Here is a 72089-nt window from a genome sequence, read left to right on the forward strand (position 1 = left end):
GCAGGGCAGCTGCATTTTTCTCGCTTCTGGCAGCCTGAACGCATGACCGCCACTCAAATGAATGGAAGGACTGAAGTTTTCAGTGCAATGATTGGTCTGATTTGGTCTGAATGGGGCTGTACACTGTGATAATGAGAGTAGTTTGTTAGTAGTTTGTTTATCAGTTTGAGCACAGCTAGCACAAACTGCACTCTGCTCTTTAAAGTCAGAATAGAATGGGAAAGGGCTTGCTATAGTGCCTGACATTTTGACACGTCACTTTAGAAAATCACATGTATACATAATAAAATGAATGATGATGGTTGAAAGCATTTAACTGCTTCACATCACTGTAACTTTACCATGACTTACTGAAAGAACTTGAATAAAACAGAGCCTTTACTCATAGTACAAGTAACATCTTTGCTTTTCCTACAATGACAAGTCAAAATGTCTGTTGTTAAAAAGGCCAACGTTCTTGAGTTTAAAATGAATGTCCGTCCTTGTTTCTTCCAGACACCAGAGTCTGCTGGACAATTCTCTTTCATACCTGTGTTACATATTGTTAAACAGGAAATCTACACACTGTTTAACAATGTGACACATTTTGTCATTTTCAGTTGTCATGACACACAGAAGAGTTGCTGTATAATACAATACTGAAATCTAATTATAAAGCAAAGAATCTGTCCGTCTGTCTGTCTTTCTCTCTGTGGTTCTCATATCTGGAGAACCGTTCATCCGATCTACTTCATATTTGGCAGGTTTGTTGCTGAAGGCCTAGGAAGTGCAGTGTCGAATTTACAGTCTACAGCATGTTGCTGTAGACTGTAAAGTGCATGCTATTATTTCTGTATTGAGCCATAAAGTTTGTAGATAGACTCAATTTACAGTTTAATAGTTTGTTACTGAAACAAGGGTGTTGTTTGCTGTCACAGAAGAACAGTGTCAACAGCAATCTTTTGAATTTGAGGTCCAGTATTTTTCTGATCAAGCCTCCGAGAGGGTCTATTGTTATTAATAATAGCCTATCATAACACAGAAGTGACACAGTGGAAATAAAATGATGAGGATTAGGGGATTAAATGAAATATTGAAATATTAATGAGAAAAGCTTTTGATATTTATTTATAATTAAAGGTCATATTTAAGATGCTGTAATTGTTTTAGCTAACTTCCTGTCCGTTTTGTGGTGAACAATTCCCTCCCTCCCCTCTTCGTCACCACTCTTGCACAACTCCTTTATTTTGTCGAGGCAGCTCTCTTTGCCTCTTTCTCTTCTTCAAGCGTTTTTCTTCACTTGGTCTGTTTGGTAGTGTAAGCTGACACCAGGAGCACTGGAATTGGTAGCTTACCCTGTTCCACCATGGCCAGTGTGAGTACCAGAACAGGAGGATGCTCTGTGTTTTCACCACAGAGACAGGACCTCTTTACGGAGTTCTCTGTCCTGATTGGATAAAGTGGGCAGGGTAGGAGGACAGACATGGCCTATATCCAGGTTTATTAAAGACTGTGACAAAAAGTGTCATGTACACATTGTATGACTGTGCGTAGATTTAGTACTACAGCTTTGAAGCTCTACGCCCTCTTGTCTTTATTGAGTGCTTTAGGTGTATACACGCACATACACACACATATGCATGCATGCATGCATGCGAGCGTGCACACACAAACACACACTTAATAATGTTCGTGCAAAGAAAATAAATGAAAAAAATCAGACAAACAGTCTGACAGATGAAGAGATGAACTACATTCAGCTACAACAGTCTGTGATAGTGCAATATCTACACACACATAAACACATTCATATTCACACTTGCACTCACATTCACACACACACACACACACACACACACACACACACACACACACACACACACACACACAAACAGGGTCAGATCTTAGTGGCGATTCCTGCGCTGACTTGCTCGGCCTTTCCCCTGCAGGATGTGATCCCATCTCTGGACAGACAGACAGACAGGCAGACAGGCAGACAGGCAGACATGATAAATCACCTCCATAGACAACACATTATAGACCAAACCATGCATTATTATACACCACAATGTTTGTTTACAATAACTTCCAGGTAGAAACCCCCTGCATCACACATTGGCTTACATACAATTTAATTGTCTTTTTTAATGATGCTATTTCGAAGTGTATACATAATCAATCCAAAAAGCAAGTTTAATGCTGTGGTATCTTATCAATAACAAAACGTTCACTAACATTAGGATTGAGACCTAGTTTACCTGTTGGGCTACAGAGTAAAGAAAATGACAGCTTGAGTTTACCCCAAACTAGCAATTAAGGACTTCGCACACAAAGTCTGTTTTATGATGTTTAAAAATGAATACAACCTCATGATGTGTCAATCATGTTTACACACTGACTGAAACTTTCATCTGTCAAAAAAGATTTTCGCAACAGATTCAATTTTCTGCGTTTTTTCACATTTTTTCTTGATGTGATATGTGTGTGTGGTATGCATGTGTGTGTGTTTCCCTACATACTGCCAGTCGCTGTTCAGGATCAGCTGGTTCGTGGAAATAGGCAGACTTCTTTTTAATGTATGGTTCTCCAGTATAGTTAGCAGTGTATCAAACTGGACCACTGACATCCTGAAATACCACTTCGAATCAATCTGGATAATTCCACAGCTCCTTAACCCAGAAGTAAAACTTTACTTGCTTTTGTCTTGTTTTCAGGATTGGATGGACCCAGTAGCTATTTTCTTTTTCTTTGTTCAAGAAGTGAGAGGACCACCAAACTATCTCCACTGCTTGACAATTGTCTCGTATTAGGAATCTCTTGTGTCCACAAACCCCTGGGTGGGGAGGGAAGTCATTTGGCCAAGATGAATTTACTGTTTAATCACACCATAACTGAGACACGAATTAGCTAGTTAGCGTGCTATTTCTTATCTGTATGTTTAGTGGTTGTCCGATGTCAATAGGCTGTGTCTGTGTTTTTCTTGCGGTTGGGTTGTAAAACAAACAGCCAGTGGTGGAGGCTATAAAGCAGATTGGGAGCTCTTTTTTAACCCAGTAAACACACTGACCTCTTCTGCTTTCATAGCCGCAGTGTCTCTGGGCTCCTTAGCAGATCAACGCAGGACAGTCCAGCAACAGCCCAACCTGCAGGCGCCCAACCTGTCTGCTCTGTCTAGCCCAGAGACTGAGCTGCTTCGGAGAATGAATGACCCCAAGAGGAGCAGCAGCATACCATAAAGGAGACTGAAGAGGTCAGTGTTTTTTCCGGGTAAACTACAGCTCAAGAACCACTGTATCAAACGGATGTGTCATGCCTGGTTATGGTTGCTATGCTACGATTGGACAATTGCTAGTTGAGATAGTGATTTAGCATAAGTGAAAATGTTTTATCTAGTGCAACATTTGCCCTTTGTTTTTGTTCATCTTAGGAAAATACATCACAGTGCAGTAAAAACAACAAAATTTCTTAACTAATGATGTCATACTAAACAAGCGGTTGTATCATTTGTTTGCTAGTTTACACATGATAGCATACTTACTAACGTGCTTTATCAATTTTGTATACCAGACTATTATAGTCTCTTTGTTCAGTGTGCTAACTTGTCTTCTCTCATATTACTCACGTTCTGTAGATAAAATCATTTAGGTATGTGTTGACTTTATAACCAAACTTCCAGTCAAACTTGCATTCAGCTGTAGCAACAGGCTGCATGCAATACAATTCCATTCAGTACAAATCACCATCAACTTATAAAACCTCCAGCTGTACTGCTCCAGTTGTACCGCTCCAGCTGTACCGCTGCAGATGTGTTTCAATAAAAAATAACAGGAGATGGTGCTCTGAAACTATCAGCACATACTGATCCTAATGCTGATACTGCTCAGAAACTGCTGCTGTTTGTGTGTGTGCATTGATATGTGAATCGCACCTTGACCTTCTTGCCCATTTTCTCCTTCCACTTCTGAGCAATAGAGCCGTCAATCAGGAGCAACCTGCAACCACAAACACAGAGTGAGGTTAATGCAGGGTTTTCCCCGAGCATTTTATAGAGGCAGCCCGCCATGAAGTGTGAGGCAAACAAGTGGCACTACATAATTTATTCACTAGGTGAGTTCACTGAATGACTAGGAGTTAATCATTGATCTAGAATTTATATGGACGAGGAGATGAAATGTGTCTGTTTCTGTCTGATTCAAACATCTTACCAAGGGTTCATTAACCCTTAAGAGTTTAAAAACAAAGACTCAACTGCTCAATCTTTCACCATCAGGTGCTGATGTATTTGAAAAATAGTCCAGTTGCACTGCACTGCAGATTATACTGCAGGCTGAAGTAACAACCCTGATTCCAAAAAGAGTTATTAGCTTTTTGACATATACTTGGTTGAAAACAGTACAAAGACAGTATATTTAAAGGATAACTACTGTTTTTTACAACCTGGACCTTATTTCTAGCAAAATATATGATCATTTACTCACCCAGATAACTTTGGTGTCATTTGAAGTCGTTCGGACGAAATTAGATCCAGTGGAGCGCCGCGTATATCCATATAATGCGAGTGACGGGGCACCGAAGCGCAGCCTCCTTGAGCATTATCTGCCACGAAACTAGTTCATTTCACCAATATTTTGTTATGATACGCTCGTGCTATTCCCCTCTGAGTCCGGGCTTGTCTGTTGTCTATGAACTAGTTTCGTGGCAGATAATGCGTTATAGAGGCTGTGTTTCAGTGCCCCGTCACTCGCATTATATGGATAAATGGCGCTACACTGGATCTAATTTCGTCCAAATGACTTCAAATGAGACCAAAGTTATCTGGGTGAGTAAATGATCATATATTTTGCTAGAAATAAGGTCCAGGTTGTAAAAAACGGTAGTTATCCTTTAGTTATCCTTTATTTTACCTTATTGACTTCACTGATTTAAAAAAAAATAAAATGCTTATTCTGAATTTGATAGCATTAACATGTTTCAAAGAAGTTGGGACAAGGGTAACAAAAGACTGGCAAAGTTGTGGAATGCTCCAAAAACACATTCCATAGGTATACAGGTTCATTAGGAACAGATGATAGTTTGAGGGGCATCCTCGAAAGGCACAGTAGTTTGGAATCGGGGTGATGGTTTGATAACCACCTGGACACCTTACCCAAAAGAGCCTGCATTGCAATTGAAATTTAAATATCTATTTACCAGCTGGACTTGGAAGCTGGAAGAAAACTGATATCAATAACAATAATTTTACTGACAGTAATGCTGTTTTTTATTATGTGTTACAACTACTGCTGCTCATACCTGGAAGTCTCCTCATTCTCGTAGCCCATAATGAGGTACTCCTCTCCCGGAGTCAGAGGAGGACACAGGCAGGAGGATGAGTAGTAGAGTGTCTGTGTCTCTTTGGGAATGTTGACCAGAGAAGACTTGAGCACCTCCTTCACATCCACCACTGCTGTGGGCTCAAGACCGCGATTCCTCACCTCCTTCACCCTCACCCTGATCACTGAAAGAGAGCGACATCAGCATACACAGACACATTGGACACTGGACTTAATGTCTCAAACAGAGGCAGATGAAAAGTCAGGCTTTTAAAATACTTGAATTAAAAAGATCAAACTTGAACTCCAAACCTTTGTTTGGCCGCCCTATCTCTGTGAGGCAAATCAATAAATAAAACAATATCAAAATTTTTGAAAAAAACATTTTGTTTCAGTATATTGGTCATATGGACTATTTGAAACCGTTGTCCATTGAACACACAAATACTTTTGGTTTTACTTCTCTCCATTTTGCCTGCACACACCCACAAACACTCTCTCTCTCTCTAACACACAAACACACACACACACACACACACACACACACACACACACAATTTAGCCAGAAAAAATCTGCCAAAAGATGTCACCTGGTAGATTTAAGGACTGTTGTATTCAAGGAACTTGGGGCAGGATCAAGAAATAGTGACACCACGGCCGTTGTGGCCATTAGGGTAACTGCAGCCATCAGCCAAGCTTGTGCGGGAGCACATGAACTCTTCACAGCAGTGCAGCCGATGCCTTATCCCCTACACACACGAAGCAGCTTGGAAGCCGGCTCGCTGTGTGTAGCGACAGACAAGCGCAGCAATTTACCGTTACGGTCTGAAAGGCACAGGCGAAAGCAAAGACGGCATATTGGGGGACAGAAATATCGTCTCTGATACGGGATTGCTGTGTGTAAGCGGCTAATGTAACTACACAGACACAAACCGTTAGCCTGTGGCTACAGCCAGCTGCTAACGTCACCTCCCGGATAACAGGTTGGGCTTTCGGTCCCATATATAAAGGGACATATTTCTAACTATTCGGTTTCAGTCTAAAGGACCGTGGAAAATGCGCAGTCTGTAACTATTCAGTGTTACACAGTGGTGGACTAAGTTACATGTTTGCAGCTAACGCTACTTTGCACGTGAGGTCACTCCGAGTCCTCGGTGATCTCATATGATTTTCAATTCAAGCTCTAAACATGACCTGTAATGTTTTCTTACCTGGTTACTAGGAAATGAGCCATGTCAGCATCTGTTTTCAGTCCCAAAGTTGAAGCTGCCTCCATGAGTCGAATGCGTATCCGATGTGTATTCGGGTGCCAGCCCGGCTTAGGTCGTAATTTCGTTTCGACTCACGGCATGCCGCTGATAAAACCTTTGTTTTCTTCTTAGTATGACTTTTTAGTGGACTTTGTGTGGTGGTGGGTCGTTTGCTGGCCGTAGCAGAATCCATTACTACCCAACCACCGGGTCCACCGCGCTTGTCTTCTTCCCGTATCCAAGGAAGCGCATTCAGCGTCATCTTACATCACGTCCGCAGGACCGCGCGGGAAATTCGGACACCGAATTGCAGTACACAGCCTGTTCAAGGCAATGGAGAGATACGTGGGTGGGCTCATTCTTTTTGGTTTTAACGCTTCATCACCCATTAGCATTAAAAAACTTAAAATGCATGTTTATTTTTTCACAAATCCCGCCCCAAGTTCCCTTAACTACAGATTGTTGTGTGCATCCATGGACACAAAGAATATAGTCCAAACAAATGTTATTAATATCAAATTACAGAAAACATTCTTTGCACTTACTCCTATTCTTCAGCATTTATTGTATTGAAAATCCCTCCGAACAGAATCACATTAAGAACATAAATTACGCCATCTTTGAAAATACTGAACAAGGTAATCCAAAGCAGCAGAACACCATAGATGATTTCATGGACACAACCCATCCTGTTTTATCATTGACAAGAACTGTTACTTGCTTTACAACCAAACAAACCTGATGGGGAAAAGATCCAAACCATGTGAACATGTGATACACAGATGCTTTTACAAACCTTTAGCTTAAAAAGTGCCTTGGTCATTATGACAGTCTTTTTGAGTACAGCAGTAAGATGTCTGTTATACAAACTACAAACCATGGATGGTTTGCCGCAGCAAAGCTGACAGATGATCATCACTGAGAGAAGATCTGTATCTTGACTTGTTGAATTTCATCACTGAGAATGTCTGTTCTCATATGTGTGTTGATCCAAAGAGAACCAGCATCCTCTGAGCTAGTGTCTTGGTGTGTGGGAAGATCTCCTCTTGAGAGATGAGTTAATGGAAGTAATGACACTGATTTCAAGTGCTGTGTCAGCAGTGAGTCAGACTGGTACTCTATGAGTTCAAGTTGTACATTACTGGGAACACACTGCATGTAAAAGAAGAGGGTGTGTGTCTTCAAATTTCCTGAAAGATTCACCATGTAACACCAACAAAAGTTTTACAAGGGCACTGCATGTAGATGCCTTAATGCCCGCTTCTACTGAAGCACGCTTTACCTTCAATAGAGATGAACTCATCAACATTGTAAAGAGGAAGTGTGGGGTTAAGATTGAATGCAGCAGAGTTCAAGAGGATATTCACCAGTGGCATCTGAAGGAGCAGCAAGCTAGGCCAACGAGACAAAACATCACTAAAAGCGATGCGATCGCCCCAAGAAGAGAGGTAAAAAGAGAGCCAGTATCAGAGCTAAGCTGACCAACTTGTACAGAGCTGTTTCTCCACCAAGCCTTCTTCTGACTAATGTCTGGTTGCAAGAAAATAAGGTGGATGAGGTGCGACTCAGACTCACTCAGCAATGGGAAATCAGAGACTGCACTGGATGGACAGACCTTGTTCAGAGCTGACAGAACACAAGACTCCAGTAAGAAGAGAGGAGGTGGGCTCATGTCTCTATATAAATAATGCTTGGTGCTCAAACGCAGTTAAAGTGGATGGACAGTGTTCACCATATGTTGATTTTCTGGTGCTAAGGTGGCATCTACCAGAGAACTCACCTATGTCTTTATTGTTGCTGCGTACATTCCTCCAGATGCAAACTCCAAAAATGCACTGCGGGAATTGTATGATGTCATCAGCAGCAACATGATTAAACAACTGGATGGAATTTTCATAGCTAATGATTTTAATAAAACAGACCTCAGAACTGTTTTACCTAAAATCCACCAGCATGCTCAGATCAACACCAGAGGAAGTTATATCCTGGACCATGTGTATACAAATATTCCTGGCAGCTACAAAGCCCTGACTTTGGCCTATCAGATCATACTTCTCTGTTTCTTCTGCTTACTTACTCACAGTTGATTAAGAGGGGTGAAAGGATGCGGCTACAGTAGCCCTATACTTTACTGCACAGACAGAATAACAGCATCAGTCTTGAGGAATATACATCTTCAATGACATCATGTATCAGAAAATGTGTTGATGTAATGACCACAAAGTCAGACCATTCCCCAACAGGGAAGGCCTGGATGAGTGGAGAGGTGAGGGCTCTATCCAGAGCCAAAAAGTTGACAAAGTTGTTCAGTCAGGTGACAAGGAAGCATAGAACACCACAAGAGTAGGAGTAAGACTGAAAGCTGATATCAAGGAGACATCAGCGGAGACTTGAGAAGGACCTAAACACCAACAGCACTAAAGAAATGTGGGAGGCGATTCACTGGAGTAAGCAGGAGTGCCCCCATCGTGTGTGAGGCCACACTGGTGGATGAGCTGAACACATTTTATGCTCACTTTGATCACCTCAACAATGAGTCAGCTGTATAGTCTACCCCGCCTCCAGAGGACCGGCCACTGTCAGTAACCACAACGGATGTGAGAAAAATTGTGCTGAGAGTGAACAGCACTCTTAGCACAACAGGCTGCTTGTCCTCAAGACAGCCACCATCGTAACTATACCTAAAAAGTATGCAGTGTCTGGTATTAATGACTACTGCCTTGTGGCACTCACCCCCATCCTGGTGAAGTGCTTTGAGAACCTGGTTCTCATGAACATCAAAGATAACATCCCTGCCAGCCTGGACCTTCACCAGTATGCTTTCAGGACCAACAGATCCACAGAGGATGCCATATCTACTGCCCTTCACTCAGTCTTGATGCATCTGGAGAGTAAGAACAGCTACATCAGGATGCTGTTTGTTGACTTCAGTTCAGCATTCAATACAATCTCACTGATAAAGCCAATTGGAAAACTAAGTACTACACTCTTGGCATTTGGATTTGGATTTCTCTGTCTGTTTTATCATGAAGTCATGGCTCAAGTTGTAGTCTTTTAATACAGCCACATGTTCATTGCAAACTAGTAAACTGCTTTACCGCTCCCCTCAGTGAAAAATATTTAGCAGTCCATGACCTATTAAACACTCTACATTTGGCATCAACCTTACGCTTTTTAGCTCACATTTGTAGCAGGTGACCTCCGTCAACTGCCTTGCACAAACAAAATGATAATCCTTACTCGCACAATCTGCCATGCCTCAGTGGCGTCAGCAGATGACACCCATTTTCGGCTTTCATGCCCATGCACATTTGTAGGATTGATCTATTGATACGTTCTGTTTCACAAATGGGATCCCTGGTCTTTTAGTTTTCGTGTCTTTAATTTAATCAAAGTGACTGAACAGCTTTTGCAGGAAACTATTTCCTTGCACATAAATGGGAAAACATATCAGAGAAAGTAACAGAGTTTAGTGAAACTAAAAGAATGTAATCGAGCAGCACAGTTAAGGTTTGAAACAAGTTAAGTAATAAACATTCAGATTTGCTGAATATATCTGTGTTGGTCTCTACATCTCACATGTCGCATTGAGAAGTGATTATTGACTGTCAGGTGGGATGCTCAGACCACATTCTCATGAATTCCATCAAAAATTGCACCCATTCCCAGAAATCATATGTGGGGATTCTAGTGAACTTTGGTGTCAACCCATTGAGGGCTGGATTTAAAATCACATCGAAATTCAAAGTAAAAAATACACAGGCTGATCCAACTTGCGTGAATTTTATCACAGCAACTCATAATGTGACTCAGTAGTGTGTATGGCCAACCGCGTGACTGTACTCCCGACAACGTCAGGGCATGCTCCTGATGGGTTGGTGGATGGTGTCCTGGGGGATCTCCTCTCAGACCTGGATCAGGGCATCAGTGAGTTCCTGGACAGTCTGTGGCGGTACTTGGCGGCATGCACTGATACATAAAGTCCCATAGGTGCTCAATTGGTTTTAGGTCAGGGGAACAAGAGGGCCATTCAATGGCATCAATGCCTGCATGATCAAGGAACTGCCAATACACTCTGGCCACATGAGGCCGGGCAGTGTCCTTGCACCAGGAGGAACACAGGGCTTACTGCACCAGTGTAAGTTCTGACAGTGGTTGTGAGGATTTCATCCCAGTACCTAACATTAGCCAGGGTACCGTTGGCTATGACAAGGAGGTCTGTGTGACCCTCCAAGGATATGCTTCCCAGGACCATCATTGAGCCACCGCCAATCCAGTCAAGCTGGATGATGTTACAGACAGCATAACTGAGTTTGGTCAGAAACATGTACACCAGTAGCCTGCTGGAGGTCATTTTGTAGGGCTTTGGTATTGCTCCTCCTGTTTCTCCTTGCACAAAAGGAGCAGATACCGGTCCTGCTGCTGGGTTGATGCCCTTCTACAGCCCTGTCCAGCTCTCCTCGTGTTACGGCCGGTCTCCTGGTATCTCCCCCATGCTCTTGAGACTGTGCTGGGAGACACAGCAAACCTTCTTGTACCCGCACGTATGGATGTGCCATCCTGGAGGGTTAGGGTTAGAGCTGGACTATCTGTGCAACCTGATTGGGTTGCAGGTACTGCGTCATGCTACCAGTAGTGACAAAGGCAATAGCAGAACACAAAACTAGAGAAGAATCAGTCAGGAAGGATAAGGAAAAAGCAATTGTCTGTTGCCAACACATGCAAAACCCTCCCCTTTTTGGGGGTTGTCTTGCTTTTGCCTCTCCATTGCACCTGTTGTCACATTCATTTGCACCAAAACAGGTGAAATTGATTCACAATCACTTGTGCTTCCTAAATGGACAGATTGATATCCCTGAAGTTTAACTGACTTGGTGTTATACTGTGACGATTAAGTGTTCGCTTAAGTTTTTTGAGCAGTGTAATACAAAACATAAAAAAACCAGAACATTTGGAGACCATTGATTCTCAGTTTTATGAGCAGGAATGGAAACACTATACTGTACCATTATGTGGAAGGATTCAATGCTAACATCAACAATATTATTATATCATCTCATATAATGATACCTGATAAGTTCTCATTAATGCTGTATATCTGTACTGTTTTCAAGAGTTTCACAGAATCTAATGGAGAAGAATAAAATGATATTCTATAGTAAAAACTGGAATAAGTCCCAGGTCACTCACCGTAGTTGTAGTTGTTGCCCAGGTAGGTTCTCAAACACATTTTTACTGTCTTACATCTACAGCGATCTACAGAAACACACAAACACACATGCACACAAAGTAGGAGATCATGTGATCATAATTTTAAAAGAAAAACAAACACACAAAAACATTAAAAGCACTGACAGGTGAAGTGAGTAACACTGATCATCTCTTTACAATGCAATCTTGGGTCCTGGGATTCATGCGGATGTTCTCTGAGAAATACCAACAATAGGCAACTGCCATCAGGGAATGGGGTAGCCACGAGGCGTGTACTTGGTCTGCAGACATGTCCTGATGGTTTGTATTGGTCAAAGAACATCAGGACACAAGGTTTCCCAGCAGAACAATCAAGAACTGATCAGTGTTATAATTTACTTTAGCTGTCCATGGTTTAAATGTTTTGGCTGATCAGTGTAGTGAGCTCTAGAGGCCTTGGTAGATGGATTTTGTTACCTCTGGACAGAGCAGGGCTAGTAGTTTAACCCTGCTTCCGTTTACTTCCATCTGTCTGAAAAACTGAAGTGAAATAAATTGAGCCCTCTGAGGGCTCAGAGAGCGAGTCAACAATTATAGTCATTCCAACAATGTATTTTATACACAATGCATTACAGGTATGCATTTGGTGCAATAATAAACATCAGAGATCAGGCAGTATGTATTTAATGAAATTAATTAATTCATTTTATTTTTGTTTCAAGCGATTTATTTACTTACTGACCAGGAACAATACACTTCAATCAACATTTTACTTTACACATCAGTGTTAATGTGCCGTCATGTTTCAGTTGTTCTAATATATCTTATTTGGAAGATGGTTCCTTCCCAAAAATCTTATTGATTGCATGATCTTTTACTGAAAAATGTCATATTACTAATTGCAGTTAATATTTTCTTAGCCTGTTGTACTGTTGAGCTTGTGTGGGTTTTTTTTATTCCCAGTATTATCAGTAAACATATGGAAAAAATAATGTTTTGTAAGATATCATAAACCCGTAGCAATAATGGCCTAATAATTATAATTATGATACAGGTCCCAAAAGTAACTTTTGAAACTGATGAAGCTAATTAACAAGAACTAATGTATTACAACTGGCCGTTCATGAAAACAAGTGCAAGTGCATTCTTTTTAATTCCTCCGCTTCTCCCCCCTCACTTTCCCACTGCTCTCTAAGTAGCCTCTGTGCACTTATGCTGTTATGTAATACCAAGGGCTGAGGGTAAGTGAATGAGGGAAGTGGAACTACTAATGAAACACAGCAAAGTAAAACAGAAAGGTTACCTCCATTTGGTCCTCTGCAATGGAGGTTGTTGGAGTCCATTGGAAAGTCTGGACTGGATTCTGTCAAATAATCAAATCCAGAATAGGTCAACTGGTTCCTAAACTGGTTGTGTTTAAATGCATATCAGTGCGAACTACAGAAATTCTGGAGGCAGTTGCCACCAGTTGTGTTTCTATCTAATAGTCAAGCAAATTTCAAGTGAACTTTTGAAATCCCACATAGAGGGTGGAAAAAAGCAAACTGATTGTTTTCCATTTTGCAGTATAGGTAAAGGTCAAAATCCAGCCTTACCTGGGTTACACCTGGCTGGGTCCTGGTAGTATGGGTCTACAAAGACACAGAGAGACAGCAGTCAGTGTCAGAACAGAAAGACAACAAATTCCCTTGCTTCTTGATTTTATGCAATGGGAAAAGGGGAAGTTGTTTAAGCTGTTTCACACAGTGGTTTAGAACACCAAAGAGGTTTAAAAAATACCAGAGTACCTAGTATTTGGTGAGCAGTAGAGTGAGCAGAGAGAGAGAAAGATGAATATTAAATGAACAATTGGTGGAGCAAAAACTGTTCATTTTATCCTAAGGGTATCTAAGGGTCTTGGTTTAAACGCAAGTTGGACAGGTGGATTGATACAGCATTATCCGTGATTCTTATGTGGACCGAATTTGATATGAGTTTCAATCCTTTGGGCAGTGACTAAAGAATTGAGATTGGGCTTTTTAGTAAAACTGACCTTCTTCCCAAATACGTATATATAGAAAAAGCGAGCTGACATGGTTTGAGCATCTGGTCAGGAAGTCGCTTTCCTGGTTTTCTGGGTTTGTGTAACTAAAAGGAGGACCCACACCATACTGGAGGGATTATATCCCATCCGGCCCAAGGATGTCTTGAGAATTTTTAACAAGGAGTTTGCTTAGTCTACTGCCACTGCAACCCCTAGCCTGTTAAATGACCCAAAAATGATGCATGGATGGATGGATGGATGGCTGGATGGATGGATGGATGGATGGATGGATGGATGGATGGATGGATGGATGGATGACTTGTCCTGAGGGTCCTGATAGCAGAGGTACTGTAGGTTCATTAAAATCTGAAGGGCTCATCTTCTCGTAAGCAGGGGAATTAGGAACAGCCACTGGGTCTTAAAACAGTAATCAATACAATACATACTGCACATACTAAAAATGACACATGTTCTTTTCAGAGTGTCCGTGTTTGCTCATCGCTTGGTTTGATTACATTTCCCACACATTATCATATCCAGACTTTTAGTGGGTATGTTATTGGAGGTTCGCATAGATGGCCCTAAAATAATGGAGTTACCGATTGTGGGCCATAAAGAAGGCAACACATTAAACACATTCAAAGGTACATGTACAGTTGGCTACATGCCATCTGGACAATATAATCATAACCATAACGAGTTGTAAAGGGGTTTTATCCTAATTTTTTAGTTCTGTGTTATAATTTAAATGTATATAGATAATAGATTTTTTTTTTATCCTAAAACGCGTTGCTTTTCTCAGTTGATAATGCAATAATGTAACAAGTTACTTTTTAATGGCAGTTATCTTGTAACGTAATGAGCTACCTTCAAAAGTAACATTGCCCAACACTGAAAAAAATTGTATTAAATTTGAAACAGGTGGAAGATAGAAGTACCTTGACTGATGGTCTCAGACTTTCAGATCCCACTGTACATACTGTAAGTAATAAATAGAAAATGTAGTGTTATTGTGGAAGTAATTCTATTTTTATTATTTACTGTATAAACATATGCAATAGTACTTAAACTGTATTTTATTTTTACATATGATGTAAATATGCCTTACTGCTTTAATATCTGAGATATCCCTCTGAGAGCAGATCTTATCTTATAATTGTCTTTGTTTTTTGCTGATTTTGTGTTGCGGTGTGTGCCGTGGCAGTTTGTTCTGTTCCTGTTTTTCCAGTTTTTCCCCTACCTGTTTCCCCCTTCCTTTTTTCCCTCACCTGCTCCTTCTCTCTCTCTCTCTCTCTCTCTCTTTCTCTCTCTGTGTGTGCGTGTGTGTGTGTTTGTGTGTGTGTGTTCGTGGGGGTGGTTTCATCAGCTCATTCCCTTTGGCTACATTACTCTGGTCTCTTCACCACTACATTGCCAGAGTATTCCGTCAAGTTTGGTTAATATACCTGCGCTCACTTTAGTCTCAATACTTTTCTCAGTGTTATTCTAGTGACTACCAGCTTTGTTTTTGCTCTAGTGATTAGTTAGTGTTTTTCAAGCCTGGATTTCATTTCATGCCTTTGTGTTTTTCCCCTCTCCTCATGTGCAGATCCTCCAGCGTATCTCTGCTCAGCCTGCAGTCTCACCTACATTTTTGGAACCTCGCCTTGCTGCCACCAAGCCACTCCATCCTGCTTGCCTGACCTCCTTGCTCCCTGCCCCTGAGTATTTTAGTTGTGGCCCTGACATTTTGTTCCATTTTTCTAAATGAATTATTAGTACTTACAAATTACAGATTTTTTTCAGTATGTCAAACTGAATGAGCTGTATATTGAAATGGAGCACAATATAAGATAAAATGATGGGGATGTAGACAGAAAAGCCATTTCTACAATGTAAAAACTTCGGGAGATAAGGAAATCTGAACTATTAACCAAGGAAAATAAGCTAAATTCATGCTTGACAAACAAGATTTTAGGATTCCGGAAGACTATGATTTATTTTTCACCACGTAAGTAATTGAGTCAACCTCTAATGCTGATACACACTCCCCTCTTCAGTAGCAGTGAATATAGCCTTTTTGGTAATCTATGTACATTATAAACACATGAATATGAAATTGATTGATATAAAAAGGGCAGCTCCCCCTTTTACTTGTATTTATTTACAGGCCAGTCTTGTCCCATCCAATATGATGGATGTGTTAATGTATCGCAGCCGATGTGGTGTCTATCCATAATACGTGATAAACATAAGCATGTTAATATTAACAGTCTGAGTATGTTCGAAGGTTAACATTAGCATTTAGCTCAAAGCACCACTTTAGCACAAGTACACTATTACAGAGCTGCTAGACTCATGGACTTGCTTACACATCACTTGTTCTCAACTGCAAAGATTACATGTCATTTCATTTGATTTAGGGACAGCAGAGCTAGGCTTCTGGCAGTGCACTCAGTTTTCTACTGTCAGAGCGACAAACAGGTAACTGTGCCTACTTTAGATTTCTGTTCCAACCAGAAACAAACTTCTGAAACAGCAACTTTCAGACTGGAGTTTCACTGAAAGTCATTGGAATGACTTGAGCAATACACCCTGACTGAACCTCAGCAAATCAACAAATCACAGGGAAAATCCCAAAACCCTGCTGAGCAGAGCCGAGCCAGAGCAGCTCAGAGATATGTAGGTGTATCTTTAGGGAGGTCAACAGGATTGAGATTAGTTTCTTCTTTAGGACTTGCTGTTCCAGGGCCTGTTTAAGGAAGCAGAGGACAGTGAGGGTCTTATTGAGTGTAAAATGAGTGGGCCGCATGTATCAAGGAGCTCTTTGAGAAAGTCAGTGGGAGTGAAGTTGGAGGGGAAATGACTCAGGCTATCTGTTTGAGAGGGAGCAGCAACAAACTGCTGAGAGTAGAAAAACGGTAGAAAATACTGATAGGACTGCTTCCTGATGGTCCATGTTTTCAGTCAAGAGAGTGAAATATCCTTATTCTGAAGTACTTCAGACATACAGGAGTAAATAACAACAATAAAGAAGTAACTAATATGAGACTTACAGTTGATAACTGGGGGGTTCTGTGTGCGATTGCTATATCTACCTGTTGCCTTTCCATGAATTTATTCTCTAATGAGAGGCTAACTTTTAATAAAGTTAGATTTTATTTTTTTTTAACATATTTCACTTTTAAATAAGAAGTAATATTTTTATTATTGGGAGTCTTGTGAAGATTTTTCTATAGTTAAGGGTAATCAGGTAAAAAAACAACTGACAGAACAATCTGACTACAAGGTTCCCTCAGTAGCTGTTCTGGGCATTCAATCATATAAAATGATCATCAGCAGATGTCGTTTAGCCCGTTATCATGAAAATTTAGATGCTGATATATTTTCAAAGCACTTTCAGTGGAATTCTTATCCATGCTGGTTTAAAAACCATTGAAACCAATGTTCAGAGTTGAAAACAGTAGCAAAAACAATCTCAACACAAAGTCCATTAGCAGCTGTTTAGAAGCACCAAAATAACTCCTGATGGATCTTGTGGTGGGATAATTTTGTCAACTACAGTTTCCAATCTCCAGTGTTTTTGGCAGCATTTCAGTCTTTAGGCAAACATGCTTGTTAGTTTCAGTTACATCTGAAGAAATCATATACAGATATGTTTCAAATAAAGTGCTGTGTAATCTTAGAAACAACATTTGAGTAGATGGTTATTGCAACCCCATGTTCAGATGACAAGTTGCTTGTCCAAATATATAAATAGCCTCGTAGGCTTTAAGCATTACAGCAGTAACATGTGATGCACATTTAGACACACCTTTCCATTATGTTTCATTTCAACAATGGGACAGTATATGATAAAGCAATTAATTTAGCCTGGAAGCCAGGCTCATTCATAAGGGCCTGAGCACCAAAGGCAGTGCAATTGTACAAAATTCAATTGTGGTGTAAATCTATGTATTCTATGGGTTTCTGCCACGAGCGGGGCAAAATGGCTCACTAGCTCTCTAATCTTGATATACTTCTACCTAACGTGTTAGTGAGTCTTCTCTAGCGCCACATAATAGACACAGACCCCTTTTGTGCAGTGTCCAAAACACATTTTGGAAGTGTGTCAAACAGTTGAAGTCCGACTACTGTGCAGGGTTGTATGAGGGCACTGCTTACAGTTTTAATTCATTTTGTTACCACAAACTGTTAACTTTTTTACCAAGATAAACTGTCCTCCATGCTGAGCTAACATACTGTAGTTTGCCACAGCTGTGTACCCAGTAACACTGAATAGCAAATTAAGATGCTTAGTTAACATTAGAGATTACACTAGCCCCGTTCACACTTCCCTTTCAGTGCAGGAATCACCGATATTCCGCCTCGCTGTCTGTGGGTACTTTTCATGTCTCTTAAATTGTTTCCACGATTCTCTCACTTGCCTTCTTTTCTTGCATCTTAGTCCCACCCACCAAGGATTCAGGGAGAGACGCGAGGAAACCATGAGATGAAAGAGGACCGAGAAATCTGTTTTAAGACAAAAGAGAGGTCCCCTGCAGCGTCACGTGAAGCAACGTCTGTTTCTGATGACGGCTGCAGCTGATCACAGCTGGATCAGCTGCCACAGCTGGATCTGCTGTCAGTCGGCTTTAACAGCTGTTAGTTGGCTTTAACAGCTGTAGAGACGTCAGATGAATTTAAAAATGCTATTATCTATATACATTTAAATTATAACACAGAACTAAAACTTGTCAAGAGATTTAAATAATCAATAAAGCTAAACTGACGTGCCGCATGCAGAATTGCGCACGGTTCTGTTAACAGAGACGCGCATTATTATTGTTTCTTATAGCGCAGGTAATGGGATGTTTTCTTCATTAATGAGATGTTCACCCACCACCCGCCGATCTGATATTGATCACAATGTTTAGTTTTATGACCTGGACTGCCCAACACAGATTTCCAGCAGTGTTTTCCCACATACTGTATTAAACTTCTTCTGGATTTTTTTTGATCTTCTGTCTGTTACCTGTTTAACAAACAGCTGCACATGAAGAACAAGCTGCAGTCTGTAATTATACTGTGTACTGTGTATTTATACTGTGAACTGTGTTTTTATACTGTGAACTGTGTATTTATACTGCAAACTGTGTATTTATACTGTGAACTGTGTATTGTGCCTGCTTGGAGGCACAGGAACCATTTCAACTGGCAGAATGGGTTTATATTATTTATTAATCATTTGCCTCGGTTCATAAAGCCCTTATGATTGAAAATACATCGAGGAAGTTCACGTCGCCCGGAATGGCGTCACCGGAGCCCCACCCTGGAGCCAGGCCCGGGGTTGGGGCTCGCAGGCGAGCGCCTGGTGGCCGGGTCTTTGCCCACGGGACCCGGCCGGGCACAGCCCTAAAGAGCGACGTGGGCCCGCTCTCCCGTAGGCCCACCACCCGCAGGAGGGATAAGAAGGGGCCGGTGCGGTGTGTTTTGGGTGGCTGTCCTGGGCGAGTGCCCCGGCGACCCAATCCCCGGACGGTGACTCTAGCCATGGGGACATGGAATGTCACCTCGCTGGGGGGGAAAGAGCCTGAGCTGGTGCGGGAGGTTGAGCGCTACCGACTAGAGATAGTCGGGCTCACCTCCACGCACAGTCTGGGCTCTGGAACCCAACTCCTTGAGAGAGGCTGGACTCTCTTCTACTCTGGAGTTGCCCGCGGTGAGAGGCGGCGAGCTGGTGTGGGCTTGCTCATAGCTCCCCAGCTCAGCCGTCATGTGTTGGAGTTTTCCCCGGTGAACGAGAGGGTCGTTTCCCTGCGCCTTCGGGTCGGGGATAGGTCTCTCACTGTTGTTTCGGCCTATGGGCCAAACGGCAGTGCAGAGTACCCGGCCTTCTTGGAGTCCCTGGGAGGAGTACTGGAGAGTGCTCCAACCGGGGACTCCATCGTTCTGCTGGGGGACTTCAACGCTCACGTGGGCGACGACAGTGATACCTGGAGGGGTGTGATTGGGAGGAACGGCCTCTCTGACCTGAACCCGAGCGGTGTTCTGTTGTTGGACTTCTGTGCCAGTCATAGTTTGTCCATAACGAACACCATGTTCAAGCATAAGGGTGTCCATCAGTGCACGTGGCACCAGGACACCCTAGGCCGGAGGTAAATGATCGACTTTGTGGTCGTATCATCTGATCTCAGGCCGTATGTCTTGGACACTCGGGTGAAGAGAGGGGCTGAGCTGTCAACTGATCACCACCTGGTGGTGAGTTGGATCCGCTGGCGGGGGAGGAAGCTTGATAGACTTGGCAGACCTAAATGTACTGTGAGGGTCTGCTGGGAACGTCTGGCGGAATCCTCTGTCGGGGAGGTCTTCAACTCCCACCTCCGGGAGAGCTTTGACCAGATCCCGAAGGAGGCTGGGGACATTGAGTCCGAATGGACTTTGTTCTCCACTTCCATTGTTGACGCGGCTGTCCAAAGCTGTGGCCGTAAGATCTCCGGTGCCTGTCGTGGCGGCAATCCCCGAACTCGGTGGTGGACACTGAGTGTAAGGGATGCTGTCAAGCTGAAGAAGGAGTCCTATCGAGCCTGGTTGGCTCGGGGGACTCCTGAGGCAGCTGACGGGTATCGGCAGTTCAAACGTGCTGCAGCGCGGGCGGTCGCGGAAGCAAAGGTTCGGGCCTGGGAAAGGTTCGGGGAGGCCATGGAGGAGGACTACCGGTCGGCCTCGAGGAAATTCTGGCAAACCATCCGGCGCCTCAGGAAGGGGAAGCAGCCCTCCACCAACACTGTTTACGGTGGAGGTGGGGAGCTGTTGACCTCGACTGGGGATATCGTCGGGCGGTGGAAGGAATACTTCGAGGATCTCCTCAATCCCACTGACATGCCTTCCATAGAGGAAGCAGAGGCTGGGGACTCGGAGGTGGATTCATGCATCACCCAAGCTGAAGTCACTGAGGTAGTTCGAAAGCTGCCCAGTGGCAAAGCACCGGGGGTGGATGAGATCCACCCTGCGTACCTCAAGTCTCTGGATGTTGTGGGGCTGTCTTGGCTGACACGTCTCTGCAACATCGCGTGGCAGTCGGGGACGGTGCCTCTGGAATGGCAGACAGGGGTGGTGGTCCCTCTATTCAAAAAGGGGGACCGGAGGGTGTGTTCCAACTATCGGGGGATCACACTCCTCAGCCTCCCCGGTAAAGTCTATTCTAGGGTACTGGAGAGGAGAATTCGGCCGATAGTCGAACCTCGGATTCAGGAGGAACAATGCGGTTTTCGTCCTGGCCGCGGAACGCTGGACCAGCTCTATACCCTCCGCAGGGTGCTCGAGGGTTCATGGGAGTTTGCCCAACCAGTCCACATGTGTTTTGTGGACTTGGAGAAGGCATTCGACCGTGTCCCCCGTGGCATTCTGTGGGAGGTGCTCCGGGAGTACGGGGTCGGCGGCCCTCTACTAAGGGCTGTGCGGTCCCTGTACGACCGGAGCAGGAGTCTGGTTCGCATTGCCGGCAGTAAGTCAGACCTGTTTCCAGTGCATGTTGGACTCCGGCAGGGCTGCCCTTTGTCACCGGTTCTGTTCATTATATTTATGGACAGAATTTCTAGGCGCAGTCATGGGCCGGAGGGGCTCTGGTTCGGGAGCCACAGGATTTCATCCCTGCTTTTTGCGGACGATGTTGTCTTGTTGGCTCCTTCGGGCCAGGACCTCCAGCATGTTCTGGGGCGGTTTGCAGCCGAGTGTGAAGCGGCTGGGATGAGAATCAGCACCTCCAAGTCTGAGGCCATGGTTCTCGACCGGAAAAAGGTGGCTTGCTCCCTCCGGGTTGGGGGAGAGATCCTGCCTCAAGTGGAGGAGTTCAAGTATCTTGGGGTCTTGTTCACGAGTGAGGGAAGGATGGAGCGTGAGGTTGATAGGCGGATCGGTGCGGCAGCCGCAGTAATGCGGTCGTTGTATCGGTCCGTCGTGGTGAAGAGAGAGCTGAGCCGTAAGGCGAGCCTCTCGATTTACCGATCAATCTATGTTCCTACCCTCACCTATGGTCACGAACTTTGGGTCGTGACCGAAAGAATAAGATCCCGGATACAAGCGGCCGAAATGAGTTTCCTTCGCAGGGTGGTGGGGCGCTCCCTTAGAGATAGGGTGAGGAGCTCCGCCACACGGGAGGAGCTCGGAGTAGAGCCGCTGCTCCTCCACATCGAGAGGAGTCAGCTGAGGTGGCTTGGGCATCTGTATCGGATGCCCCCTGGACGCCTCCCTCGGGAGGTGTTCCAGGCATGCCCCACCGGGGGGAGGAGACCCCGAGGAAGACCCAGGACACGCTGGAGTGACTATGTCACCCGGCTGGCCTAGGAACGCCTTGGGATCCTCCCGGAAGAGCTGGAGGAAGTGTCCGGGGAGAGGGAAGTCTGGGTGTCCCTGCTCAGGCAGCTGCCCCCGCGACCCGGCCCCAGATAAGCGGAAGAAAATGGATGGATGGATGGATTTGCCTCTGTATTTATTGATATTCTGATTGTGAAATCATCATTTAATAAATCAGAACTATGGTGTCTTTTGAACACTAGAAACTATTTTCAGGCTAAATGTTTCAGGGAAAATGGAAATGATGTAACATATGAAACCCGACGCTCAGGAATGATCAGCCTCACGTGTTTAAAACAAACCATGAAAAGAAAAATGTTTGTAATAAATGTAGAAAGTTGTTTGTGGTCCTTTTGTTCTCCTACAGTCAGGCTGACACATTTTAACTCGCTGGTGAACCAGCAAACAAACAAAATGTAAAAGTTGATGGTGACACACTTGAGTTTAATCTTTTATCTGTCTTCACTCCAGTATGAAACTCCAGTCATGCTGTGATGTATCAGATTGTCCAGTCAATAACTAAGGGTATGGCTGGTAAAAGACTTCCGGGAAGGCAGCTCTTATGTGTCCTCGCTCATCGCTCCTCAGGGACTGCTCCTCACTCCTTGATCCTCGCTCCTCGGAGCACAAATAAGAGAATTGGGATAACATGCAAGATGGTGGACAGGAATGATTTCCAGTTCAAGCAAGGAGCGAGGAAACGACAAATAAGAGACATGAAAAGTACCCTGTGTGAAAGTTACAGATGCAGAGGGGGGGTGACAGTTTTGCTGGAGCTCCGATCCGCTTATGGAGGTAGTATCAGAGCGGCAGCAGAGGCGAGACAGTGTCTGTGTGAATGGAGAAGCCAGAGGCGCGGATCAGGGGTGTGTCGGTCTGATGGTGTTCATAGTCAAATAAAAGAAAAGTCCCACACTTCAACCCACAAAGCAACAGGACCAAACAACAGTACCATAGTAACTGGTCATGTCTTTGGCAACTTCCCACTGAGCAGGCAACGTCTGTGGACGTCCAAAGCAAGTTGATATCACGTCCGTCGGGCCAGGCCATGATCTGGACGTCCACTAACAACCAGAACTAGTTGATAAATGACATTGAGAAAAGACATTCATACTGGCTATGATCTGGACGTCCACTGACAACCAGAACTAGTTGAGAATAGACGTTCATACTGGCCATGATCTAGACACCCACTGACAGCCAGAACTAGTTGATAAATGACGCTGAGAAAAGACGTCCAGTCAGGCCATCATCTAAATGTCCACTGACATCCAGAAGTAGTTGAGAAAAGACATTCATACTGGCTATGATCTGGATGTACACTGACAACCAGAACTAGTTGAGAATAGACGTTCATACTGGCCATGATCTGGACGTCCACTGGCATCCAGAACTAGTTGATAAATGACATTGAGAAAAGACATTCATACTGGCTATGATCTGGACGTCCACTGACAACCAGAAGTAGTTGAGAACAGACGTTCATACTGGCCATGATCTAGACACCCACTGACAGCCAGAACTAGTTGATAAATGACATTGAGAAAAGACATTCATACTGGCTATGATCTGGACGTCCACTGACAACCAGGACTAGTTGAGAATAGACGTTTATACTGGCTATGATCTGGACGTCCACTGACAGCCAGAACTAGTTGATAAATGATGCTGAGAAAATGTGTCCAGTAAGGCCATAATCTAAACGTCCACTGACATCCAGAACTAGTTGAGAGTAGACGTTCATACTGTCCACAAACTGATCATCCATTGACAACCAGAATTTGTTGATAAATGTGATTGAGAAAAGACGTCTGGCCAGCCCATAATCAGCTGATAAAAAACCCTGAAAAAAGTCAGTGCACTTTAATATATTTCACTACGATTGTGCATTGCATTCAAACTCCTCTACATAATGTAATTATGCTGACTGAATAATTATCTCTGACTGAGAGGTACAGGTAGTCAGATGCAGGCAGGCTGGCACAAAGGTAGCAAGCAGGTAGACAGGTGAGGATAACAGTCCCTCAAACACAAAGCCAGGAATAAACCAAACAACTAACTGTCAAAGAAATGGATTTGGGCTGGTAAATGTAGTGAGACAAGTAAACAGGTGAGTAGGAGTAGCTGTAGAAATTGTGGTTTGGGGTACTTCTTCCGGTTTGCAAATAGGGAGGTAGATTGTGATATCCCTCCACTGTGAAAAACAGTTCTACTTTTATGGTGATGGTAATAAAATATCTGGGACTTGTTGTAAGTAAAAAACCGGTATATAACTTTGATAACATGATACTGAGATTTTTAGCGTTCGAACATGCTCGGATTATAACACATTTTCTCCAGTTCTGTCGCGGACGGATATATCAGTCCGCAACAAGGAAGACTGTTTCCATGAAGTGAGAGTTGCACTTGCCCTCCCCAACAAGGACTTTGTAAGTATGTTGTAATATTAAATTATATTAAGTGATTCCCCGAAATGTCATCATTCGTTAGTCTTTTTCATTAGTCACAGTTGGTCCAGTTAACGTTAATTCAAATGTTGTTTGCTCCAAATGAACTTGCTAGCTAGCAAGGAAAAAATGATAGCTTGCTGCTTCAGGTTGTTTGGCTTGATAGCATTCTGGTGAGTGAAAAGACCGCTAACGTTAGCAGTTTGTCGGTTGCCTAGCATGACGTGATGCTGTGACAATTCAACGTACGTTAACATGATTCCATGAATTCCAGGGATGTAGTTTGAATATGTGTTCGAGTTAAATGCATGTTTCATACAGTATACTTCTTTGCTAGCAGCCGTGTGCGTGTTGACTTTTATCTTTGACCGACTGTGTATTATTTGCTGGTTCAAACTTTCACCATTAACAAATTCCATAAGCAGTTATGGGAAATGTTGCTCAAGGACACTTTGCACATGTCAGCAGTTAACCCTTGTATTATGTTCGTTTCTCCCCTCTTACTTTGGTGTTCCGGTCAAATTTGACCAGTCTGCTCTTACATTAACACAAAAAACATCATTCAAACATAATCATCACCAAATTGTATTTAAAGCTCTGGTCTACGATCTGAGAAAGGTTTGAAAAAAGCATCCCCCCCCCACACACCCCTCCCCTCTGTGCTCCTTAACCCCTCCCCTCCGAGCTTGTATCGCTCTCCCCTCGGAGTCCCGCGACACACCCCCTCCTGCTACAAGCTTTTTTTTTTCTCTTCAACGAACTTTATACGTCCCGCAACAAGCACCAAGAGCAACAAGCCGGCAGAAACCAAATACAGCCCAGCTTTGAATGCGGAGTAACGATGTCGGATTCACAGATAAAGTTATCACAATGCACGTTGAAACTAACGTAAATCTTGTAAGTCATTACAATGTCCACAGCTAAGCTCCACAGTCAAGCTAGCGTAACGTCATTAGCATGCTACAGCTACGTTACCTTACAGCTACGTAATCAGCTACAACAGCTAAGTTAGCCACTTCTAAAAGTTAGTGAGGGCCAAGAGACTAACAGATGCTGCCGTCAGCTTTCATCACAACGATCGCTTCCACATTGTGGCTGAAAAACAAACCTGTGTGAGTTTCGGAGCAGCTGTGTGTGTCGCTGCTGTCTGAGTAGCACCAGAAAGCAGCTAGGACACACACAGCTGCTCCGAGACTCACACAGACCGCGACACAAACGTGTCCGTAAACCGTAATCTCTTGTTTATGACAGATAAGACACGCAAATACACACATCGTAACGCCTATATGATAATCCATCATATTGATTTAGCAAAGGCTTCGTTGAAAACAAACAGACAAGACCGGGAGGAGGGTTAGCAAAACAGCTGAGCAGTGACCGGGCGAGAGGTTGTTATGGAGAAATAAATCCGGACAAATAAGATAAAAATCCGGAAATAAATCCGAATAAATCCGTTTCATCCATCCCTTCATTCATCTTACTTGCTGCTTCATTTAGCTGCCACGAGCAAATAAATAGGCTGATTTGGTGTAAACATGTTAGCAATGTTAGCTTGTTGTTAGCTTACAATGCTAGCATAGAGGCTAACGTCTCCTCGAACAAGTAAACAAGTGTTGACAATACTGCAGAGACAGACACCGTCTAATAACACAGAAACAAACTAACGGCAGCTTTCACAGTCATAAGCAGCATCGGCATGAAAGTTATCTGTGTCACAACATCCACAATAAAGACGAAGGTTACCTGCTCAACAGAAACGCCGCTGTATCAGCACCGGGTCCATATCTTCACGGACCTTTCGCCACCATTCAAACGATGACCCGATGTTTATTCCGTTTCGAGCCCTCTTTGTTTCACATGTCCGGTTTGTGTCTTTTCAGTGACAGACTTCTTTGACTCTTTGTCGGTGGGGCGAGCAGAGGCAGCTGAACAGCTCAGGGCAAAACAAACCTCTTGTCCGCTTGTAGTTTCAAATGCGGAAGTGGGTCGGGACCAGACGTGAGCAGGAGCAGGAGAGTGAGCGAGGATTGGATCGGAAAATTGATCCAATAGGAGCCATCCGGGCCGGATGGTTCCTATTGGTCAATTTCTTTTCAGTTTTACAGACACTAGAGAGAATGGATTGTTTTGGTTCCTTTTACTCTCCACATTGTGTGGGTGGTACTATTGGGTCATAACCACCATCTAAATGATGTTATTAATAATAACAAATCTTTCAAATCGTAGACCATAGCTTTAACACCTTTTAATGCTGTAAATAATGTATCTAAACTAGTGGTGAACATGAATAACTGCAGTGAATATCCAAAGAATAGACACTGAAAATTATAATAATAATCAAAACAGAGACCACATTCACAGAACATCAGAAAATCAACATGAATAGTCGATAAGACCACCACTCAAAATTCAGTGAAAGTGGTGATCAACAATTTTATATGTGTGTGAGTGTATAGTGTGGAGAATATCATAAGGCCTTGAGGCAAGAGGAAAAATAATTTTTTTATGATTATGAAGTTGTAAATTGGTCAGATTTGACCCGGACACCACAGGAGGGTTAAGACAAATGATGTGAAATAATGTGACTCTCTTTTCTCCTCTTTCTATCATCTGTCATCCATCAGAGTAGCTACCAAGAGAAGTGAGTACTCATCCTCTACCTCCTCTTTGTGTCAAGCTCATTTCAACACAACTGGTCTCCAAAGTGGATTAAGTCTGTGTACAGATACACCTTATATACACAGAAGTCTTAAAGGATATCCATTATTTTAAGTTTTTTGAGGTTCATACAATTCTGTAGCTTCTCGAATACAACACACAATTGTGCATCCAATACTAAAATTCATCAGGATGTTGCAATAAAGTCACATGACTTAAATCCATTGCAGTCCTCCGCCATATATATGTAAATCTTTAAATACAAATTTTGGTCGAAGTACCAACATTTGCTTCAAAATGATGCTTAATTGTCCTAAGCTCTCTTAAAAACTGATTGACCTATTGATCTACTGGAGAGAAGCCGCCGCCTCCCTCCACCCGAAAGGAGTGCCGTGAAGGTGTCCACCTGCTGCTGCAGCTCCTCAGCGGCAGGTGGACACATGCAGTGTGTTCAGTGTTTCAGTAGCATGTCTGTCAGAGTTAGAGTGAGTCCTTACAGGACGATTTTCCTGCTCTTTAATAGCTGTCTATATTTAACACTATGCTGTTTTCTGTCTTATCAACCTCCACCAACCTCTCTGAGTTGTCCAGAGATTGAGTGAAAGAGTGAGACAGGGACAGGAGGTAAGACACAGCTGGGCTGATGTCACTACATTATGTAGTGCACATACAGATTCTGGATTGTTGCAATAGTTGTCTATATTTTACACTATGCTGTTTTCTGTCTTATCAACCTCCACCAGGTCAACGTCTCTCTCTGAGTCGTCCAGTGATTGAGTGAAAGAGTGAGACAGGGACAGGTCAAGAACTCGTACGTATTGCCAGTTCCACTTGGCTTGTTTTATTGAACATCAAATTAGCATGAATATTACTAGCATTACTTGACTGACTCGTGTTTCTGGTTTGGGTTGCTCAGGTCCACCCAGGTCCCACGCTCTGGAGAGCTGGTCCATCGATAGTGAGTAATGACAATGGTTTTATCAATCAATGTAGCACATTGTACATACATTCTAAACCCACTGATAGCTAAAACACACTTTATTCTTTTTTCCTCAGGTCATTCCCAGTCCACAGTATTCCCCCTGCCAGAAGCAAGTAAGTATACAAGTACAAGGATATTTCCATGTCACAAACAGACTAATTGGTTTGTTTTAATGTTGTTGTTTTTTTTTTTTATGTTTTATTACATTGCGTTGCCTTTGTAACTTTGTTTGGTTAATCAGAATTCAGGTTTTCATCTTGCTGCTTTGGCATTGTGGCAATAACACATTGTATGTTACAGCCACGGGGCATTTATGTCACTGAGTCTAGGACCATCTCTTGATAACCTTGTTCTTGAATGACACATCAAAGGCTTTGTCAAATACAGGGTTAAGTTTTCCCTGTTGAGAGTTGAGAAACTAATTGAATCCTCAGAGATTTTTCTGGGAATGCTAGAGAACGCTCTCGTACAGGCTGAAATGCCTTGCTGTTATCAGAGAACCAGGATTACAGTGAGTAATGAAGTTTCTCTGTATTTCTCTTTATTGCCAGAGTTCCAGAAAATAGTCATCACGAAGTTGGTGATGCTCACTGATGCAATTAAACAATTGCAGAGGGCCGAACACTGGAACACTGGAACTGCAATTAATAGGATGGAGACATTGGAGGAGTTCCAGAGAGAGGAAGCTTCTCTTCAAGACAGCCAAACATTTGATACCTTGGTAAGTTGTTTTCAATCTCGAATGCCAATGCCATCTGAGCCAGTTATTTTCATATGAAGATTGCAGTGATGCCGATGCTACAGGCAACACTGCTTTGTGCATTGGGTACTGCTCAAAGTTGAAATTACGCCTGTCAAAATGATAGCCTGGTTGCAATTGTTTGAGCTGACTGAGATAATTTCGCATAATCGTTAGATTAGTCAAGGAAATTGTAGTCCATTGTTAGAAATATCAGAAAATGTCTTGGATGGAAACTTGGTGTTATAAGAGCGGCATGGCTCCTTTTAAAGAGAGTGTGTGGTGGAACAAAGAAGAGTGTTGTGGCTGAGCTCAGAGCAGACAGGTACTGGTGACAGAGCAGAGATTAACAGTTAAGTAGTAGTAGTTGTAGTTAAGTGTCTCTAAAGGTCTACAGAACCAAGACAGTCCCAAGTCTTGCATCCCAGCTGCTGCGTAAAGTGAGGGAGATTAACCCTTGAAGTAAAGGATAATGTACAGTGAGCCGATCATTATTGCCAAATGAATCCCAACAGGGTGATGCAGGATTACACAGATACTTACGATAGAAATGTTCTCACCGTTTTACCCCTAATATGTTTGCATGTCTGTTTTTAATTATAGGTTTGTCAGCTGGCAAGAGTGGGGGGCAAGGACATTAAGGACTGTACGCACAAAGTGCTGGACAGGTATTTATTTACTCATAATATTACACATTTATTATAAAGAGTATGGTCTAGACCTGCTCTTTAGGAAAAGTGCAATGAGATAACTTCTGTTATGAATATGGCGCTATATAAATGACATTGAATTTACTTGTAATATTTCACAAGACACACAGGTCTTTGGACATTTGAGCAGAACAGTTGATCATGTTAGGTTAGCTCTGCCTTGGTTGTCTTGTGTCCCCAATTTGTTTTGATTTTGAGGTTGAGAGAGTTCAGTTGATGATTCGAAGTATGCCTAGCCTTGAACACCCTAAGTACGCCTACTGACTTCCTATGTGTGTGCATATAGCACAAAGGATAATTGCATATCTCTTTTTGTCTTGAATTAGGCTCTTCACCAATCAATTAATGACCAACTTCAACATGAAGGGGAAGGGAAAGAAGGAGAAAATTGGGTTTGAGGGGAAAAAAATGTTTTCAGCAATAACAGGTATGGTCCTTTTTTTAAAAGTACTGTTATGAAATGAGCGGAATGTTGGTTAATGTCAGGCTTGATGTAATGTCACTTGATTTCTGATTTATTTATGAACTGATTTAATTTAATTGATTCATTGACTACTTTATTTTCAACTATGTGTACATGTCTCCTGCTAAGGTAAGCCTCAATAGTGGCATTTGTATTTATGTACTTTACATGTGGGTTTATTGTTTGTTTGTTTGTTTATTTGCTTTCATTGTAGCTGCTGTCATGAAATGGGACGCCACAGCAACAGAGGCCCAAGTACGAAGTGCCGTGGCCGACCATCTCAAACATGGCCCCGGGAGAGTTGGGGGGGGTGGCTACACCCAATAATTGCCTTCGGTGTTGGCACCAGCCCATTCTTTTACATCCTTTTAGCTGGTGTACTTTTCAGTTTTTATATATATGTATGTGTGTGTGTGTGTGTGTGTGTATAATATTGTATATGAATATATAATATTGTATATGAATATATTGTATTAGATCAATATATGTATATACTATATTTTTTATATTATATTTTATATATATATATATATATATATATACATGTATATATACATGTATACATGTGTATATATATATATATATATATATATATATATATATATATATATATATGTAATATTTACATATAATATAGAGAGATATATTGCGTTAATAAAAACTATATTTTGAAAAATATATAATTTATTTCTTGGAGTGGTCAGTTTTACTGTGAATGGTTGAAAAGCTATCTGTACATACTGATGATTAATGGCATTCAATGATTTTAGACATATTGGACAGCACTTCTTTTACAGACGCTGTAAAGCTGCTATCTAATTTGATCAGACTACATTACATCCGGGTAACTTCTGCTTACTATATTTAAAAGGTTACCTTTCATGGTCAATCTAGTCAGTGGGTATCAAAGGAGGTCTGAGGACCCCAGGAATAGTGTCCAGGGGGTTCACAGAAGTGAAGTAATTTGTCATTTCAATTATATTTCTAAGAAATATCACAATGCAAGACTAGTAAGAATGGCTTGTTTTTAGTAACTCACTGCCACTATTTTGCAGTAAAGATATTTTTTTTTTAAAGATGGATCCTAGAAGATGGAGCAATGTGGACAATTGGGATTTCAATGTCATGTGGGTTCTTAATTCGTCTTTCTGTGACATCTATACAACGCCTACAAAAGGCGTAATTGTTTGACATCCAAAGACAGCCAGAAGTAAAGGTTTTATACATCTTTAACACATCTTTATTTGACGTCTATACAACATCCAGAAAGGACGTATAAAAAACTTTAATTCTAGCTCCCTGGAGGACGTCTTCTGGATGTCCATAAATGACGCTAGCTGTCCACACAACATCCAGAAAAGACGTATAAAAAACTTTAATTCTGGCTCCCTGGAGGACGTCTTCTGGATGTCCGTAAATGACGTCTGTTAGACATCTTCAATAGCCGTCTATACAACGTCCAAGTGAGACGTATAAAAAACTTTAATTCTGGCTCCCCGGAGGACGTCTTCTGGATGTCCGTAAATGACGTCTTTTAGATGTCTTTAATAGCCGTCTATACAACGTCCAAGTGAGACGTATAAAAAACTTTCATTCTGGCTCCCCAGAGGATGTCTTCTGGATGTCCGTAAATGACATCTTTTAGACGTCTTTAATAGCCGTCTATACAACGTCCAAGTGAGACGTATAAAAAACTTTCATTCTGGCTCCCCAGAGGACGTCTTCTAGATGTCCGTAAATGACGTCTTTTAGACGTCTTTAATAGCCGTCTATACAACGTCCAAGTGAGACGTATAAAAAACTTTCATTCTGGCTCCCCAGAGGACGTCTTCTGGATGTCCGTAAATGATGTCTTTTAGACGTCTTTAATAGCCGTCTACACAACATACAAGTAAGACGAATAAAAAACTTTCATTCTGGCTCCCCAGAGGACGTCTTCTGGATGTCCGTAAATGACGTCTTTTAGACGTATTTGATTGACGTCTATACAACGTCCAGAAAACACGTATAAAAAACTTTCATTCTGGCTCCCTGGAGGATGTCTTTTAGACATCTTTGGATGTCCATAAATGACGTCTAAAAGACGTGATCTACACCACTTTTTGCTCACTGGGTTATATGAGGAAAAAAATACTTTAGTTATACGTGGAGAAGTGTCTGTCATCCTGTCTGTCCTACCGACTCAACGTCACATTTCTGCCCGAAAAACAGCGTCTGTCCCCGGCAGCAGAGCCAGGCAGCTCTCGCAGTTGAATGGCGGTGATTATGTGAAGTGATTTAGAGCAAAAAACTTTAACTCACCATGTGTTTGTCTTGTTCGATTATTGTGTTGTTGTAGTTACTGTCTTTGGTAACTTACATTGAAAAAAAATCATTGTGACTGTGAGCTCTCCTGGCTGAGACTTCAGTGAACTTTCCCGCAGAAAACAGCATCCCTCCTCGCGAGTGAGAGTCAGACAGAGTCCTCTGTTTACTGATGGTGATTATGTAATTATGTAATCTAACGCAAAAAAAACTTAACTTTTGTCACTTTACACGATGCATGGTGGGTCAGGATCTCAATCACAACACACTATAACAGCATCCATATGATTATAAACAGTTGGCCGATACATGTTTAGATTAACAGGTGGAAACCGGAGGAAACATGTTGAAAAAAACCACATGGATGGCAACGTCATGATGTGTACCGTCACGCCTCTTGAGGTTCCACTGCCTTGTTCAGTGTGAACAAACAAAGGCAGAGAAAAGGCGAGCCTTTGTGTGAAAAGGACTAGTGAGTCACCAGGTCATTAATGGCAGGGTGGTACGACTTTAACTGTCTTTACAGGTTTGTATTCTTCCCACTGAATCTGTAGCCAAAGGGTTGTGTCTCAGTCTCCTTTACTGCATAGTATTAAACTTTTTGCAGAATTATAAATAAAGTGTTACCATAGACGTAAGTTTTTCCTTTCTGCCAACAAAAGCCATCATTTTCATGTCACTGACTCGCCATCTGTTTGGGACAGTATCACCTGGGATTCAGCAGATGTCAATGACAGGGATGTACAGACAGACTAGATGTGCAGTTGTGGGAAAAAAAATCATACATTTACCTACAAGTTACTTCTGAAGTGTAATGTATTTCTAATTACTAGTAACTATAATTTGAAAGTAATACTTTTCTTCACAATATTACTGTCTGTGCAAAATAAACGTTACTTTCAACAAAATAACTGCAGAAGATGACAGGGCATTATAAAATCCAAGCGGGTAATGTAGTTTCACTACTATAGCCTCGGATTACTCGGTCTCTATTGACTATAAAATCTTTAACTATCATTCAAAATGTATAGTTTATCGTCATTTTCCTTCTGTTTTGAGTTCACCTGCATTTAGAAAGAACAACTGAAAAAGATGCCTCTTACTGCAAAAACTGCACTGTGTCTAACCAGAGCCAAGTGGCCTCCAAAACTGGGAGCACTTGCAATACTCCAGGGACTGTCCTGGAGTAAAACCTAAACAGAAAAAGGTAATGACTCTTTCATATTGTAGGAGGCAGCATAAAGAAAACTAACATACACAACAACATCGGGCAGGAAGAACAGACAATTTGTCTCCTTTTGCAAGTAAAATTTTCGATGGACAAAGTTGGTCAACAGTGAGAGATGGACTTCATAGCACAGTAATCACCACTTGGATAAATTTAATGAAAACCCATTTTGGATTCTTTTGATTAGTTCTTTTGACTAAAGGAATATAAATTATCTAAGAATGGATAAAAACTCACCACTTTTTTCTGTCTCTTTTGTTTACCATGAACAAAAAGGACTGAATTCTGGAGAATTAACTGATCTAACCATGCATAGCATTTCCTTATTGACAAAAGTTTAAACATTAATATCGTTATGAATGAGCGTTACCTGGTTGCCAGTAATCCGTCTTTGCGATGGTAATGTGTTACCTGACTTAGTAACTGTAGTAATATTACTGCAAATATAAGTAATATATTACTGTAACGCGTAACTTTTGTAGTGCATTACTCCCGACACTGCCGATAGCCCACCACTAACATTTTGGTCCTGTCTCATCTCGTACGGTTTGTCTCATTAACGAAAACGAACATACATTTTGGCATAGATTTTTCTATCAAAGATCTATTTTTAGCTCATCATCGTCTTGTTTTAAAGAAGAAAAACGGTTGTTAACAAAAAAGGTTGTTTACAAATAATTTTTTTATCATAGTTTTCATTAATGAAATTAACATTGCCAAGTGTTATGAATCAACTTTGAACTTAAACTAACATCGAAGATATAAATATAAGATTTCTGCACTCAAACATCTAAAAACAACTAGATGCTTGTTGAGTTGTGTACTTACATATCCTAAATGTTTCCAACAGTGTTCAAACCCAGAGAATTCTGTCATTTATTTCAAGGTAACAGTGCATTTTGTTTGGTTGCTGTTGCTATAAAGAGTAAAGAAGGAAGTCATTAAAGAGACTAAACAGCATGTAAATAAAACTGTAATACACTACCTCATCTTTGAACATTTCCGCGTGAGTCACGCTGATACATTTTTATTGGGAACGGGGGTTACATAATAATGAAGACACCCATGATCCCACTCTACTTACATCTTTTGTTTTGACTGAGAGTATGTTTAATTGTTGGATTAAGACTCCAACATCAACACCAGCAGCAAAAAACAGGAGCTGTAGCAGTAAATATGTTACGTTGAAACAAAAAAGACCTCAGCTGCCTTGGGAGAAAAAAAACAGTAATTTAATCTAATAATGACAATTAGCCATATAAACGTAGTGATACCTGGTCCCTCTGCCTTGACGATGGCCTCAGGTGAAATGCAGACTCCACGGTCGTACAGGGGCAGCTCGCTGCAGGCCAGGCTGTCGGGCCAGCTGTGGTTGTAGCGCTTCATCACCGGCTCACAGCCGTACTTGGCCCGCTCACACACAGCCTTACAGGGTTTGATGGGCTCATGCTGGAAATCAATGGTGCAGATAGGAGCATACATGGCACACAGGAAGAACAGCAAATCTGGACTGCAGCCAGTACCTGAAAAGGCAGGGAAACACAGACAGGACGGTTTCTTTATTCAACCAGTGTGAATACTTTGGTACAGTTTGAGCCTAATCACTTGAGGTGGTTTTAGAATAGTCCAAATGAATATTTTGACGAAGGAACTATAAACTATAATGATACTTTAACTACATTATTGTGCATATGAGAAACAGGGTCTATTCTTAAGGCCCCTTGGGTGGGTGTGTCCCATGTCCCCAAATAGGGTAGGTTACTAAATAAGATGTACAGTAGTTGGTTGAGGAAATGTCAAACTTATGCTGCTCATTCAACCTTGATCTTGTAAAATAATTATATCGACATTTCATAGGCAAACACTAACTTCTGACATTGAAAATTCAGAGAATACAATCCTACAGCCAAAGTTTTGCTACCGCACAATTTGATATCTTTAGTGAGCGAGAAGCAACAGAAACGCAAACATTTAACGTCTTGATTTACTGTCAGTAAAGCTTATACTTCCTCTTATTTGCTGAACTGTTCATTTTTCTATTTTAAATGTAATTTGGGGGCTTTTAGCCTTTATTTGATATGAACACTTATAGACTGTCAGACAAGGAAGGAAAGAGAGGGGACCAGACATGCAGCAGAGGGCAATGGGTTGGAATTGAACCTGGGTTGCTGCTGAAGAATCAGCCTTGGTGCAGCTCTATCAGAGCTCATTTTTCTTGCATCAGAGATGGGAGAGTGCATTCAGGGTAATCTGGCTGACCACTTACAGGACTTGTACTGACTTTCATCCCGCTGCAGGTTTTGCACATGATGATATAAGAAAGAGTTCAACACTGTGTAAGGGAGCAATCAGTGTTTTTCATTGCAGAGCAGTACTGAGGTTTGGCTGCACAGCTTCACAATGAAGTCACAGAAATACTTGAACTTGTGACCTGAAACGGCTTCCTGGTTTTTGGCCTGTGGGTCTTTCATTAGGACATTTTTATGGTTAAAGCTCACTGCCTTTCCACTTTCTCTCTACACTCCTCTGGCCTCAGCTGAGCTCTAAGTTCAGCCAATAGCTACAGTATATGCTGGGGTGGAATGGGAGGGAAATTCCGCCCATTATCTTTCCTACAAAATGCCCTAAAATAAATAATCCTATTTATATTAAAGAGCCCATTGATGTCCTAAAATAAATACAATGATGCTGTCCTATCATGTACTAGACAACAAGCATGATCAGACTACAGAGGTACTCAATATAGACCTGCAACATACTGTACAACATTTAATGTAGAACCACAATTTATTATTATTATTATTATTATAATTATTATTACATTTATGTTGTTATTTCTATATGAATGCATGTTAAAAAGAAACGTGACTTTTAGACAATCTTGCAGAAGTTTTAAATAAGATCATTGCATTATTTGGATTTATTCATACAAAGCCTTTTTTAAATACATAGGCTTACAGACTCTAAAGGACATAGTATATCCCACTAGCTTCAGCACCGTAGTACTTGCTGGTTGCTAGTCTTAAAATGACAGGTGATTCTGAACGTCAAGTCTGGGTTTTGGAATGGAAAGTTTGGAAAGTCTACCTGTATTCCAGGACCCATTTCATTAGGCACTGAAAAGGAAACTTGTTAAACGCATCAATAAGCATTAAACAGTAGGCTAATACCAACTTGTCTGTCAGTGGGGTCGTTTTGTAAGCTCAAACACATTTGTTTGATTTGTTCTGCTCAAACACAGAGCCCATAGGCCAGGCCTATTCAATTAGTGGCCCGCAGGCCACATGCGGCCCAGAACCTACCCCCGAGTGGCCCAGCCTGTGGTCCAGCCCACCTGAATTGAATTGAATTGAAGAGATGCAGAGGGCAACTCGTTTCGCAAGTTTCAAGTGTTTCAGGCCGTGAATGCAACACTCCGCGTAGCCTAGCAACAGTCTACCCACAATGCAGCGCGTGTTGTTTTGAAGCGTGGCTACAGTGTTGCCAACTTAGCGACTTTGTTGCTATATTTAGCGAGTTTTCAGACCCCTCTAGTGACTCTTTTTCAAAAAAGCGACTAGCGACAAATCTAGCTACTTTTTCTGGTATTATTGGAGACTTTTGGACTCTGACGTGAAAGCATGTATCGTTCTTACTGTTCTCAACGAGCAGCTGGTTCTGCCGTGGGCCCCTCCCCTGTCCCAAAGCACTCACATCAAGCCTCCAACATCGCCTGTTCCGCAAGCTGCTGTCAGAAATGTCTGCTGAGCACCACGACCTGCTTTTGCATAATGACGTCAGGTGGCTGTCCCAAGGTAAAGCACTGGAGCGTTTCTGTGATCTCAGAGAGGAGATTACAACTTTCCTCCACAGCAACAAGCAAAAAAAGGCGGAAGCACACTTGAAACACATACTGGACGACAACTTCATGGCCGATGTCTGCTTTCTGTGTGACATATTCAAACACCTGAATGACTTCAATGTGGGACTACAGGGCAGAGACAAAAATGTCAGACTTGAGCACAGGCAGAATGCTGCATTTTCCGACGCTACGCAAAAGCATCTCATCCCCGGCACATATCACGGATGTGATGACAGATTTCATTGTGAGGTTGAAAGAGAATTTTGCCAGTCGATTGGATGGATTTGCTCTGGCCACAGACGTAATGGGCTTTGCCAGGGACCCTTTCAATGTTGCAACAGCAGGGGAAATATCCACCAGAGCAAAGGAGGTGGTCCCCTCCATAGACGAGGGGAAATTCATACTGGAACTTGTGGACTTGCAGTCGTCCCTAACTATGGCACAAGAGCTTTGTACAAAGGGACCTGTGAAGTTTTGGAGTGATGTCAACAGGCACCAGTTCCCCAACGTTCAAAAAGTAGTCATCCACGTGCTCAGTATGTTTGGATCAACATACACATGAATACACACATGAATCAAGCTTTTCACACATGAACTCAATAAAAAGCAGCGCTCGCTGTTCCCTGGCTGAGGGCACTCTTCACCAATGTCTTCGAATTGCACTGACATCTTTTGAGCCAAAAATTACTGCTCTTGTTCAGAACAAAAAATGTCACTTTTCCCATTGAGAAAGTCAGCAGGGTAATTTGGGATGTGTAACTAAAAAGAGTTTCATAATCACACGTGTGGTGATTTAAAACAAACTGCAGTAGTAGATGTGTGATTTAGTTTCATTTATATGTTTGACAGTTATTTTTTTATTCAGTTAAATGCACTTTGTAATGTGCCAAGTTCAGATTTGCCAGAAACAAATGTTATTTCCACAACTGTGCACATTTCTTTTGCATTTGGACACCTGAGCCTCTAATGCCTTCCCTTCTAACGATTACTATCATCAATCAATGGGGTTAAAAATTCTATCAACCTTTACAGAAAATGTCAAGCTAGCAGCTATATATACCACTTTCCCTGGTTGTACTTTCGTGCAAATGAAAGCATCTGACCGTCACAACGATGCGGCGGCTCACCAGAATTTGTGTGCCAGATTGCCAGTACACCCTTGGATATATGCATTTATTGAAGAAAATCATATGCATCATGAACTATAATTACAGTAATGAGGTTATCCACATCTTTATATTTCATTCTACTTTACATTAAAGGATATTTGAATACTGATACTGATTTCTATGACGACAAACTTGAACATCTTGAAAGACAGAATGCAGTTAGCTATCCAGCAACTCATTGTGCAGTAATTGTAAATGTTATGACGGCAATTCAAATATCTGTATGAAATGTACAGTGATTTTTGAACAGTTATTTGCTGGAATAAAAGGAGTGCACCGAACACAGAAACCCATATGGACACAAGAATGTCAACTCACCATGAGCTACGTTTTAAAAAATGCTTCAAGTTGTAATTTTATGCGCCAATTGCAGCAATAGAGGGTGATATGGGCTGGATTCCAGGATGTGTACAACGAAAATGTGAAATGATTCGACTGTGGAATCGACTAAACAAAATGGCAGAGGATAGAATAAATAAAAAAGTATTTATATGGAGTAAAATACATAGTTCTCCCTGGTCAAAAGAAATTTACTCCATTTTTGAGGAGGTGGATATGGTGTATATTTACAGGAATAACTTGTGTTGTAATGTTAACTCCATTAAAAATAAGCTTCTATTGAAATTTGAAGAGAAATGGTTTGACAATGTTCTATTAAAACCAAAATTAAGGACATTCATGCAGATTAAATCTAACTTTGGACCTGAATTATATGTTACATCACGTTTACAGAGAAGTCAAAGATCTTTAGTTGCACAGTTGAGATTTGGTATTCTTCCTCTGGCCATTGAGGTTGGTCGATTTAAAAATATTCCTGAGGAGAATAGAATATGTGAAATGTGTGAGCTAGATGAAGTAGAAAGTGAGTCTCATTTCCTTTTATATTGTACAAAGTATGATGATTTGAGAGAGGTATTATTTCATGAAATCTGTGGACAAAACCCTGAAATATGTTGGTGCTCTGATGAACAGAAGCTGGAGTGGTTATTTAATTTCAGTGTGTTTAAAACTGCTAGCTTTATTTCTCAAGCCTGGAAAAGAAGACGGATACATTTGTTTAATTAATTGCTGATGATTTCTCTTGAACCTTGGCGTTGTCTTCCCTTTCTTTTTGTTTTCTTAGATAATGGTTTTGAACCCCTGTTTGTTTTCTTATCTCTTTGATGTGTTGATGATGTGCTCTGGATCCGGTTTGTTTTCTTGGTGTCCTATAAGCCCATGTGGGCTGGGCATACAAGTATGCATGACACAATAATAAAAATAAAAGTAAGTAAGTATGTAATTTTATCCAATAACTGTCTAAATGGATAAAATCACTTAGCCAGGTGTATGTGTATGTTAACTGGTGTCTGAAACAGGCAGAAACCATGCAGTACAACATAACCACAAAGAATTAATAATTAGTTTATTTTAAAAGGAAGGAAATGTTTGGCCAATGGACTGAAACCAAAATAAGTGTACACATGTTTAGATCAATAAAACTATGAATCAAGGATGGAAAAGGATAAAAAATATTCAAATTTATCCTCACTGGCAAGTAGTGAGTTATAATGGTGGTTTAAATGGTTTGAACTACAACATGGATACCCGACCCGGACCCATTAGAAAGACTCTGTACCTGTCAGGAACTGATGGGCCAGGCCGGGTTCGGACAAAGCTTTAGAAATGATGCCTAGGTTTGGGCCAGGATTAGTCAGGTCAATTGACAGGAGTAGATACTGACTGGATGTAATTCCAGTTTTGCATGAATATGTGCTTAACCATAGATATAAAATGAAAAAAATATATATATATTTTATATCTATGTGAGTAGAACAATGCCATTTCCTTGTCATCATCAACATACATATCTGGAGTCAGGGTAAACAGACAAGATATAAACCTAACCTACAGTATGTCTTCTGTTTTCTTAGAAAATAGTCAAATGTCATTTTTGGTCAATTTTGACAGCCCTACCACCTCATTTTGAGACTAAGTTTGTAAAGTTTTTGTCATGTTTTCGAGTTCTGGTGTGGATTCTCTCCATGCTTGGTGTGTGGCTTTCTGCCTGTGTGTGTTTCAGATGTGTGTCGGAGGCTGGGTATGCTTCCTGGAGGGCTGGAGCTGCTGCCTCACACACCTGCAGCGAAATTCATCATCACTCCAGCTTAAATACTTTGGTCTACTCTTCATTCTTTGCCAGATTGTTTTCGACTCTACTACATGGTAGATCTAACCTTCGAGCCTCTATTTAGATTGTTGCTTACTTTGCTTACTACTTATTTTTGCTCTTCAACCTAACCCTTTTTTCTCGGCCTCCCCAGTATTGGCGTCATCCGCGAACTCCAGTCTCTCAAGCCACCAAGCCTCCAGCCTATGCACCTCAACCTCAGCCTCCACTCTGAGCCAATCCACCCAAGTCTCACTCGAGCCTCGGGAGAGCCACAGCACAGCCAAAATGCCAGCCACCACACTCCTCAGCGTTCACCTCAAGTAACCCCTCTGCTCTTGGAGCCTCCCTGCAACTCTACCTCTGCCAGCTAACTCAAGACCTGCACTACATTCTGACTTTTTGTTAATAAAACCCTTCCCAGTCTGGTTGTCCTCTCTTGGGTCCTGCAAAGACATTTCCAATAATCACAGGGCAATCTGGCCAAGATATGGACCCAGCAGACCCAGACAACCTTCACCAAGCTCTGAGTTCACAAAGAATACTAGTCGGCTGGCATGACCAGATTCTCCGGTAAGTTATGGGTACCCTCCGCGAACTCGGCACCAACATCAACCAGCTCAGTACCCAGCTTTACCAAATTCATAACCTCCGCCCTCTCCAGCTACCCCGGCATCTGTAAGTGACCAACCTTTTTTCGCTCTGTCTAAAGAGCCCTTTGTTCCTCTATCTGAGCACAAGTGGCTTCTTCAGTTCTAAGTAACTGGAGAGGAGTTGGCAGGCTCCCCTCCAGTAAGTGAGAACTGAAGAAGCCTCTTGGACGAGAGGTGAAACATCTTCAAGAAACTGAAACAAGTCCAGTTGCTTACAATACAGCACCTAGATTCAACATGACCTGGATGTCTGAGAAACTTCATCAACAAGTCTCCTTAGTGTTTGATCAACAACCCTCCAGCTATCCCAGTGATAAGTCACGCATGGCATATATAATTCATCTTTTGAGGGGTAAGGCAGCTCAATGGGGAACAGCATTGTGGGAGAGTAGATCAGCTATCCTTGACTCCTTTTCTACTTTTGTTTGTGAAATACTTAAGGTATTTGACCACCCAGTACAGGGCCCTGAGGCATAATCACCTGTTAGCTTTACGTCAGTCTTCCCAGTCAGCTGCATTATACTCAATAGACTTCTGTATTTTAGCCACAGAGAGTGGGTGAAATGAGCAGGCACTTACAAGGGTATTTATATGGGGGTTAAATGATGATTTGCAGGATGAGCTAGCAACTCGAGATTTATTTGAGTCCCTAGAAGATTTAATCTCTCTAGGTATTCAACTTGACAGTAGACTCAGAGAGAGAAACAGAGAGAGAACAGTTAGGACCAGTAAGTTTGCTTCCCCCTCGCCTCAACCTCCTACCCTCCAACTCTCTGAGCTACATCCCACACCACGGCCCACAGCACACGCCAGAGCTCCCTCTGCTTGTCTTGAATGAACCCACGCAATTGGTCATCTAATCGCCTCCTGTCCAGTTAAACCAAAAGAGCAGGCTCACCAGTGAGGAAGAGCACACTGGTGAGCCAGACCTCCTCCTCTCCTAGCTCTTCTCAGCGAATCTATGTCTCTGCTTCACTCCAGTGGTCACCTGAGTCTCTTCCTTAACATCCTGGTGGACTCCGGGGCAGACAATAGCTTTAAAGGCGCAGCTCTGGTTGAACAAACTAACATTCTTGTGGAGCTCCTGGAGGATCCCAAGACAGTAAATGCACTAGATGGCAAATTACTAGCCACAGTCCTACATTGTACTGTTCCCCTGACTCTGGTGATATCTGGTAATCATCAAGAACAAAGACAGGGGACCACAGTTCTCCTCTCATGTTTGGCAGGCGTTCTGGCAGGCCCTTGGCGCAGCATCCAGTCTGACTTCTGGATACCATCCCCAGTCCAACAGCCAGCCAGAGTGGGCTAATCAGGATTTGGAGACCGCCTGTCACCGTTCCTCCTAGAGTTCCCACCTGCCATGAATGTGCACACAACTACCTAACCTGCTTGGGCACAGGTATGTCTCCATTTATGGCAACGGCTTTCAGCCCCCCCCTTTTCCCCGTCCAGGAGGTAGACATTGCTGGTCCAAGCCCACATCGACCAGTGTCAGGAAGTCTGGTTGATCACCTGAGCTGCTCTCTCTCACTCCTCTGCCTAGAACCAACGCTTGGCGGATCAACATTACTCCCCGGCTACCCTGTACCAGCCTTGACAGAAGGTTTGGCTTTCTTCCCGCGATTTACCCCTCCAAGTTAACTCACATAAGCTGGCTCCCCATAACGGTCCATTTGAAGTCGTGAAAATTATTAACCCATCTGTTGTCCATCTGAAGCTCCCAGCTTCGTTGCCTGTGCACCCTACCTTCCATGTCTCCCAGCTTAAGCCAGTCTCCTCCAGTGATCTCAGACATTTCCAATTGTCACAGTTTTCAGCTTGCCATGTTGTTGCAACTGCATTATTCTGTGTACAATTACACAGCTAAAAAATGTGCATTGATTCAACTGACAAAATGTGAGTTGACTCAGAGTCTTCTTGACTGATGGCAAGAATATTTCACTCAAAACCATAAATGTCAACTTCATGGTGGAGCTAAAGGAAAAGTCAGGGGATCACCAGAGACATTAGGATATATTGTCTTTGAAACATAAACCATCAATGTCAAGATTACGGCCCTCAAATTTGAGGGCACTGAGGTCAGACCCCCAAATGTTAGGGCCAGTCTGTGTCTCTAATTAGACTCATGATTACAATAAAAGCAAAGTAATGTCGAAGTTTTGAATATTCACAGTTAATTCTCATCAGGCTTTACAGCCCAAAAAAGTTGTATTCAGGGCAGCCCTAGAAAACGTCAATGGTAAATTTGAATACAATTTAAATAATATGGTCAATTTGGAAATGGTGCTGACAGCTCATTTTGTGTGGACTTGGTTTCATGCTCTCACTCACTTTGGTCTGTATTTCTCGCTGTTGGGAGGGGGATCTATTCTATTATATATGTTTGCACGTTGAATTACTGCTGTTGATTGAGCCCATCCATTACATGGATTAGCGCCACCGTAATTTAGCCAAAAATAAATAAATAAATAAAAATCTGCCACTGCCAGGACAGTGTTAGCTATGTTCAATTAATAGTGCCAGCTTTTCCTTTGTAAAGCCCTGGGAACCAGCTATAACTTGGGGTTGCTGGCTAGTTAGAGTTAGATTTCTGTGGCTAATACGAGTAGTAGGGCACATTTCATCAATTTTCATTAATTCATCATCTTCCGCAAATGCTGATAAAGTTAGTATATTATCAACTTTCTTTGTTGGGTCTTTTGACATTTTCAATACATAAAACTAATTTACATTTTGCTTTTCATGTGAGTAGTGTGTTTTTGGCCTACATTCAGTCAAATAAAAACGTCATTTAACAAAGAGGCAGAAATAACAGTGATTATGATAACTGTTATTATGACAGATTATTATAATAGTTTGGTTGTAATGTTGTAAACTATTTATGTAAACTAAATCTAAAATGATTGGTGTACTGGGATATTACTGTGCTGTTTATACAATTTAAAAAAAGAAAAAGAAGACAGGTGGCAGATGTGTAAAAAAACAAAACAAAAAAAACAACAACAATTAATGTGCTGGTATGACCAGCTTAGGAAGTTGGTGGCACCGGTAGGCCTGACCTGAATACTTTGACGCTTCTACCACTGCCATGGCAATCTACTAGAGCCCGACCAATAAAGGATTTTTAAGGCCGATACCGATACAAATATTTGGTGATTTAAAAATCAGATATTCCGATATATCGGCCAATTGAAAAAATCCAGAAACGCGTAACAAAACATAAACAGATTTCCGTAACATTAGTAATTTGTAGTTATTTATGAGTCCTCACTGAAATAATGATAATGCAGTTTAAAAAATAAACTTGTTTGTTTTATTGTCACAACAGAACAGAGGAACATCAAAATTACTAGCTAAGTCAGTTACATTCTCGGCTTACACCTAACAGCAGCAAAACTGGACATGGTAGTCACAAATTTTGTCATAGTTAAGAGAACTGATGGGGATGTTCTTTTAATTGTTAATCAAGCAATGTATTTCTCGTGACAACTGCCAACTTACAATGAACACACTTGATCGCAGTCATGGATAACTGGTTCGCTCTGCCTGACTCTGGCTGGATCAGCTGGTTGTCGGGTTTGTGGCGTTCTAAACACGAGTGTTGCCAACAGGGACGTTGTAGAGTGTCCTCTGGTGGACAAACTATGCAACGCCAAGACTAACATGGTTGAAGGGTGTTTCATCCGTTTTTATTTTATTTTTTAAATATTCATTTATTGGCCATTATAAATGCTGATACCGATAGTTTGGAAAATGCCTAATATCGGCCGATAATATCGGCCAGCCGATATATAGGTCGGGCTCTATAAGCTACGTCTAAATACATATTCAAAGGAATTAGACATGGGGTCAGATGCACCAAAAGAGGGACAAAAGAAATTGAGCTGCTCTGTGGCATTTAAGTAGTCTCAAAACACACACATAAAAAATAGTGAAGCTTTGAATATTCATGGGTAATTCCCACTGAAGCTTTGAAGCCCCAAACATGGTAGTCAGGACAGCCCTAAGCACAGGTGCGACCAGTGAGTAAAACTAGTCTGGAGCCATGGGGTAACACGGATGTCTGTACAAAATGGCATAACATTGGACGGATCGACATTACCATTCCGCTGCTGGCGTGACTAAAAAACAAGCTTATGCAATCAGCAAAAATGAATAAAAACAGCTGAAAAACTAGAGCAAAAACCAAAATAATATTTGATATTCAAAATGAGTACGTGGCAAAGTCACACAGTTTTTGTTACAGGGTTTTTATTGGTTTTCGTACATGTGTCATCCAACCATATCTGAAGCCAAAAGACTAGATACCTGTTCTGAATGACTACACTCAAAGGTGTGGTGAAAAACCAGTCGTCATAACCTCCTCCTGGCAGCAACTGTAGTCCTGAAGTCCACCATTATTTTTTTGTCTTTAGTGTGTCTGTAGAGTCTTGATGTGATGAATTGTGGAAAAAAAATAAAAAAAAATAATGGGATAATGGCCACTCTTTCAGCCTGTGGTGTAACTAGGAAACTGAACATGCTTTTTGTCAATGAAATAGAATATAAGATTGGGATGTTTTTGTTAGTTCATCAAGATAAAGACAGTGAAACAGAAGATATATCAACTGTAAAAAAAAACAAAAAAACACAAAAGAACTATTCTCAGGCTCAAATATTACAGTTTATAGACAGAGATACTGTATGTACAGGACGTGCAGATTTACAGAATGCTGTATTAGCTCAACTTATCAAAAACGAACAGTTGTGATATTGTGTATCAGCTGGTATGTAGAAAAAGCTTCTGTTGGAGGAAAAATCCTAAATAACAGAGCTGAACACCAGTTCTGTTCCGATCTTACCAGCAAATAGAAAACAGGGTTGCCAGCTCCAGTCTATTAAAGTAATATTTTGTAATTTTTACCTTAAAATAACAGCTACAAAATCATTTTGTTGGCACAGTGTCTTGTAACAGCCACTCCGCCCCACTCTCCCTTGTTTCTGCACTATGTAACTTCAGTGAGAGTGTAGGATCACAGCGTTACATACATGTTTACTTCAAGATCCAAGTTTTCAAGACAATGGACCCTATTTACACAGTCTATAGCACAACTTGAAACTAAAGTACAGTGCGTTAGTGTGTTTAGGGCGTGTCCAAGTCCATTTTGCTAGTTTAACGATGGATAATCCGGGTGACAAGTGTGGTTCACACCAAGAGGTGGTATTTAGACTCTGTATTAGTCATGGGTGTGTTTTGGGCAGAACATAAATCAAACCAATCCGAGTGTCGTCTCCCATTCCCTTTAAGAGCTAGGTGCGCCAGGGCCTGGCACATCTTGAACAGTAGCACTCGCCTTCGCTGAGGGAAAAGGATGTGATCCTCAGGTGCTGGTCCCTCTGCCCCGCCATTACACAATCATCTGTCCCAATAACAGCTCTGTTTGATTGCATATGAAAAAATCAACTGATATTTAATCGAGGAGTAGGAGTGCTGCTGCGTCCCTCTGTGTGTGCGCGATTCTCAGTCCGTGAATCAGGCAGGATGGGTAAAGTATCATCCTGATCAATAACTGGTGGGATGAGAGAGGAGAAATACGTCCTTAATGAGGAAAATAGTAATGACATTACCTGCAGTGATCCTCCAGTGGAAACTATAAGGGTGTCTCTACATTAACATGCACATTTGCGCACGAGAAACCGCTGATAAACTTCATTGATTATTTAAAACTCCTGATTCCTTCCCTTTTTTTTGTAGTTTATAACTACAACTTTTATGTTGGTGAAGGTTCTCAGTCATCCAGGTCATGGTAATTCTAAGTGCTGTATCGTAGGCAACTGGACTTGTTTCAGTTTCTTGAAGATGTTTCACCTCTCATCCAAGAGGCTTCTTCAGTTCCAACTGACTGGAGGGGAGTTTGCAGGCTTTTAACCTCTGTGTGGGAGTGTCCTTACAGAGTCATTAGGGCCACTTGTGGGTCGTTGACCCAACCAGCCAACCGGCCCTCCAGTTAGTTAGTTTACCAAAGAAGCCTCTTGGATGAGAGGTGAAACGTCTTCAAGAAAGTGAAACAAGTCCAGTTGCCTATGATACAGCACTTAGAACTACAGCTTTTAGTTTTGTTGGTTAAATGAGCCACGATAATTGTTACAGTGACATGAGTATGTTTTCATGGGAATGTTTAAAATAACTGAATGCAGCCTCCTCAATCATAAAATCAGAGTGTATGAACGGCGTGAACCTGCCTGTGTAGGTGCATCTAATGTGTCCTTTAAATAGCAGGAAACAGACTGCACTTCTGACTTTTGACCAGCTTTTTGTTGGTCTATGGCTCTAGTTCATTGTTGTTGCGGTTTTGCGCACCTCCTCCACCTCCAGATCACTGCCCGGTATTCGCAGATTCACCAGCTTCATCGTTTCATCAGCCTTTCTGTCTCAGAAGAGTCATCAACCACCGCCACCACCACCAGTAGCTGGTAGGGCTTCACAAAAAAATCGCAAAATAATCGAAATCGCAATATGACCATGTGCAATATCCAAATCACAAGAACTGCAATTATTTTATAAAGGTAAAATATGTCACAAAACAGTGTTTTAATGAAATTTTGTAGTGCTGCAGAGATGCTCTGGCCTACAAAGCCTGTTCTCCAGATGTAACAAAACATGTTTGTTTGGCAGAGACCGGGAGAAATGCCACATCATCATGATTTTACTAGTTTTTCAATGACATTGAAAATGGTAATGTAAAATGTAATCATCGATATTAATCATGAATTACATCTCAGTATCTGTCAAAAATAACCGCAATATCACTTTTTCACCATTTAGTGCAGCCCTGGTGTCTGGATTCTTCTGGGGGGATTCTTCTTGCTGCTGCCGAATAATCAATATTCACTGAATTTACTTTACTTTTTAACCTCAAACATACACTAAGTTTTATCATGCAAGCACCATGGCTGAATGGATGGTCTACCGCTTTGGTCCAGATTTAAATATCTAAACTGCTATTGGATGGATAGCAAAGCAATTTTGTACAGACCATTATGATCCCCAGAGGGTGAATCACATTCAGTGATCCCCTGACTTCACAATAGTGATAGATATAACGATAACGAGTGAGCATTCACACTGATGAATGATAACTTTCTGAAACAGTGACACCAAGAACAAGCTGCTCGCTCAAGCTATGGTTGCTTATGAAAAAAGATATTGATGACCTGTTACTGCTGTACATTATGCAGAGAAACAAATAAACAGTCAGAGAAACCCAGAAGTATACGGTTTTACCTAATTCTTCAGAGATGAGAGGGATTAACATCAATTATAATTGTGATCGTCAAAGAGGACGTCAGTAAAGACAAAAGAAACTTCAGAAACCCCATCCATGCCAAAGACCGTTTGGCAGTGTGTCTCAGCTAAAATTACTTTTTGTAATGTGTTATTTGAAGCCTAATATTACGTTATATAAGCATTTAATAAGTTGTATAAATAACCAAGACTAGTTATTAGGGTGGACCATCTTAAACGTGTTTCATGAATGCCATCAATAAGCTTACATAAAAAGCACTCCTGCAACATTATTTTGTAGAAAAATGTCCCCTTATTTCGAGAGCTTAACATGTTACAATCCCTGGAAATGTATGTAAAATTATCAAAAAACGCATCACTCATCTGGGAGCTGGTGTGTAAATGGCTTAGGAGAGAGGGGATGGAAGAGGGAGTGGGTATCCTGTCTATGAAATCACTCATTGGCTGTTGTACACCACAGGGTGGGCATATATGTTCCTGATGGTCAAATGAGGTTTTAATCAATAGTTCAAAGGTCAGCAGCTAGCTTACTTAACTCGGTATTGCAATTTAATGGCATTTCTGTTTACAAAATTGCCGTTTTTTGAGTGATAAAAGCATGAAAAAGCATTCGCGATCGCAGTTTGTTTTGCTATTTTTCAACATTTATCCACGGAAATCTGTGTTTTGGACTAAATATTTTACTGAATTGGCTCTTCTGACATTTGGGAATAAGAGAAGATAGCTCTATATTGATACACTACTGAAACACCCTGATGCTCCATCAGTGAGTTAAACGCATGTTTGTCAGCTAGTTTGTTTGTTTGTTGATTATATCTGCCTGATGTAGTTTTATCTTGAAATGGTTTGCATGAACCAAATCACAAGAATTTAAGCTTTCTAACGATGTATGTTATGACTATACACTTGAGGTGTTAGCCTATTTGCTTAACTGTGTTTGTATTGTTTGGTGAACAACTGCATAGTAACAGTTAACAGTTGTGTTGCCTATACAACATCAGCAGTTTCAGGTCTGAAGGGAACCTTGAAATCACTGAATTGCAAGAGAAAACCCAGTGGACACACATTCCTTGCATTGTAAAACTGTGTGTGCATAAGCCTATGGTGAATAGCCTACATAGGGCTCGACTTTCAATGTTTAAAAATGATATAAATGAGATAAAAGTGATGAAATTAAAAAAACTTTTATTACTCTGTAGTTAAGAGGCAGGGTTGTGAGTAGAAGCTACATTGATTGTGTTTGGTCTTTATTTTTGTCTTGTCTTAGTTGGAAGCAGCTGTGAAAAGACCTGAGCGAGATGGAGGAGGAAACTGGGCATGATAACGGATAAAGGAGGTGTGAAGAAGTGTGAAGGTATGATATTGACACAGTGATATATTGTTAGCTGTGATCTACACTGATCGAAAGGTTGAAGCTTTTCCCGTAATACTAAATTGATTACTCTGCATACATTAAGTTTGATTTTAAAAATAGAACTGTGAATCATTTAAAAATGTAAACTTTGATTCCAGTTTGCTTATTTATTTGTGACATGGGGTAATCTTTGACACTTGATGCTCCCCTTGTGAATGCCACTATGCAGTTGGCTTGTAACTTGGATGGCACCGTCTGAACCTTTTATGTTTACTGATGCACTTGGTTATTTTTGTTGATCTGAATATTTTACCAGCTAAACTGTCAAATGCCATTTCGAAAAATAAATGGCTGCAGGCAGAAAGCTAATCTACCGAGTGTTAATGAGGGCTTTATTTCTGTACACCCAAAAAACCAGTATCAATGGTAGTAGTGTTATTTTTTATATTACATTTTATATTACTGGATTAAGATGATTGTGACCTGGTGTTGGACGTAACAAGGTCAAGTTTTGCCTTAAACACCACAGCACAAATCACAACACTACAGAATAGCTGAGGTTTGCTAAACTGTCTGCTCATCTAAATCAGGGCTTAAAACATTACCGTACATCGTGGCCTTCAAATAATTAGATATATCTTCTTTACTTCTTTTTAGTCCGTCACTTTTTTATTTAGCTTTTTGTTTTATTGTCTTTAAAATGCATTTTCTTAATGTCTTATTTTTACTGCATTTCTATGTCTCTGAAAAGCACTTTGAATTGCCTTGTGTCTGGGTGGTTCTCTGCTATATAAGAAACTCGTTTTGCCTCGCCTTAAAACTGTCACACAATACAATTTAAGTTGGATAAACCAATTTGTGTATGAAATTTAAAACTGCAAAGGATACACATTAGAGCTGCAGCAACTGGTCCATTAATTGATAGGTCGATTGACTGATTAAAAAAAATAAGAAAATGAATCATCAACTATTTAACAAATGATTAGTCTGTCTGTCTGTCTGTCTGTCTGTCTAGTAATTAAATATTTTAAGGTTTTAGACAGTTGGTCAGACAGAGGGAGACCTTTAATAATATCACCTTTGGCATCCGGAGATGCCTTTTTCTCTTTTTTCTGTTTTAATGAGTTAATGATAAATTAGGTAAATCATTAGCAGATTGATCTTTAATGAACACAATGGTTAGTTACAGCCCTAATACATATAGGCTATATTATAACATATTGTAGTCTTGGTACTTAACCCAACAGTATTGTCTTAGCGCTACAATGAACCAAATTGGATTAATTTTGACCAATGATATTTAGTGTTTGGTGAAATGATACAGATTTTGGCAACAATTCCTGGGAAATACCAAGATCTCAATTCCCAGTATTCGACAGTCACATGGCTAGTGAGGTTCACTTAAGGTAAATATGTCTGTGAAGATACTAATACTAATACTAGTTTGTATTTTCAACAGTCTTCCTGTAACAAATTTTATGAATGCTGGTGTGACTTTAATGTTCGGCTTCCTCCAGTAACCAACCAGGGCAGTGATTTGTAGACCTTCTTGGATCAGGGCTACAGTCAAACCAGAAACTAACAGTGGGCTGTAACTCTGGCCAGCTCTTCAAAATATGGCTGCTTCCTCACTGACTGCTGTTGCAGTAGCCAATTTCTTCCTTTTCTAAGTAAACTTAATCAGAATGATGGTTTCCACAAAAAATGTTACCATGATCTCTAAGTGAATGGATGGTTTATGGTTTCCTGCCGTTCAGTCTGAAGGGATCAGACAAGATCGAGCTCTGCTCCATTAACAAACTGTTTCATTCCCCGTGTAGATAATAAACAAGAAGAGAATAAGGGTACCACAATAAGTGCTACTGAATAGGTAATAAGGCCCTTCTTAGTCGTTAAAAGATATTTATTAACATTATTATGTATCAGTTAGGCTACATAAGTATTGATTAAATAGCACCATATATGTAAGATTAATTTACAAGACAATTAAGCAGTTATAAGAAAGTTGTTAACTGTTCAAAGACTGCTTAAGAACGGTAATAAAAGCCTTATGCATTTTGTATAATTGTTTATATACCATTCCAAACACATTTATTGAGTTTAGCTAAATCAGAACTCAGACTACAGGAATTTCGGGCCAATTTAATACTGATTTGCCCCTCCTGACAATCGAAGGAGAAATCTTGGTCGGCCCAAATGTTCAACCCAGATTGTCTTGTAATGTGAGGGGTCTACAGAGCCAATCTTAAGCCTCCTAGCATCCTTATGTTACTTAGCATACTACTGTCGACATAAAAAAATCTCACTTTCCATTCTCGCTTAAGAATAAACAACTTTTTTTTGCATCTCCCCAAACATTTTCTCTACCAGACTCTTTTCTTCTGCTTTTGTTTTTCTCAGTGCAAAATATTAAAGTTACTACAGCAACTTGTTGTGCCGGTCTCCATTTGTGTACATTATTTTCAAATCTTACTGTACTGTGAGAGAAGAACACCTGTGAGCATTCTCCTTATGTGTGTGATGCAACCTGATTTCAAAATCAGTTTTTCAGGATTTTATGACTCCTTTAGTCTGAGCCCAGCCTAACTTACTCATTTTGTTGTTGTTAAAGGGGAACTACCATTTTTTACAACCTGGACCTTATTTCTAGCATAAAATATGATCATTTACTCACCCAGATAACTTTGGTGTCATTAGGCGTCGTTCGGACGAAATTAGATCCAGTGGAGCGCCGATATATCCATATAATGCGAGTGATCCGGGCACCGAAGCGCAGCCTCTATGAGCATTATCTGCCACGAAACTAGTTCATTTCACCAATATTTTGTCATGATACGCTAGTGCTATTCCCCTCTGAGTCTGCCTGTTGCCTGTTATCAACATCTGGGTTCTGTAGGTTGACCTACTACCTCTGACCTGGAAGATGTCATCTCTGAGCTGCGCGCACACGCGACAGCCGGCTTGTTTACCTGTACCTGCTACTGCTAGTTTGACCCCGGATGTTGATAACAGACAAGCCCGGACTGGAATAGCACTAGCGTATCATGACAAAATACTGGTGAAATGAACTAGTTTCGTGGCAGATAATGCGCATAGAGACTGCGCTTCGGTGCCCGGATCACTCGCATTATATGGATATATCGGCGCTACACTGGATCTAATTTCGTCCGAACGACTTCAAACGACACCAAAGTTATCTGGGTGAGTAAATGATCATATTTTATGCTAGAAATAAGGTCCAGGTTGTAAAAAAAAGGTAGTTCCCCTTTAACTTTTACGAAGTATTTTTGTTCCTTAAGTAAGATTAACACATACTTTATCATACATTTACTAGGAGCTAAGGTTAGCACTTAACCATGCTTTTTTGTAGCTAAAATGCCTGTTAGGATTAATTGATTCTATAACAGAAATGTTAATAAGCATCTTACAATGACCTATATAAGGGCCTTATTACCCATTATCTCACACTTACAATAAGAAGCTTAATATAAATCATTACCATTTGTTTTTGTAATAGTCCAGGCTTTGAGATATCTCTAAGAATTCTGCCTCAACTCTGATAAAATGGATTTGTGGTGCTTGCAGCACTGAAATGTCACATTTGAACATTTATATTTAAAGAGTAACTGCACCCAGTTTCATGATCCTGATTGGGCTATCAACTCATGGTGACACTTTCCACACCCTGTGCAGCAGAGATGTATTGTTGCACCATAAAACAATATGACATCACAGCTTGGTATGGTTAAAACCACAACTGACGAAGCCTTACCATTTTAGGTGTTTTAGGTTTTAGGTCTTGTTGTAGATATGACCACACCCACCTGTGATGTAGCATGGTAATAAAGTACAACTCTGCATCACTGCTAGACAGGGTGTGGAAAAACTTACCCATGACCTGGCAGTGCAAGAAGGATTATTAGACTGGCTGTATTATTAAGCTACAGGCACATTAGCTTTCTGCTCAGCTTAACTGCCCCATGCTCAGCCCCAAAATGAATGCAATGTTACAGTTCTGATATCGATAATCAATAAAAAGAATAATAATATTGGCAATCAGAAACTGTAAACATTGCTGTCTGATGTCTTTGAAACAAGATGATGGCATGCCTCAGTTTATGGTGATATAAAAAACAGAAAAACAGCAAACCCTCACTTTTGAGAAGCTGAAATCAAAGAATGTTTGGAGTTTTTAGTAGTAATAGTAATACTAGTTGCAGATTTATTTTCTGTTGATAAACTTATTCATTAAAAGATTATATATATATTTAAAAAAAATGGATTGCATTTTCATTTTGCAGATCTGATGCTTCAAATGATGCCTGTAAGTGACACTGGCGCAGGAGGAACTTAAAATCATTTTATTAGTCTATTACATTATTTGACATTTTTGCCTTGAAAATGATTAACACAATTGATAAAGCAACTAGCCTACTACAGTTTCTGTGAATGAATTGACTTAAATGTGTTATATTTGTTTACTATCTACTCATTTTGTCTCGTGTTTATTTTCTTATTGCCTGTCTATGTCTTATGCAAAGCACTTTAAACTGCCTTATTGGCAGATAAATACCAACAAGCCTAACAAACGTATGAAATAGGCTGTAAACCTCAGACTGTGCACAGGAGGAAAAATGGTCGAGGGAAAAATAAATCACAACAGAAAATGATCTGGAATGCTGAAGTAAGACCAACCTGAATAATTAGCTTGAGCTGAATTTTATACAACGTTGTCTGTGCACGAGTTGGTCAGTCATTTCAATTAATTAGGCTTAGTTAAAGTCCATTAAATAATTAATTAGCGGGGTAATTAGCGAACACACTGACAGTAACTCACCCAGCAGTCCTTCGAACTGCTCGATGGCCAGCACTGCGTTGTCCTGCGTGCTGTGGTGGAGGTGGTTCGGCATCTTGGTCATGTTCCACGGCATGGACCGGCACAGAGGGATCCGCACCGACTCACAGGACGCCGCCCGGACAACAGCCGGCCACAGCGCACAGGACACGGCCAGCAGAGACACGGAGAGTCCCGGGGAGAGCATGTCGGTCGGTTCAGAGAGAGGACACTGAAGTCACGGCAGCGCTGTTGGTGAAGTCTCGGTCATTCACATTAAGTGAAATCCAAATAATGACGTGATTTTGCTGCTGATTTGTGCTCTTCTTCTTCTACTGCGGCTGCTGTCCCGTCTGCGGGCAGCTCGAGGAAGCGGGAGGGGTCAGCTGCTTTCTTATTCAGACTTCCACCTCCTCCTCTTCCTATATCCCTCCATCTCTACAACTCCCCTCCTCTGCATTTCTCATCTAACCTCTTTCCTCTCCTCCTCCTCCTCCTCCTCCTCCTCCTCTTTTTTGCTTTCCCTTCGGCTCTCTTTTTTTCTCTCCCCTCCCTCATCTCTTCGCCTCTTCTCTTATCCTCCATGCTAAAAGTTAGATTCCTTTTAGATGAAAAGTCAATACCAGTAAAGCCGTTAAGAGTTCATAGATGTGTGTCATTACATTTCATGAAATCAGCGGGTTTGTTCTCACATAATTTTTGAAGTAGGCTACCAACAGAACAATAGAGACAATTACACGTAAGTCATTGCACTCAAAATGATACAAAGTAGCCCACTTTTAGTTAAACGTAGTGAATGTATACAAAGTCAAAATCCAGTTCCTGTAGTAGCCACAGACTATATAGGCCATGTTTCTATTTGACATGTATTAATACTGAGGTATCTATGTGTATGCAGCATTTTACAGCTGCTCAAGGTGGAGCTAACTTTTGGCTTCTAACTTAAAGCCACAGTTAGCTAGTGGAACTTAAAGGTAATAAATGCCAACTTGAGCACCTATAGTGGTCGCAGTTCAGCACCAGCATGTTAGACCAAAACAAACCAAGGTGTCGGCCACACGTGCAGTCTCCCTTCGCTCCCAACGCACCCACCCTCTCCACCTCCACCATTCTCAGCAGCACAGAGGAAAGAATAAAGTTACCCTTTTGTGGAAGTGAAAATGTTAGTACATTAGGCAAGTGAGAGGATGTAAGTCTTGGCTATTATTTGCTTCAGTAACTAGCAGGGTTAGGAATAAGAGGTGGGTGCTGACAGGCAGAGAGTAAAGGCACATTGAGCCTGTGTGTTGACTTACTGTATGCCACTTTTGGGGACAAACACCAGAGTCACAACCGCATTTGCATTAAAATACTTCGAAGCCCAAGTCCACAGTTCCCCCATGGGCTACTTTTGAAGTGTAGAAGGTCAGTCTGACCAATTTTCATGCAAATGTGTACTTGACTCTGGTGTTTGTCCCCAAAAGTGACATAAGTCAGAACACACACACAACCCGTCTTGCTGTGTCTGTAAATGAGGTGGTCCAGCAGTTCCAAAGAGAGGGGGCTAACATGCACTAACATGCACTTCCAAAGCAATAAACAGAGATGCTCGATAATAATAATAATAATAATAATAATAATAATAACACATAGAGAAGGAGTAGGACTCCACTATATCATTACATCACAAATAGTTTTTTTCCTAGTCAGTTAGTTGAATCCAGTGGTTTCCAACTCGGAGGTTGAGACCCTCCAAAGGGGGAACAGTAGAGAGCAGTAGTAGAGAACACAAAGTTCTGATACGCAAATCTGTTTTCAGCTTTTAGACTTTTCATGAATATTTGCTTTTTTGTGAAATATTCGATCATTTGACCCCTTTGGATTTTAGAGCGAAAATGTCTAACCACTAGCTTATTCTTTAACAGTGTGTTTATTTTGTACACATAACAAACACATAACATGTGTAACATGTAACATAACATGTGTTTTTTGTGTGAAATTTGAATCTGTAAAGTAACCAGTAACTATACTTGTCAGTACAATCTTAACTCTGAAATGTAGTGAGCAGAAGCAGTAATATAAAATGGAAATACTTCAACTTCTATAAGTCTTCAAACCAGTTTTCTGGTGGTGGGATAGAGAATTTCACCTGGATAAACTAGCATGAGATCACAGAACACATTTTTGAAGACAATAGAATGCTCAAAGTATAAAAACTTATTTGATGACTGATTTATAATAGCTTTGTGGCACAGCCTCTGACTGTATTTTGGCCAGAAATATAATTGCTAGCTTTTCAAATAGCAAATGACTTAAATTCCAACACATAGAACCAAAAGATTCAACTTTCTCACCTCATATAGTTACCAGCTAGCCAGTTATTTCAACTAATCTGATGGTAATCCTGCAATAACAGTTACAAGATTTATAGATAATAATGAAAAATAAAAGCTTACAGCTAGAGCTCCCTCTGCCTTGGTATCCTTCATTCTTTTTTGTTTCTTTCATTTGTTCCTTCTTTTCCTCTTAATTACATCCCCCTATTTTTGGCACATTTTCCATCTTTCCTCTTTCCTGTCATGTTTCCCCTCTTCCTACCTGATATATTCTCTTTAATCAAGGCTTTGTGTGGTGACAGTGTTTAACCGACCTTAACTCAGCTGCCCGGCATTCGGGCATCAATGACTAGTTAACGTGAGTTATCTGAGTGCATGCTATGTGTCAATCTGCCTGGGTTCAAGGTAGCAGTGAAAATGTGGTATGGAATTTCATTGATTTGGGAATTTTCCTAGATTTTTTTTTTTTTTAACAAAAAATTGTATTGGTATTTTAGTTTAAACAACAGAGACATGACAGAGACAAGGTTAGTGTTCCCAACTGAAGGATAAGAAATAGGGTGGATTTGTCTCTCTTTGAGTTTTTTGTGCTGACAAAAGGGACAATCATACAAAAAACCCATTTAACATTATACATAACAGAGAATACATAATAAACATTATGTTCCAACAATGTATAAGAGCTGAAGATTTGTTTAGTTACTCAGTGCAGGACCCAGAGGATTATTTTCCATATATTATAAGAAATGTCCCCATATTTCTTGAAAGATCTCAGGTTTATCTTTGATAGCACAAGTCAGTTTCTCCTAAGCAAGGCAATTAGATAGATCCCGTATACACTGAATAACATTCAGTTTGTCTGGGTTTTTCCAAAAGAGAGCAATTGTGTGTTTAGCTTGGAGAAGACAGTATGTTATCATTTTCATCTTGGTCTCATTAATTTTCAATCCCTAGGGGAACAGTCCTAGGCTGTAAATCTGTGGACTTACTGGTAGTAGCCTTTCAGAAACAATTTGCGATAATATATCAAGTACATCTTTCCAAAAGTCCATGATTCTCGAGCACTGTGCCTTTTTCCGCATTACATTTTATACAGTAGTCTGGGACATTGGGGTTGAAACAGTGGAGTAGAGACGGGGTAATATAGGTAGGCATAATAACTTGCACTGTTTCCCCCCTCATTTTTCTCTCACCTGCTCCTTCCCTGTATGTCTGTCTGTGTGTGTGTGTGTGTGTGTCTGTGTCCATGGGTGTGGATGTACAGAACATCCCTTGGCTCAGCAGAAAGAGTGGCCCTTACGTGTGATGGTTGGACATCGAGAGCCACTGAGTCTTACGTTACGATCACACTGCACCATATCGATGAGGACTGGAAACTGATTTCTCATGTTTTGCAGACGAGGGCAATGCATGAGAGCCATACTGGCAGTAACATCGCCGAGCTGTTGAAACGTGCATTGGAGGAATGGGACATCAAAAGCAAGGACCCCACCATAGTCACTGATGATGCGTCAAACATGACCATCGCAGCGCAGCTAGCTGGTATGCTACATTTTAAATGTTTCGCACACACCTTGAATTTGGCTTCACAGTGCGCACTGAAGCTGTAGAGAGTTGTGTTGTTATACTGTTTGACCACACTGTGTCGCCGTACCTGGCGAGAGTCTCGCAAGGGTTAACAACGGAAGTTGTGTTAAAGACGGGAAAAAGTAAAAGTTCATGCTGTGCTAAGCTAACACCTGAACAATGGCGGATGGATTTTGACGTCCTGACCCTCTCATCTTTGATGGAAATGTGGCAGAGAACTGGCGCAAGTTTGAACGAGAATATGAAATATTCATTGCCGCCACACGCAGTGATAAACCTGCTAAAACCAGAGCCTACATACTCCATAATCTTGCGGGACCCGAGGCTATTGAGAGAGAGCGGTCATTCACATATGCACCTGTGGTCATGTTGGAGCAGGACGATGTCATAACACCAGCAGAGTCCAGGGAGGATCCTGAATGCCTAAAGAAGAAGTTTAAGTTTAATCTTCAACCCAGAGACAAATGTAATAATGGAAAGGCATAACTTCAATACCAGGTACCAAAAGCCCAGTGAAACAATTGAAGCATATGTGAGTACATTAAAAAGCCAGGCTAAAACCTGAAACTTTGGAGCATTGCAAGACGAGCTCATCCGAGACAGACTTGTTTGTGGAATTAGCAGTGACAGTGTAAGACGTGCCTTGCTCAAAGAGACCAACCTCACACTAGTTAAAGCAATACGCATCTGTCAGATAAGCGAGCTCACTGAACAGTCACAGTAAAGCCCTCTCTGCACCAAAGCATGCAACTACTGCCAGTGTGGATGCCGTGCAGATAAAGCGCAGCGGCAAATTTAAGGGCAAAATGAAACATGAGATGAAGCAAGAAAATTCATCAACAATTATTTCAAGATGCAAAAATTGTGGTGGCACCCACCCAGCCAAATGAGAACAATGCCCAGCTTTTGGAGAGATATGTTACAAGTGCAAGAAACAGAACCACTTCAAACAGCAATGCAGATCAGCAAGACATGGCATGTTTAGCAAACAAGTGAATCATTTGGCATCTGAAACAGATTCTGACGGTGAAGACACATTCACTATTGAAGGCTTGTCATTACACGACAGTGATATAAACTCCATACAAGCTAACAAGAAGGAAGGACATTGCACCGTGATGGTGAACAACGAATCCCTCAAGTTAAAAGTAGACACGGGGGCTAAATGTAATGTAATTTCAGCAGACACCCTCAAAGTCATAAGGCACACTGAAACGTTGTACAAGCCACACAAGCAAGTCAAACTTGTTGTTTTGGAGGAGCCAAGATCAACCCGATTGGTGCAGTGAATTTACAATGTATGCTAAATGAGCAGCAGAAAATGTACGTTCCATTATAGGCCTGAAGGATAGCCTAAGGATGAAATTGGTCAATTTCAGTAAAGAAGTATACCACATAGACACTGCTCAGCAACAAACTCTGTCACAGAAAGTGTTTGAGGACTATGCAGATCTATTTAGAGATGAAGTTGGTAACCTACCTGTGACCTACTCGATGAAAATCGATCCAAACGTGACACCAATGGTCAACCCCCCACAGTGCATCTCTGTGGCCATGCAAGGAAAAGTAGAAAAAGAGCTCCAGAGAATGCAAGCACTAGGAGTAATTGAACCTGTGGAAGATCCCACAGAATGGGTTTCAAACATGGTCGCCACACATAAAAACGAGACTGACGACGTTCGCATCTGCATAGACCCGAGAAACCTAAACAAAGCACTGATGCGCCCTCACCATCCCATGCGCACAGTGGAGGAGGTCGCAGCACAGATGTCAGGCGCTGTCTTCTCAGTCCTAGATGCAAAAAGCTCTTTCTGGCAAATCAAACTGGATGAGCCCGCATCCATTCACACTACATTCACAACCCCTTTTGGCAGATTTAAGTTCCTGAGGATGCCCTTTGGCATTAACACTGCCTCTGAAGTTTTCCAGAGAGCCATGGAACAAATATTTGCTGGATATCCACGTGCCATAATTGTGGACGACATCATCGTTAGTAGCAATGGAGTAGAGGAACATGACAAAAACTTAAAGAAGGTGCTGGACCGAGCCAGACAGGTGAAGCTCAGGCTCAATCCAAAAAAGTGCAAGTTCAGGCTCAGGGAGGTGAGCTATGTTGGACACGTGTTTACAGACAAAGGAAAAATCACAACAATCAGTGAAATGCCAACCCCAAGGACAAGACAGCTCCAACGCTTCATCGGAATGGTCAATTATCTGGGGAAATACATCCCTAACCTGAGTGAACTGTCAACACCGCTACGCCAGCTGCTACACAAGGACGTAGTGTGGAACTGGACACAGCATCAACAAGAAGCTTTTGACAAACTCAAAATGTGCATCACCAGTCCACCTGTGCTTCATTATTATGACGTGCAAAAACCAGTGATTCTCACCTGTGATGCATCCCAGCACGGTCTAGGAGCTGCCTGCCTGCAGGATGGCAAACCTGTGGCATATGCATCACACACACTGACCCAAACAGAGGTTAGATATGCACAGATAGAAAAGGAGTTACTAGTAGTGGTTTTTGCATGTTACAAGTTCTATGACTACATCTATGGCAAACCAGTTGTGATTGAAACTGACCACCAGCCTTTGGTTACAATTCACAACAAATCCTTTCACACAGTCCTGGCACGCCTGCAGCATATGATGCTGAGACTGCAAAAATTCAACTTGACTTTGGTCTACGAGAAGGGGAAACACCTCTACCTGGCTGACACCCTTTCACGCGCGCCAAGGTGCAACACCTGTCCTCAAAAAGAGGAACAGCATGAGTTTGAAGTGATGGCAGTTCAGCTGATCTCCCTGCAGTGGCTTGAGGAACTCAGGAAACACACAGCTGAGGACACAACTCCAAACACTCTCTAACTTCATTCAATGGCCAATGGATGGCCAAGACATTCATGTAGCATTCCTGCAAAGGTGAGACCATTTTTTGGTTTCGATTATGAACTCTGTGTTGAAAACAACATCATCGTGAGAGGATGCAGAGCAGTCATTCCTACATCCCTACACTCTGAATATCTCAAGGCATTATACAAAGGACACCCTGGCATGGAGTGCACGAAGAGGAGAGCATGGGAAAGTGTGTTTTGGCTGTCACTAAATAATGACATTGAGACTACTAATCCCTAATCCCTAATTCCTAATTCCCGATCTGCCATGGTCTATTGTTGCCACAGACATATTTGACTGGAACAACCATCATTATCTTGTGCTTGTGGACTCATACTCGCGATGGTTTGAAATCGACCAGCTCAGCAGTTCATCATCCCTATGTGTGATCAACAAGCTAAACACTTCACTTCTCAACTCATTGCATACCACAGAAGCTGTACTCAGACAACGGCACCCAGTTCACGAGCCAAACCTTCTGTGACTTTGCCAGATCTTGGAACTTCATGCACGTCACCAGCAGTCCTGAATACCCTCAGTCCAATGGTCTCAGCGAAAGAGCTGTGAGGAGTGCGAAAAAACTGTTAGAGACAACAAACAGAGACGGAACAGACTTCTATCTGAACCTGTTAAACATAAGGAACATGCCACGGGACAAGATCCTGGGTTCACCTGCACAGAGACTTTTGTCCAGATGGACTCGAACAACTTTGCCCATCAGCAAACAGAGCCAGCTGCAAAAACGGCCAGCATCAAAGCCCAGCTCACAAAGAAGCGCAGAGTACAGAAACAATACTATGACAAAACAAGTAAACCACTAACCCCCCTAACACCTAACCAAGTGGTAAGACTCCAAACACAAAAAGGACACAACAGAGTCAGAGTACAGACAGAGCACAGACAGAGTACAGACGCAACCGACGTCACACTCTTCCAGTGACGGAGCCCCAACCTCCAAAGCCTGTCACACATGCACACGAACCAGATGTGTTGCAACACACACCCGCAGCACCTGAGCCACAGGTGGACAAAATACAAAAGACTGAAAAGCCTAATAATGCCGAACATACATCATCAGCACAAGGTCAGAAACAGACAAGTGCTGTAAAGACTCCTAATAGACTGTCACAGAAATGTGTTGAGACACAAGATAAAAACCTTGCTCAGCCTACTACTTCCATGTATGTCACCAGATGTGGTAGAGTGTCTAAGCCAAATACCAGATAATTAAACTGAACAAGACACACGTCATTTACTGAAAAACCATGAGAAGATGCATTATTTTGCATTTGTTTATTGAGCTGATGCTACTGCAGGACCAAAGGACCAAGGACCAAAGCTAAAGAAGGGGGATGTAGACAGTTGTGTTGTTATAATGTTTGACCACACTGTGTCGTCGTACCTGGCGAGATTCTCGTGAGGGTTAACAACGGAAGTTGTGTAATTAGTTGTTTTCAAGGTCAAGGTCAAGGTCAAATTTATTTATATAGCACATTTAAAAACAACCAAAGTTGACCAAAGTGCTTCACAGGTTCAGGATTTCACAGTAGAAACAGATACTTCAAACAAGCAGGGAATACAAAAAAAAGAAAAGAAAACAGTATGTGGAGGCAAGACGTCCATGTCTAACTAGACTTAAAAGCCAGTGAGAAAAAGTAGGTTTTTAACAATGTCTTGAACGTTTCAGTGGTCTGAGCAGTTTTAATTTGCAGAGGCAAAGAGTTCCACAATTTAGGAGCAGCCACTGAAAACGCTCGGTCACCGTTACTCTTCAGTTTGGCTCTTGGGACGTTGAGAGCCATCAGAGAGGATGACCTCAGAGCTTTAACTGGAGAGTAAATGTTGATAAGCTCACATAGATATGGAGGTGCCAAGCCATTTAAAACCTAAAAACAAACAATAAAACCTTAAAATCAATTCTGAAGCGGACAGGAAGCCAGTGGAGAGAAGCTAAAACTGGAGTGATGTGCTCATGCTTTCTGGCCTTAGTTAAAAGCCTAGCAGCAGCATTTTGGACCAGCTGCAGTCTATTGAGAGAGGACTGATTCAGACCCACATACAAAGAGTTGCAGCAATCAAGTTGAGTCGTTACAAATGCGTGTATGACTGTTTCAAAGTCTTTAAGAGGCAGATACAGCTTAACTCTGGCTAATAGTCTGAGTTGGAAAAAGCTGGTTTTGACAACAGAACTGATTTGCTTGTCTAGCTTAAAAGCACTGTCAATAATCACACCCAAATTCCTAGTAAATGGTCGAACGTAGGACCAAAGAGGGCCAAAAGTGCCAGCACAGCCCTCCAGCCTATCAGGATGACCAAAGACAACAACTTCTGTTTTGTTTTCATTAAGACAGAGGAAGTTCAGATCCAGCCAGGTTTTTAAATCACTCAAGCAGTTAAGCAAGGGCTACAGGGAGTCTGAATCATTAGGTTGAAATGGCAAGTAGATTTGTACATTATCCGCAAAACAATGAAAGGAGATGTTGTGTTTCTTAAAGATGGAACCCAAGGGCAGCATATACAATGAGAACAGTAGAGGACCCAAAATAGACCCTTGGGGCACCCCACAGGAGAGAGGGGCCACAGAAGAGTAAAAATCACCAATTTTGACAGAGTAACTCCTTTCTGACAAATATGATCTGAGCCATTCAAGGGCAGTACCCTTAATGCCCACACACTTTTCAAGACGAGATAAAAGAATCGAGTGATTGACAGTGTCAAAGGCAGCAGTCAGATCTAAAAGCACTAAAACAGCCGAGTTTCCTGAGTCAGCAGTTAAAAGAAGATCATTTAGCACTCTTAGGAGGGCAGTTTCAGTGCTGTGGCGATGCTTAAAGCCAGACTGAAACTTTTCATGAATACTAAAATCATGTAAGAAAGATTGTAATTGATTAAAAACTATTTTCTCTTTGTACACAAAGGTTGCTGTAACCATGTCTCCTGGTGGACTTATAACGTTCCTGTAAATAAACACCGTTCATTTCATACGACTCCCAGTCATTAAACAACAGAAGCTAACACCAGTCGCCCGATTGCTGGGAAGAGTGAGAAGAATAACCAGCTTTTTCGGATGCAGCACCATAGCCAGCCATGTACTGCGTGAAAAACAAAATCAAATCAAATCAAATTTTATTTGTATAGCCCAAATTCACAAATCACAGTTTGCCTCAGAGGGCTTTACAATCTGTACAGAGACGACACCCTCTGTCCTTCGACCCTCGATTCGAGTGAGGAAAAACTTGCCCCCAAAAAAAGCCCTTTTAACAGGGAAAAAAAAAAATGCGGAAGAAACCTCAGGAAGAGCCACAGAGGAGGGATCCCTCTCCCAGGACGGACAGACGTGCAATAGATGTCGCATGTACAGAGCAGATCAACGAGACCACAATGTATACAATTATAATGGATGGTTGACAGGAATGAAAGTACATAAAGAGGTATTACAGCAATAATAATGAAATGCACATAATGGAAATGTGATTACTAGTGATAACAGTAGTAGTGGTTAACGGTAACGATAGTATGTAGTAATGCATTACAATAATAGTAGTGGAACGTATGTAACAGAGATATGACTAATATTAGCAACAGTAGTGGTGGGTGTCAGGCAGGGCCATGGCAGTAGGCGCATCCACGATCAGGCAGGGCCATGGCAGTAGGCGCATCCACGATCTGGCAGGGCCATGGCAGTAGGCGCATCCACGATCCACTACCCGGGTGCGGCCAGGATCCATGGGAGCCTGTAGGACTAGAAAGCACAAGGACTCCGGGGAAGAAGTGAAGTCAGTGACATGCAGAGATGGGGCATGTATACAGGCATAGTGTATACAGATGGAGAGGAGAGGAGGAGAGTGAAGCTTGGTGTATCATTTGTCCCCCGGACTGGGCCTATAGCAGCATAACTAAGAGCTGGTCCAAGACAGGCCTGGGCCAGCCCTAACTATAAGCTCTATCGAAAAGGAAGGTCTTAAGTCTACTCTTAAAGCTGCTAAATCTGCCTAAACACAAATTGCTCACTGATGTCATTACCAGATGGAATAGTGCTCAACAGCCAGCCATCCATGCTGCCCTCCTCTCAGCTGAGGTGAGGAAGACGGAGAAGGAGATCTGCACCTTAAGCGAGTCAGACATAACAGCTGCTGAAGAAGTTGTCACTGCTATGAAGCCCATGAAGGTAGCTACACTTGTTATGTCTGAGGAGACAACTCCAACACTATCAGTTGTAGCACTACTCCATGCCCAGCTGATCCATGATCTACAAGACAGCCCAACTGATTCCAACTTGACAAGGGAAATCAAATGTGCCGTATGCCAGGATCTTAACAAGAGTTACTTGGATGAGCAGGAGACTCTTTATGTGGCCTCAGCTATGGATCCAAGGTTTAAAGCCCTGCCCTTCCTTTCAGAAGACCAACACCAGGACATCTATGCTAGAATCATCGCAGAAGCTGCAAGGGGGCATTACAGGTAACATTAGACTGCTGTCAATATTTATCAATACAACATTTAAAAATATCCATTCTTGCTTTCACAGTTTAAAAAGCATAAATAATAGTGAATGATAGTCAAACATTTATAATACAATGTTGAAGCATTGCTGTCTTTCAGCAGAATGAGACTGGAGTGGAGACAGGAGAGACAGAGACTGATGTGAATGTGGTGCCAGAAGAAGACGAGGACAGCAATCAAGATCCTGTGCAAGAAGACATCTCTGCAGTACCGTTAAAGAGATCAAGGCATTCTTGCTCTCTAGCTGACCTACTTGGTCAAACATATGCTGCAGGTTAGTGTGATAATACTTTAAAGGACACTGGGAAAACTGCAAAGAGTGCCCATGATTTCTCATCATACAAAAATGTCTGAAAAACAAATATGCCAAGTCTATTGAGTTCTGCTTGAACAAATTGAACTTCCCTAGCACCCTGTAATGAAAGGGTGCTGCATCAAGTCACTGTGACTGATTTGAAATACTGAAAATGTATAAAAAATTATGAATGATACTTTGTTGTGATATTATTTATATTAATTTGCCCTGCTCTCTGGTCTTCCCAAAAAGAGCATGCATAACTTACAATTATTACAAAACTCAGCTGCACGAGTGCTGACGAGGACCAGAGGGCGGGAGCATATTACACCTGTTTTAAAATCGCTGCATTGGCTCCCCGTGCGCTTCAGGATTGATTTTAAGGTTCTTTTACTAGTTTTTAAGTGTCTTAACGGTCTTGGGCCTTCTTATCTATCTGCATTACTTTTACCCTATCAACCCTCGCGGACCCTGAGGTCCTCCGGTGCTGGCCTTTTAACGATACCACAAGTTAGAACTAGAACACACGGGGAGGCGGCATTCAGTTATTATGGCCCCCGATTGTGGAACAGCCTCCCAGAGAACCTAAGGGCCGCAGAGAATGTTGATGTTTTTAAAAAGAGGCTCAAGACCCATCTTTTTAATCAGGCTTTTAACTGAACTCATTTAACTCTTTCTAAGTTCTTACATTTTTTATTATTATTTTATTTATTTATTATTATTCTATTTTATATTAATTTTTAGTTTAGTTTATCCTGTTTTATTATTTTATTGTTTTATTTCAATGTTTTATTTCAATGTTTTATTTCAATGTTTTAGTCATTATTCATGGTCTATTTTATACATTCTATTGTTTTATTCCCTCAGTTTTAGCTTCTATACCTTTTATCTTATTTTACTGTTGTAGCCCCTCGATTTTCCAGTGTTTCCTCCTGGGGGCCTACCACACCGGGAGTTGCTTCTGGTCCACCGATGGGGGTGCTGTCCCATGGACGGCCCTTGCCCGGGTGGCTAGAGAGCTCTACACCTTGGTGTGGAGCCTCCTGTCTGCCTGGGCTGGGGGGGTCCTTGTGGTGGCGCCCCTGCAGTCATGGACCATGATTTCTCTCGGTGTGCGCGGCCCCCAAAGGTAGCTTCTTCCTCACCTCTGATTTCGGTGCCCAGCCATGTCTCCTTAGCAACAGCTAGTGTATGTGTGTGGGTGCGCGTATGTTTGTGTGTGTGGGTGTGTATGTCTGTCCGTATATGGCGGTAGAATCGTGTCATAATGCGTGCGCACCTATCAACTGAACGTGTCAGACGCGCGTGCTTTGACGCCTGTGCAGCGAGCAGCGCCTGACGTGTAATGTAGTTTCCTCATTGACTTATAATGGTCCCCCGTTCACACGCACGTTCACGCGTATGACTGCTGCACGCCGGTAATCACACGACGCGTAGTGACTACATGTAACATTCATGCGTATTTATGCGAACGCACGCATTAACGCTCGCATGAAGATAATTGAACATTTTTGTCACACGCTCACATGTAGGCGGAAATGACGTGCGCAAACTATGTCACGCGTTATGAAGGTATATCAATGTCAAAACAACCAGAGAGATGCGCAGCAACGGGTGTGTGCACGCATGAGAATTTTGTTATGCGTGCGTGCGTGCGTGCGTTGTTACGTGCAGACTGTATTTCACGCGTAACAAGAAGCTGCGTGCGTACGAAGCAGCGTGCGCACGTCTGTCTGTCACTGTTTGACAAATGTTGTCACGCGTTCACACACGCGTGCGGTCGCAGTTTCTGATGTGCGACCGGAAGTTGATCTGCACCGTGCGCAACACACCGCGTACTTTGACGCCTCGCGTAGTTGTTCTGTGTTCCATGTTCATCCAGTAGATGGAGCAATCGATCCAAAACGAGATACAGACATGTAGGCTTTTACATGACATGATTCATTTGTTCCATGAAGACAGAGAAAGTGTTCTGTTGCTGTTTCTTTTACTTTGTTTCTCACATAAGACACAAAATCAATGACAAACATTTGTAAGTTAACCACGCCCCCCGCAGGTAATCACTTCATTGAGAACTGCTGGGACCGCTGGAGAGGTGCGTTAGGTTTGTGCACCTGAACAGCTGCAACACACTCCCAGGACTTTTGTTGGGAGGGGCGGGGGAAGCACGCACTTTTATCAATGATCCACCGTCCTGGTCCCACTGAGGACTCGAGCAGCAGCGTTTTTTATACATACATATATATATATATATATATATATATATATAACAAAAAAACACTTCTCCTTCTCATTCTTCTTTTATAATTCTGGCAGCAGTGTCTGGCTCACTGCTGCCTCCCCTGGTTGACGACACTTCAATAAAATGAAAAGGCCAACTACGCGAGGCGTAACAGAAACAGCAACAGCAACAGAACACTTTCTCTGTCTTCATGGAACAAATGAATCATGTCATGTAAAAGCCTACATGTCTGTATCTCGTTTTGGATCGATTGCTCCATCTACTGGATGAACATGGAACACAGAACAACTACGCGAGGCGTCAAAGTACGCGGTGTGTTGCGCACGGTGCAGATCAACTTCCGGTCGCACATCAGAAACTGCGACCGCACGCGTGTGTGAACTCGTGACAACATTTGTCAAACAGTGACAGACAGACGTGCGCACGCTGCTTCGTACGCACGCAGCATCTTGTTACGCGTGACATAGTTTGCGCACGTCATTTCCGCCTACATGTGAGCGTGTGATAAAAATGTTCAATTATCTTCATGCGAGCGTTAATGCGTGCGTTCGCATAAAAACGCATGAATGCTACACGTAGTCACTACGCGTCGTGTGATTACCGGCGTGCAGCAGTCATACGCGTGAACGTGCGTGTGAACGGGGGACCATTATAAGTCAATGGGGAAACTACATTACACGTCAAGCGCTGCTTGCTGCACAGGCGTCAAAGCACGCGCGTGTGACATGTTCAGTTGATAGGTGCGCACGCATTATGACACGATTCTACCGCCATACACGCGTAACAAGATGCTGCGTGCGTATGAAGCAGCGTCCGCACGTCTGTCTGTCACTGTTTGACAAATGTTGTCACGCGTTCACACATGCGTGCGGTCGCAGTTTCTGATGTGCGACCGGAAGTTGATCTGCACCGTGCGCAACACACCGCGTACTTAGACCGCCTCGCGTAGTTGGCCTTTTCATTTTATTGAAGTGTCGTCAACCAGGGGAGGCAGCAGTGAGCCAGACACTGCTGCCAGCATCTCAAAAGAAGAAGAAGAAGAAGAAGAAGAAGAAAAAGAAGAAGAAAGGTGATAGATACAAAAAGACTAATCTGCCGGGAGTGTGTTGCAGCTATTGAGGTGCACAAACCTAACGCACCTCTCCAGCGGTCCCAGCAGTTCTCAATGAAGTGATTACCTGCGGGGGGCGTGGTTAACTTACAAATGTTTGTCATTGATTTTGTGTCTTATGTGAGAAACAAAGTAAAAGAAACAGCAACAGAACTCTTTCTCTGTCTTCATGGAACAAATGAATCATGTCATGTAAAAGCCTGTATGTCTGTATCTCGTATTGGATCGATGGCTCCATCTACTGGATGAACATGGAACACAGAACAACTACGCGAGGCGTCTAAGTACGCGGTGTGTTGCGCACGGTGCAGATCAACTTCCGGTCGCACATCAGAAACTGCGACCGCACGCGTGTGTGAACGCGTGACAACATTTGTCAAACAGTGACAGACAGACGTGCGCACGCTGCTTCGTACGCACGCAGCTTCTTGTTACGCGTGAAATACAGTCTGCACGTAACAACGCACGCACGCACGCACGCATAACAAAATTCTCATGCGTGCACACACCCGTTGCTGCGCATCTCTCTGGTTGTTTTGACATTGATATACCTTCATAGTCCGTATATCTATGTATGTGCATGAGTGTGTATGTAAATGTGTATCTGTGTGTATGTTTGTGGGGGTCGGAGGTTTGGGGTTTTCATGGTGTTTTGTATTGTTTTGTTTTTAACCTCTGTGAGGCACTTTGTGCTACTGAAATGTATGAAAAGTGCCATATAAATAAAGTTGATTTGATTTGATTTGAATTTATTGTGTTGTCCACCCATACTGCAGGTGCTGCAAAGAAATTGAAAACCGCAGAGGACCAGGCAAAGGAGGAGATGGCAAGATACGAGGAGGAAGCTCCCCTGCCACTTGTTGCCAATCCACTGGACTGGTGGAAAGAGCATCAGAGCGAGTATCCTCTCTTAACACACTTTGCAAAAAGATACCTGTGTATCCCGGGGACTAGCGTCTCTTTGGAGAGAGTTTTTTCTACTGCAGGGGATATTATCACAGCACAGAGAAGTGCACTTTCCCCAGACCATCTTGATCAAATTCTGTTCCTGAACAAAAATCTGAAGTCAAGCTAGGCCTGCCATTGTATCCATGTTTTTACTAAGGGTTCATATATCAAGGTATAGTGGACACATGCAAATAACATTTGAGTTGGACTACATTATGATTACAGTTTGTTTACATCATACTGACTTTGTTCTATTAATTTTGTTTATAGGAATATTTACACCATCCTCAGTGAGTTCACTGTGCACTTTATTTTCTTGTTTTCAATATCAGTGTGTCCACTATATCAGTGCATCCAGTTAAAGTGCAAGAGTGCACATAATTTTCATTTTGATGTAATGGCAGCTAGATCTGTGTGTTTGGTTATTTGCCTGATATAAATGAATTGAAAAGGAAATTTTGAATTACATTGTTTTGACTCATTTTGTCTGTTGAATTATCAATATAATATAGCTCTGTTTTCACATTTTCAGTTAACTATGTGGAATATCGCAATATATCGTGATATAATCGTATCGTGACCCATGTATTGTGATCGTATTGTGAAGTCCTTGACAATAGCCACCCCTAGTGGATACCGTCTCATGTTTTGTGTTTTTCCCTCTCCTCATGTGCAGATCCACCAGCGTCTCTCTGCTCAGCCCGCAACTTCACCTGCTCTTCTGGAACCTCACATTTGCTGCCATCCTGCCTGCCCGCTCTCCTCGCTCCCTGCTTCTCAGTTTTGTTGTAAATAAATACCTTTTGGACTGACCACCGTATCTGATCTCTGCGTTACGGTCTGACAAAAATACTCAGCCCTCACAGAACAATCTGGCCAAATGGACCCAGCAGAGACAGAGCATTTGCGCCATGCACTCTCTTCTCAAGGAGCCATGATAGTACAACATGAACAAACCCTCCGTGAAGTAATGGATGTTCTCCGAGGACTAACTTCAAGCCTTTCTCAGCTTGGAGGCTGCATGTACCAAGTGATAACTCAGCTGTCTTCCATATCACTTGATTCCAGCACCACTTCTCCCCCGCTCCTCCTCCACCTGCACAAGCTGCAACTCCCAGTCTCGCACGTGAGCCATACCGTACATCCCAATACCTGCCAGATTCTCAGTTGAATTAGGTAACTGTGGGCAGTTCTTACATCAGTGTTCACTTGTATCTGATCAGCAACCTAGTACTTATGCTTCTGATAGAGCTAAAATTGCTTGTGTCATGAGTTTGTTAGTCAATCAGGCCTCTCAGTGGGCA

At 41.9% G+C, this 72089-nt stretch overlaps 1 protein-coding gene and 2 long non-coding RNA genes across 3 annotated transcripts; 2 read left to right on the forward strand and 1 right to left on the reverse strand.

Annotated features, from left to right (window-relative positions):
• Positions 1-1463: 1463 nt before the first annotated feature.
• frzb (frizzled related protein) lies at positions 1464-55311 on the reverse strand. Its single transcript, XM_084362044.1, has 8 exons — positions 54890-55311; positions 34873-35121; positions 13327-13362; positions 13035-13094; positions 11732-11797; positions 5272-5476; positions 3908-3971; positions 1464-1943 (listed from the first exon to the last, which is right to left on the reverse strand). The coding sequence occupies exons 1-8, from the start codon at positions 55092-55094 to the stop codon at positions 1884-1886; spliced, it is 945 nt and encodes a 314-aa protein (XP_084218170.1). The 5' UTR covers positions 55095-55311; the 3' UTR covers positions 1464-1883.
• Positions 28089-28791, forward strand: LOC311262556. The gene is made up of 3 exons (XR_014623274.1): positions 28089-28130; positions 28229-28267; positions 28706-28791. It is a non-coding gene; the product is annotated as an uncharacterized lncRNA (long non-coding RNA).
• LOC311262555 lies at positions 28805-30011 on the forward strand. The gene is made up of 3 exons (XR_014623273.1): positions 28805-28875; positions 29497-29561; positions 29930-30011. It is a non-coding gene; the product is annotated as an uncharacterized lncRNA (long non-coding RNA).
• Positions 55312-72089: the final 16778 nt, after the last annotated feature.

This window comes from Pagrus pagrus (genome assembly GCF_965226575.1).
Source record: "Pagrus pagrus genome assembly, chromosome: 9".
NCBI classification, from domain to species: Eukaryota; Metazoa; Chordata; class Actinopteri; order Spariformes; family Sparidae; genus Pagrus; species Pagrus pagrus.

Bases quoted from the DNA above. Each gene is read 5' to 3' on its own strand.
- frzb (XM_084362044.1), bottom strand. From the start codon at position 55,094: ATGCTCTCCCCGGGACTCTCCGTGTCTCTGCTGGCCGTGTCCTGTGCG. The intron at 5,477-11,731 runs GTGAGTGACCTG...GCTCTCTTTCAG, and splicing joins GGGCAACAACTACAACTACG to TGATCAGGGTGAGGGTGAAG. The intron at 3,972-5,271 runs GTATGAGCAGCA...TTGTGGTTGCAG, and splicing joins GAGAATGAGGAGACTTCCAG to GTTGCTCCTGATTGACGGCT.